The sequence below is a fragment of the Metopolophium dirhodum genome, chromosome 1, assembly GCF_019925205.1.
Source record: "Metopolophium dirhodum isolate CAU chromosome 1, ASM1992520v1, whole genome shotgun sequence".
Classification (NCBI taxonomy): domain Eukaryota; kingdom Metazoa; phylum Arthropoda; class Insecta; order Hemiptera; family Aphididae; genus Metopolophium; species Metopolophium dirhodum.
In genome coordinates, this window is record NC_083560.1 from 25,505,343 (window position 1) to 25,577,431 (window position 72,089).

The window sequence follows — 72,089 nt, forward strand, 5'->3', positions numbered from 1 at the left end:
GTTAAATATAAATATATATATTTGTAATTTTATATATGTATGTATAAATACTATTTTATTTAGACTATGTCTGATTATGATGCCAAAGTTTTAATTCAATCAAATTTTTTCTATCTGCTCAGATCTCTAATAAGTTTTTCAAAAATTATGTTTGCTTAATATATTTGGGGACCGCGGATTTTTATCGAACAATATAATTAGATTTTATTATTTCAACATCACTTAAAAATGTATCATTGTGTTTTCGTGAAAGGAAAATTAATTTTTTATTGTAATTTTTTGTATTGCCTCATCGTACATAAATATGTATTCATATTCAATTATATTCATAAGTTTTTAAGTATATATAATAGATCAAATAAAAAACCATTATTAAAATAAAAATATTTTTTTATTGTTTTCAAATTGCAAGCTAATACTAGTTATAAATTATATAAATAATAATTGTGATTCTGTAAACAGATTAAATTGTAGATAGAAAAATGTTATTTTTAAAGACATAATATTTTTTTTAATGAAGCGGCATTAGTGTTTTTAAATGTCTTCTACTTTAAATATAAATTAATATAACTGGTTTTATTTTCATCTTATTATTAAAATAGTAAATATTTCGAAATGAATGTAATACAAAAAATATTTATGTATCATTGAAATGAAAAAATATTATTTGTTATTGTTAGCGATATCTATCTCTATCTCTTCTGCCATGTTTGTGGGTTCGACTGCGTCTACGACTACGTGAACGATGTCTACTGTTGCAGCTACGTGACCTGTTGATGAGTAAACAAAAAACATACATAACACATAATTTTAAAATTTAAAAAAAAAAATTACCTAGACCGTCGGTAACGTTCATTTTGATCTCCACTTCTAGACCGGTGACTTCTTTTATTATCTCGTTTATAACGCTCTTGTTCGTCAAATTTACGCCGAGCTTCATGTCTTACTTCATAATTTTTCTATATTAAAGAATAAAATAATTTTTTTTCGTTTGAAATTTTTAACCGTTAATAACTAGTCTTACTTTAAGTTCTGATAGTTTTTTTCTTATTTTAATAAATCCTAAATGTAATTTTCCTCCAAAATGGTCTGATAATCTTCGATCGTTATCATGAATACCTAAATAAGCTGAACATACATCACACACCCTTAATTTTTGCTGTTGATAACTGCATTTAGGCATAGAATTTCTATAAATATCTTGTGCTTCTGATTTTTTTTTACGCAGATCTTCAATCTGTAATCAAAGAAATATACTAACATAAATATGTAAAAATATTTTATTAAAAAAAATATTTAATATTCAACATACATCTCCCATCAACTTGAGACTATCATTCACTAAACCTTGGGCACCCAATTCTTCAGCTTTGGCCAATGTTTTACCTATCTTCTCAGCTAACTCATGAACAGCATTGGCTTTTTCAGCTACTTCCGCAGTAAGTTCTTCCTGAGTTTCTAATAGTCGTTTTCGAGCTGCTACAGTCCTCCGGTCACATTCACTAATAAATGCTTGTAAATGTTCAGTAGCCTAGAGCAAAATAATAGATGATTAGTCATTCCTAATTAATATACATTTATTTAAAAATAATAAATTATTTCATCAAGTTACATCTAGATCATAATAGTAATCAAACTTCTGTTGAGCTTTTTCAAAATCTGATCTTAATGCATTATCATGTATTTTTGGACACTCGCCAATGTCCATGCGCTGAAATAATATAAAACATCAAACTAACTAAACCGGAAATTAAGAATTTACATGGATTAATATCAGGTTGACCTGAAAACACGAAAATAAACACCATATTATAGGTAAAATAGCATTATATCAATTAATGACTTAAGTATCAAGTACTTAACAATCTCAAACCTTACACTTGCCCACTCTTAGAAGATACATGGCCTGGATGAATTATGTTAAATAAATATAAATAATATAACATAACATTAAGCAACAAAATATAATTACTGTATTGTAACAGATAAGTAGCTCTGTCGTTGTCTCAAAATTGTTTGACTTACAGACAGACGACCATTTACAATTTTCTCACCGACATTGAAGCATTGATGGCTCTTCCCCATCTTTATATCATTGTCTTGAAACGATTCAAAACACAATTAGTTTTTGGCTATTCCTAGAGAGGGTGACAATAATCAGGATTAAGAGTAAAACATTCGCATTCAAATAGACGTAATTAACTGAGTTGATGTACGCACTGTCTTCGATGAAACTACATTTTCAGAATAATTTTGGTAGATAATACCACTTTGTAACTTAAAGATAATTATTAACTACTCACAAAAGATTTGTTTATATCATGGTAGGCTTTGTAGATAAGCTCTTTTTAAGAGTAGTGAACAATATAGAAGTCATAGAAAATTTACCCTCCAACTAATTGTAAAAAAAATTACATTAAGGTTATAAATGGATTCCATAAGCTTATTTTTTATATTTTTTACAAATGCAAAATTACTGTTGAAATAAATCTATGTTATATATTATAGAATGTCTAATTGAAATTTAAATATTTTACTGGTAAATATATTATATTTATGAAGTGAAAATAGTTAGGTATTTTTATTTAATATTTATTTGGTATTAGTAAGCAGATTTGTTGAACTATAAAATATGCAGTTAAAAGTATTTAAGTATGTAGGTACTTCTGTAATATTTTTTTTTATAAAATACAATTTTTATTTAAAATTCTTGTGTAATACTCGAACATAACAGACGGTATTTGAGTAAATTTAATAGTCATAATAAAATCGCAATAATGGATATAATTACATTTACAAAATTAATAAAAAAATTCTTTTTCGATTTACTGTCAAAAAAAAGTCCATACATACACAAAATAATATAACTATTTTTAGAAATATAATAAAAACATTTTATTTATGTCGTAACACATAATTATCAGCATTTTGAGCTTAAGTTAATAGATATCAAAGGAAAGAATTTCAAAACTATAATTAACTTATAGCTAAGATTTTACTATTTATCATTAGGATTCGAGCGCATATTCATAACATTATAAATACTTAAATAAATGATAATATGCATGCAAAAATTATAAAATAAAAATGTATTTCTTCATAAATCGTGATCATAAACATATTTTAATAATTATAATATATTATATCAATGGTCAGAGATCGGAATTGATATTTTTTTATCTTAGTATGTATTTATAGCTAATTACCATATAAAATATCGTAACTGCCGGCCATATGAAGGAAATCCGCATTCATCTATATCAATTTATTTCAATATTAATCAAAAACCATAAAACCAAAATACAAATAATAATTTATTTTAAAGTTCTGTGAAAATGTATAAAAAAAACCCCTCTATTTGCACTAAATTATGTAAAATGTAGTTAAAATCGTAAAATAAAACCTTAAACATCAAAAGTTTGTACTAAAAAGTTTCATATTTTAAATTTGTATGCCAAGTTTTGTGCATACTTAGCATACCCATGTATAATACAATCAGCCAAAGTACAATTAATATGCACTTGCATACAAATCCGCGCTCTATTTATCATTTCATATAAAATATTAGAAACATAGTTTTAGGATATGTATCTGCTTCCTATATATTACATTTTATTAATTTTAATTTAACAACTAAAAATAATAAAAAATTCTCATACAGAATATAAAAAAATCTTGTTTTAACATTTTAAAATATGTTTTGACTAGTATAACCTATATATACGTAATAATGTAATATTAACTTAACAATTAATACCATTGATACATACTAATAATATCCTTAGCCATTATAAATAGTTTGAGTTTGAGTTTATTCGATTATTTATTGGATTATTAACGAGAAAATATAAATTAACAATATCTTATATCCCATAAAATAACGAAATAAATTATACATTTTTGTTCTTAGTTATGTCTAAAAGTTAATATTATTCAACTAACTCAATAATAATTGTTTATAAACTTATAAATCCTAAATTTACATAATATTAATATATTATTAAGGAAAATTAGAAATGATAGTTTTTAGTCAGCAATATTCTATATCAGCGGTTCTTAACCTTTTGTAGATCGCGGACCCCCTTACCAAATTTTTTTTCAAATACCTTTTTTTTTACAAAACATCTCATGTTATCATAACCAAAATTATAATCATTCTTTTATATAACAAATTACATAAGTAGACATAACAAAACATACACATTTATAATTATTTTATTACATATCATTTTTTATAAAAATGTAATATGTATACAACTATAGTTGACTACGATCGATCAGCTGCACTTAGTGGCCGTAAATATATGACTGCCGAGACTACAGTGCAGTATGCATGTACATTTCGTATGAACAATAAATACTAATTACATAATAAATATTAATAGTATAATTATTTGGTGTAGAATCTATATATTATATATAAAAATAAAATAATAACAATCCAACAATATTGTAATAATGCACTCATGTCACTTATTGACGTATGTATGTGTTAAGGCTGCCGTGGACCCCCAACATGAGTATCGCGGACACCCAGGGGGCCGAGGACCACAGGTTAAGAACCGCTGTTCCATATAATAATTACCTACCTATATAATGTAACTGTATGAAAATTTAAACTATCTTAAAATGTTTTTTTCTCCCCAATGAAGAAAAAGTAAACATAATTAAAACCCAAAAATTGTTTACTCACGTTTTTCTGGATGTATTGCGTTAATTAATTATGACAAATTTAATTATTTTTACATAATAAATACTATAAGCTTTTACATAAAAGGACATGTTAGTTATAAGCTAATGAATATAATACAAATTAACTAACATAAATAGAAATACTCACAATAATATGATGATTTTTTCAAGACTTTGATAATGCTACCTACTTGTTAGTTATGTATTATTTATGTTTAAATAAAATTGGCTGCTACCAAAATGTTTAATCTGATAAAGGATAGTGAATAATAATATTAAAAATTACCTATCAAATTAAATCTGAGAAACAAATAATGAAAATTGTTACCTAAACCAATTTATTTAACAACATGTCGATTTTACATTACCATTATATTTATTTTAATAATGTCTTAATTTAAGACATAAAATCATTATTTATTACATCATTAGGAACCTAATACGTTTATTTTTTTAAAATTAAACCTGACAAGTATAAATTAAAACACAATATATTATCAATATGCTCAGTTTAAAAAAGATTGTTTGGATTGCATGATTAGTAATTTAATACTATAAATGTATATTATCATTTAACATTATTACTATATGCAAAAATATATAAATATGATATTTGTAACAAACTAAAGATAAAGATAGAAACATTATGAATATTTCTAAGAATGTAAACCAAGTTAATAAGGTTAAACTATAGAAGATGATTTAGATAAGATTCACTTAGTTCAAAGCCATGCTAAGATATTTCAGCATAGATAAGTTCCAATGATAATTAAAAGAAAATATTATGTTTTATCCTAGAATCAAAGTATTTAAAGAAACAAATATGTTACATAGAATATAACAAACATTATTTAAGTAACATAATATGATGGTAAGAATTTATTTTTTTTAGTTTATTAAATGTTTAATAAAAAAAACTAAAAGAAAAGATAGAACAAAAATGTTCAGTCTTCAGACTGATCAATACTACTGGTTCTAATATTAGTAAAAATATTTATATTTGTTCCTAAAAAAATATGCATATCCAATGTCAAAGCTTATAATAACATTTTATAAAAAATAAGCAGTATTTAATTATATTATTTATTATTAGTAGTAAAACTAGTAGTTACTACTAATAAAAAGTAATAACTAGAATGATTAATTTAATAAAAATATATTGAAATTGGATATAGTTTTGTGGATATGAGCAAATTTACCATCCCTAATTAACAATTATACAACACAAAATAATAATGATGATAATAATAATATAATAACTGGATGGACATGCAATAATTAGTTTTTATTTTACAAACGTGTATTTATTACGTATTAAACGTGTCATTTATTTATGTTTTTAATTTTTATATAGTAATTATATTATTTGGCATACGTTTTAATTAGAGTACTGTATGTACATAAGATGATTTTAGGATATTTTATCCATGTATATAATGTTATACATGAAACATTTAAATTTAAATACAATAACTTATTTTAAAAAAATGCTATGAAAACAAATTATTATTTTTGGTGCAATTTTTTTAAACATGTGTACAATTTAGGTACCTAAGATCATATTCTTTAATTTAAACTGATTTAGACTAATGTTTGAATACCCTTATAAATATCATATTAATGTTATAATTTATTTTTGACCAAAATAGACTTTTGTTAAGCTTCCTCTGTATTACAAAATGCATTTCATATATCCTCTGATATACCCTGATGGGTAATATTTATATTTTTATTTAAAATTGGAGAAAACAATATTAACAGCTCAAAAATATCAATTGTTTAATTCGAATTGGTAGAATAATGGTAGGTCTATACTTACGGTTAATGTCAATATGTCATGAGGACAGCAAAACAATAAGAAACTTTTACAGACTTTTGGATCATTGAACTGCACTTGGTGTCTACTTGTTTCCCCTGTAATCGTTAATATTAAGAATAGAAATATTCAAACAATATAATAACAATAGATTTGAATGGTTTGACGTTTAGAAGTTACCATTTCTGCCAGTGCCCATGAGCTGGTCCAACATGGCTCTCATTTGGTTGTGCGCGGACATGTTAACGGGACGCCGTACCAGAACTCTAGATTTGTATTTTAAATGAACAAAAAATAATTAACAGATATGTACCGTATACAGACTTAGTAGGTGAATCAAATTAAATTGGTGGTGTTAATTAAGTGACGATTTTGAATTTGTAGTTTGTACTGACGAGTATAACTAAGAGGAATAAGTAGGTAACAACGATAATATTGGGAATTTAACGTGTAGTTAGCCAATTTGTGATTGTAAATATTACTAAATAATACTCTATGCTAAATAACCATCAGAGTAAATTACACGAATATTAAAATGTTGGACTTGCAGTGTGACCAACAAATCGATAACGTACTACAATATTGTATAATGATTACCAAAACTAAAAAAGAGCGGGAGTTCAAAATATTTTAACAGATACGACATAATGATAAATGATGCGATCAAGAATGATGCGGATTGCGGATTACCGATGGAGAACCATCTTTCTCTTCTTCATAACTTTACACATAGTTATTATCTTGTAAATTTTCTTATTTGTTATTGGTTAATTATTTAGGACAATAAGTCTACATACGTTATATAGGGGTATTCACCAAGTATGCTTCTTCCCTGTTTGTTCTTCAGAGAAAACAGTTATTCAAAATCTGATTTTTTTGAATTTTTAAATAGGTATACTTTAAGACCATATTTTCAAATTGTTGAGATTTTTTTGTATTACTTAACGAGTGTCTTATGAAAATATAAAACTTCTGTTTTTCAAATGAGAATACCCTTTTTCAACTATAAATAGTAGTACCTACTTATATTTATGAAAATCGGAAACCTATGAAAGGTCCTTACAAATGTGTTCAAATGACCATTACATTAACTACCTCTTCATCCTTATCTAAAAAATGTTTGCCCGTGATGCTGAAGCATATTACGTATTTTATTATAAATATAGAAATATAGAAACTATTCAATAATAGTACTTCATGGCGTGGGTAGTATTGGTTAGTCGGCTTGTTGAATTGATTTAATTATTCATTTATTGAACTTTAAAAAAAAAGTATTTATGTAAGTATTATAAATACTTTTAAAAGAAAGTATTTGAATGCGTATTTTAAATACAAATTACACCAAGTATTTAAATACGTATTCTGAATACATTTAAAAAGTAATCTTAACAAGACTGACTATACCTATATTTTGTTGTCAAACAACCGAAAACGTGCATTCTATTACATAATACTTCTTAATGCCATAATATGTATGCAGTTTACACAGCACTAAAATAACATCGGTATACGAGCGAAGTTGATAAAATCTATGTATAACATAGACTATAAATTTAATTTTCGTTATCGTCGTGCATGTTCCCCAGACATGGAAAGAATCATGACAAATTATATCATATTATATTTAATTTGTCATGGAAAGATTAATATAAAATGGATAATGTAGATTATTATTATAGTGTACAATATATTAGCGTTTATTCCAAGTCTGGGGAACATTTTACCACAGTTGTATGTGCAGTGTTATCAAGCTGATATGCCTGTTTATTTAGTCATGACCACGGTCTCAGAAGATAAGGTCGGACAACTTCCCACCCTCCCGCCCATTACAATATTTCCGCTTAATGAGGCAAAAACATTTCCAAATTGCCGCAAAAGCGTTACCGGTTAGACTTATTTTGAGGTTAAGAACAATATTTATATGGCATTCGGGGTTATTTTTATGGACTAAAAAATTATATTATTTTCTTCGACCATATAAACTAGTTGGTTTATAATAAACTAGCTAGTTTATAAGGTCGAAGTTTATTTTAAACTTGCATTATACTATAATGCCATAACCTCAAAAAAAAGTCTGCAGGGCAGCGCTCAATTGTACAGCGGCCAAATTTTGAGATGGATTTGCTTCACTAAGCAGAATGCTGAAAATGTATAGTTGTCCGACCTTATCTTCTATTACCGTGGTCATGTCCCAGACAAGAGTCGCGCATTTTTGTTGTTGTTTCTCGTAATTTCTGGTAATTAGTTGTCACTTGTCACTTGTTTTGCTTGTGGTTTCTGCTTAACAGATTAAAGAAGTTTTGTGTAAGTACATTTTTATGTTACCATTGGCTGCTTCCCGGGCTGTGATAAAGGTAAGGTTGTCAAGTTTCTTTTCCGGTAGAAAAAAATAGATCCAAAAATCGGTTTTTCTATAATTCCATCACCACATCTGCATGTGGTTAATCGTTATTTATTATTTATTTTCAACAGAGTTGAAGGTCGTCCCGCCATAGTGGTCGCTTAGTGCTTAGTTACCGTTGCATAGAGCTATGGAGCAGTCAGTCAGTGAGCTAACCAACTTGCTACAGAGATGGGAAGATAAAATGACGACCCCTAACTACAACCCTATACCGACGTTGATCAAGTAAATAAAGTTGTCTTAATATTGAAGAAGGATTTTTTTAATAAAATTAATACCTTGAGATATAGGCTCTTAGTTAAGACTTTTTTTAATTTTGAAAGTTATATAACACCTTCTATCTTAAGCAAATTAACAAGGCTGGGCAAGTCAACAATTTTTTTAACTCATTAAGTTAAGTTAATATTGGAAAAAGCAAGTTAAGTTAAAAGTAAGCGATTATATTTTTATAACTTTATGAAGTTAAAAATTAAATTATTTTCGAATCTGTAGTAAAAATATGTTACTTACAGAATGAATGATAAATGTGGAAACTGTTTCAAGCTCAGATTTCTGTGCCCATGTGTCCATGGTAGTATGTTTAGCACTTAGCAGTATTTACTGACAATTAATGGTGGGACGTTGACGATGCATCCAACTCTTCTCCTACCTATTAAGGAAGGGGAAACTTAAAATAGTATAAATACACAAATGAGACATAATAAGAGTTTATAACATACATAAATACACTTAACGTATTATGTTTGAAGAAATAAAATAATAATTACCTTTACATACCCATCAACAGATTTTGTTTTTATGAATAATTAAAGTTCAATTTTCTTTAATATGTTAATAGTACCTAAATAAATGCTATTCTAAATTATAATTTATTAACTTCTATCACTTTTATTATTTTTTTTTTTTTATTAACAGCAAAAAAAATATACACATTTTATAGATTTTATACTTATCACATATTATAATTTAAGTAAGGTATATCGTATATCTAATTCTGTGATTGGCGATAGGTACTTGTTTCAATTACATATAATATACCTAATCATATTATATACATATTCATGGTTATCGTTATGGTTATCATGGATAACAAAAAAAATTAAATAAATAGAGAAACTTACATAGTTGTTTTATACATTAATTAGTTAATTAGGTATTGAAAACTGTTAACCTTTCTATATTTTATAATTTATAAATAATTAAAATTTATTAACTTACAAGTCTACAACAATGTTCTATCTTAGAAAAATACGTATTTGTTTGTATACAGTTCTGAAAATTGCTAATGTTTAAATTAGGTTACAACTTTTGAGAAATAAACTAAAAATTGAGAAAATATAAAATATTCAAGAATCTAAAAACTGAAAAATAAATTATGATTTTTTAACTTAAATTGACAAAACGGGTGCCAATGACGGTATTGCAGTAAAATACTTGATGTAAAACTTTCAGTTGTATTGGTAAATCAATTGGGGACTTTATACTAGTGTTAGAAATGTAGTCACAAATAAAAGTATATACATCAGAATTATCAATAATAATTTCACTAGAGGGAAAAATAAAGAAATTATTTTCTTCATCACTTTTATCAGTATTATGAGCTGAAGCTCAATCTGAGATTGAGATTAAGTTTGAGAAGAAATGTTGTGTTCTTGAATAAATTCAAAACTGATAAAATCAAACAAAGTATCTTTAGTTTCACTTCTATCTTCTGGGATTACCCAATTTAATTTAAAATTTGGGTCTTAAGCTGAAGAAATTTTGAGGGAATTAGACTGCATGAAATTTTATAACCTGCAATCATATTTTGATTTAATGCAACATTGATATTCTTTCATATCTGTATTTTATTATAAATGTTTAGATGTTAATGCACTGTTTTTGAATATGCATTTTAATTTGAATTTTTAAATGCCAGTTCTACCATGGCGAGGGCTTGATACTAATGCAGTAATACTCAACAGTATATAATTAAAACCAAATAATAGTATTATAATAAATTATACTTATATTAGTATCTTATTTATTCAACTATATACATATCCAAAATAATATTCAATTACCAATTCAAAATCAGACGTATAGCTAGATAAATAGTGAGACTAAGTATGAAATAGAAAGACGAGGATAAAGTACTTTGTACATTATCACTAAAAAAATATTAATTTAAATTCACTATAAATGTAGACATGGTTTATAATAATATTCAACACATTTTTTTTACCTTTTATCAAATCAATTTTTATAAATCATCTAAATATTAATAAACTTATAAAACAAAATTTCATTACAAAATATTTTTTGTTTTAAATAATAAACATAAATCATAATACATACCTTGTAATACTCAATCAAGAAAGAAACGTCTCTTTGAACTGAAAATGCAAGTAGTTGTACCACTTTAAACAATTTTTCCGTTTTGCTATGTTACCCACAATACATTTAATTACATCGAAAAAATAATTCTCCCTGAAAATTTAATTTAAATAAAATAATTCAACATGAAACATGACTAAATTTTTAAAATTATTTTTCATTTTCGATAATATTCTACCTTGACTTGTGGTATTTGGTATTATGAGATATCGTCCAAGAATTTCTTTGATTTTATTAGTGCACTGCAAGGACTGATTTTGATTTTTGAAAATTGCTTAACATTTACTAAATAAACGTCGGCTGTTAACTTAATAAGCACCGTCTATTGAATTAAAAGTTTGTGCTGTACTTCTTTGGTATTTACGTAATTTCATTTCTGATTCATCATCTAAATCTTCACCATTATCAAGAATTCCCATACGTTTATTGTTCTCAGTACTTCATCATTTCCAGATTCTTCAATGACTGTATTCGTTCCAGTACCACAGCCACTTAACCCACTTAAATCACTTTCAATGGTGTTATATACTCCAAAATTATTTGAATATGTATTTAATTCAAATCAGGTACATCTAGAATAGTTAGTACTTACTTATATGCTATTTACAAAATATGCTGCATTATCTGTTACGAGCAGTGTGGTTAACTTAGTTAATATTAACTTGACGTTTGAATTTAATTTTAATTTTTTACTCGTTAATTTCCAGCCTTGCAAATTACTGGTATACTGTAATACGAGTATAAGTTTCTTATTTATAAATTTAAATTACGTTCAAACACTTGAACTTTTTTATTATTCAATAGATTTACAAAACATGATTTTTGATTAAAATTTTCTGATATAAAATGTCTTAATATCATTATTACTGTGATTTTAACTTTTTCCAGATTATGTGAATTATTTGAAGCGGAAACAAAAAAATATCGTATAAAAGACACAGATAATTTTGATGATCACCATCCATCTCGAATAGACCCTAATTGTGTATTGGGCAAGATGTATGAGGTTTTGTTTCGCAGAGATTCTTTAATGAATAAGGTAGATATTAAAATTAATACATATTTGGATTTTATTAAATTAATATAACTTATAATATAATTCACATTTGTATTCATCAAATACTTTCAGTTACTAATGGATTATTTAAAAGAACATCATTCGCCAAGACAAACTGAAGATGACCACAATTTAAATGTTGCTGTGTGTAGGCTTATAATGAATCTCATACCAGGTTTAGAAACAACTGTTGTATTTGAAAGTGTGAGTAAATCTTTAATTTATAATATTAGTGTTTGGAAACATAAAAACAATTTTTTTTCTAGGGTGCAAATGATCGACTTATTCAAAGGTTATTCACTTGGGCAGAAAATTCTAATGACCCATTGCAAACTTATGCAACAGGATTATTGGCATCTTTTATGGAGTTGACAGACACTGCTACTAATTTTAAGTGTGTATAATTATATTTATAGTATTTGTTATAATATATAGACGGATAGATTAATATATCACTAAAATATAATTTTAAATTATGTAGAGACAATAATAATAAACTTGTACCGATTATATTGGATCGTCTTCATTCATATTATACTAAATTTTGTGAAGAAACAGAAATTAATCAAAGCACGCAGCCATATCAAAATACAAATAGTGAGCAGCCTAATGATAATACAGATGCTCCATCTTCAAAGAGGAAAAGTAATTTTTCAATAAATTATTTATAAAACTTATTTTAGTTTATAATATTTGATGAATTTTAAACTAAAAAAAAAATATTAATAGTATAGTAGGTATTAATTTATTATATATAAATACACTAAAATTATTTACATAATTTAAACTTAAAATGAATTTAAATCTCATTGTAATATTTTTTGAGTAAGCTACTCTTCATGACCTCACAATTTATCATTTTTAATACATAAAAAAACATGCTTCTTTATGACTGTAGTAGGTATAAACCAACGAGTACTATTAATTTTAATGAAATTGATAACACTGTTAAAGATTTTAACAAGAACCTTTATATTTGTCTTGTGAGGACTTCCTAGTAAATCAAGTAAATTTATTACCAGTGTTTGCATATTCCATTTAAAAGGATTCTTTTCTGTTCCTTATTATTTTAAAAATAATAGAAATTTGTTCTTTTGCCATTTCTTGAGAAATTAATTAAGTTAGGTCAAAAGTTGTGAAATAAAAAGTAGAAAATCCTAATATTCTTAATTTATCATTTTGAGCAAGTTATCTAATAAAATCACAGGCTTTATAATTTGAAACTTATTTAAATATATTTATTTTATTTTCGTCATTTTTACTATCTAATTTAAAAACATAGCTTTTGTATACCTCCAGTCTGCTCTTAACTATTATATTTATAATTATTTTTATGTAAACTTAATGTTTGACACTTGAACTGTATAGAACTGAATCATCACAATTATTACAAATTTCTGAAGATTGGGAAATCATGTTTATTTTTTGTAGATAAAAAGATTTTGCAGTATATCTAATTATTATTTTATTAAAATGAATTCGTTAAGCAGATTGTTTTAAAAGAAATTCTTTCCATGAATTCGTTCCTTTCAAACTTGGCAGTTAATTTTTATACTATTTTAATAAAATTATTAAATCTGAAAATATATTTTAGAAAGAGAAGAAAATGGTATTTGCAGTGATATTAATTCTTCCTATCCAGAGTCTATTGCAAGTAATTGGATACAAATCTATTCACCTACTTTGACTACAAAATTAGTTTACTGTCTCAAATATTTAGTACCAACTGGAGAATATCAAGAGGTATGTATTTTATACAATAATGTATACCTATATATTCATGTATATTATATTATGTATTATAAAATTTAAAAAAAATTGTTTCTAGTTCTTAAGCCATACCTACGGGAAAAATGCACTCAACTTAGTAATGAAAATAATTAATTCTTCAGAAAAACAAAATGGTTATATAACTTTTGAAGCATTAAAATACTTAACTGCTCTTTTATGCCATAAAAACTTTGTCACTGAATTTATTGACTCACATGGATTACAAGTATGTTTATTATATGTTATGTAAATTCTTTGGTGCCGAACTTAATTTTATCAGAGTTTTTTTTTCAGTATTTATGATTGGTTTAGTAGTTTCAATTGTTACGAGAATGTTACTTGAATTATATGATAGTAACTTACTTGGTGTAGTATCAAACACTGAAACACTTATATTTTTAACTTCTCTTCAAACTTTATACTTATACAGACAGTTATATGTTATTATACTTTTACATAATTGCAATTAAGTTATTTTAACCTATTTTAGAAATTATTTAGTAGGTACAGCATTATCCATGAAATAATTAAAAATTTTCTTGAAAATCTAAATACTAGTAAAATTGTCCGAAGTTCTGTGTAAACACAAATACTGTGATTTAGTAATTTTAAATATATTTCAATATCTTAATTTTATTGATATTGTGTTTAGAAAATAGTTTTTAAAAAAGTGTTACACATGAGACAATTTATAATTTTTTAACCATAGGTTTTAGTTACTTTAATGACTATCAAAACACCAATTACTCATGTTGACACTATACGAGGATTAGCAAGTCGTGCATTAGCTGGATTGGCTCGCAGTGAATCAGTTCGCCAAATTATCAGGAAATTACCTTTATTTAACAGTGGCCAATTACAAGGTATGTAAATAATTATTTTAAGTATTTTGATGTGAATGCATCTTTAAAATCTTATCAATTAGAAAATGCAATACATTTTATACATAATATTATAGGTTTAATGGAAAATCCTGTATTACAAGAAAAACGTCAAGAACATGTAACATTTCAAAAATATGCTTTAGAGTTAATTGAATTAGTTTCGGAAGAAAAAAAAAGTAATGGCGCATCACTGACATCATTGGAAAATATAAATCGAGTAAGTTTTTAATTTGTGAAAATTCTAACTCAAAACATTTGAACTTTTCCTGTTTAAAGTTTGAATAGGTTAAAAACCCATTTAAATAAAATATTTGTCTACTGTAGTTCCATTGAATTTATTGGATAAATAGAATGTACATTATACAATTATATAGAAATTTGCTAGGCTAAAGCGGATTAAAATTATCCCACACCAAAATATACCATGTTAATGATACAGTCCATCCTGGTGCATTTTTTTAACACCTGTATGAGTGAAAAAATGTCTATAATGTCTATATTATAACTTATAGAAAAGATATACATTTGACTAGAACTTGTTTTACGTTCAATTATTATGAATAATAACACAAGCTTAATTCTACTGTATATAAAATAATATTGAATAATGATTAGTACAATTTAAGAAGAATTTTTGTATAATTTATTCAACTAATTATAACTTTTTTTATCTTTGTTCTTTATTTCAGTACTGTTTATCTAATATAAGATTATCATAGAATCAACTCTGTATACACATACCTATAAGACAGTATAAAAATATGGAAACATGGGATAAAAAGCGTCCTGTTTGAAGTTTGTTAGGACAAGGGGACATGTTTCTCATACCGGGATTATCTCGTTTTAAACGAGATGTATGATCTTAGTTTACTACCACTGAGTGCTTTTTTTTTTTTTAATTGCCCTGGAACTTTATTATTTAAACAACCCAAAGGTCTTTATAAATATGTTTAACAATTATATATATTTTACATACTAGGTATAAATTATATATATTTTTACACGTTGATGGAGTCACTTCCAATGAAGTGGCTCCTGCCTTAATCTAAGACATCTGATGTCCTTGGAGTTATCTAATAATTGGATGGCCAATGGATTGACATGGTGATCTAACCTCATCTCGTGTTTGCAATCAAACATTTGGATTTGATCTGATATTGTGAATTGCGTTATTTCTTTCGAACCGGTAGCCTGCAGTGATATTTTCACAGCGTTGTATTACATCGATGTTAGATTTACTGGCACAACCACACAGTTGAATGCGATAATCCCAGATTGGTTTTATAATTGCAACATACTATTTTCAAGCATGTTCAATCTCTCATTTAATTTTGTTAATGCTGTCATAACGTCAGATAGCGACAGTACATTTTTTTTCGTGTATGAGTTTGAATCAGTGGACCCTTAGTAGGTTAGTATCTTAATTTTACCATTAGTCAAAGTTCTAATTTGTTGCTCGTGTCCCTCAGTTTCTTAAAGTATAAATTTAATCATTATTTGTTCTAAATCATTTACACCACATACCTACACTGTTATTGTAAGTGGTTTATGGATTTTTACAGAAGCTCTCGCTACTTCTTTCGTCACTTTGATTGTTGTTATAGGTGAGCTCAAAATTTCTTTGGAGCTCCCAGCATTAATTTTAGAAAATATCTAAAGTTGTAATTTCTCATTAATTAATCGCAATTCTGTTATCATATGTTTCGAGGTTACATTGTCATTTTGTAGGTATTTGTGTCCAAATACTAGCATCAACTGTAATATTTTGCGGTGGATTTGAATCGACGTCTATATTTGCATACATTGTGCAATTCGGTCAGTTTGAGTGTGATTCACTTAAAATATATTTGTTTATAAAAACTTACCATCCGTCAAACAGGCCGTGGTTTGCATTGTAAACATTAACAAAAAAAATTGTGATAACTTAGGCAGCACTATTTCGCGAACTGCGAGAGCGAAACATACGCCTTGCTTGTTTGGTGTGCAAAACGCAACTACCGAGTGAATTTAAATATATAATTACCAACTTCAATGATTTTATGTATAAATTGTTTTATTTGCAGGCAAATGTTGTTGCACAAACTGAAATTAACTACAAAGAACAACAATTTCACTTTTTATTGTATCAACATTATATGAAAAAAGGTTGGTTCTCAACTGTAGAATCAATAGCACGAGATACAAATCTTAATATATCCGAGAAAAATCTTACGCCATTTACATATATTTCCTATTGCTGTGTAAGTATTATGTTTAAGAGGTTTTTAATTTTTATACATGCAAGTTTGTTTCCATGTAAAATTTCCATTCAGCAGAAACTATTTTGTGTTAATATGTTACAGTAAATAGACTTATAATCTAATTATTCAAAGGTTAGATATTTATCTGTGACTTATATATTAATATTGTAAAGCAAGTAATTAGTATACAAGATATTAACAATTTTAAAAAGCTCATCAATTTATTTAAAATAAAAATAACAAGAAAAATTGATTTTCTTACCCTTCAACGTGGTAATTGGTTTCTTTAGAGTAATATTAATATCAACAACACATAGGAGTCTGTTGAATGCAAATTTTTCATGTTATACCTTATACGTTTGTAAGATAGAGACAATACATTATTTTAATTATGATACTTAGTTTTATTGGTTGATTACATAAATACTAATAAATATTTTTGTACTTAAGAATCGGTCGTATAGAGGAGGAATATCCCCTGTAAGTTCTAGACACATGATACAGTTCAAAAAACCTGAATTAGCCAATTCATCGAACGGTCCTTTAGGTGCTGTATTTCGTGCAAGCGGAAGAAATTCAACTCCAAAACGTTTGAATATCATTAGGTATTTTGTATTAATTTAATAATTGGTTTATTAATTGTATTTAAATATCTTAAGCAAATGTATCAACTGTATTTTATTTATCTAGACGATCAAAAAATCTACCGAAACCGGAGCCAGAACAAGAAGGAATGGCAGCAGGAGGGATGAATGATAATATTACAAGTGGTAGCAACGTCAAAATATAACGGATGAATTACTGTCGTGTACGGCCCTATTTGACATGTTGATTTTATGATATACGTTGAATAAACAGATTATATGAAAATACGATTTAATTTTTAGACGAAAGTAGGTAAATTTATTCGTAATGTTCGTAAGACGCAACAAATTAATCCTGATTAGTAATTACTGTGACACAGACACGAATAATAAATTTTCCAAACACTTATGCACTTGGCATAATTTTTGTAAACCTGAATTTAACTTCATTTTTTGACATTATATACGTACAACAATTATTTATTAAATTCCAATTTTCATTTATTAGTTAAACTGCTCAAGTGACTAAAAATTATTTTATAATTTAAATGAAACCTATCATTTTTAGATTTGTAAATATTGAATATGACCAAAAGATAATTTAAGATAGAAATCTAAATTTGCAGTTTTAAAGGTTTATGTGGAGCTACAGTGCACAGTGGGGTATTTTCATAAAAAACTTGTCCAAAATATAAAGATTAACCTAAAATTGAGTTTTTCATGACTGCTATTTTACATTTAGATTTCAATTTTAAACTCACTAATAAAGTATTACAATAGATAAAAACACATTTGATAAATGTTCTGGGCATTTTGTTAGCTCCCTAAACGTTCCTTAAAATGGGGAAAAAAGATTGTCTCGATCTATCTTGGAAGTCTACTAAAAATAATGGTGAAGTTTCCATTTGTATATTTTGTTTCAATCTACTATATCTACTATATCTAACTATAGTTTAAATTGTACATTGAATTGATATTTTACAAATCTATGTACATTATAGTATAATGCATATTATGCATACCTCCAGCTCCAGGTAACGAGTCCATTATTTTAAATATAAAACGGCTATAGAAAACATAATATCAGCTTAGCAAAACTAGGAAAACTTCTTATACACAGTAATACAAACGACAAACAGGACACATCTGTAATACCATACTTTGAGTCAGGGTTTGCCAACCTTTCTACAAGAAGTGAGCAACATTAAAAATTTCAAATATCTGATAGCATTTTGAAAAAATTGAAGATTGAAGATTTTGCTGAAACTGTGAGAATAAAAATAAATTTTTATATTATAATTTTTACACAATAGCTTAATTGACAAAATATTACATAGTTTCGTAATATTAGTTTATCTAAATAAAATACAAGTCATTCTATCAAAGTCCTATATGTAATTTCCATGGTTTATTTGAAATGATGCACTGCACACAGACTTAAAAATACCAAAAATCAAAAAATAGGTATCTAGTATTATACTAGGTATATAAACACCAACATATGGTAATAAAAATAGCAAAATCTTCTCAGACAAATGAATTGTTTTCAATTAAATGTAAATCATTACCTATATCTTGTATTTTAAGAAGTACGAGGTATTGTACTTTTTATTCATAAAAAAAACAATAAATCTAAAAAATTTAATAACTATAGTGCATTATTGAGAAATTACTTAAAATATTTAGAATAGGACGAATAGGTAAATAGGTACACAAAAATAAACACTATTTGTAAAAAAAAAATGTTGCAATGTTACAATTTTCGTGACTTACAGTGATTAATAAGCGAGTTACTGGAAAGAGTAGTCTTTTAAAATAAAAGAAATGGGTGGGTGGGGGGTGGCTAACCTTATTTAACTGTGAGTGCTCTCGAAATACCTTTGTGCGCCACTGATAGCATTTAAAAAAGGTGAACAAGTGGGTACTGCTGTGCTGTACAGTAGTTGTCAAACATGGCATTGTAATGGATGTATCATACATGAATTCAATGATCAATCATTACAAAAGAAAAACAATTTTATACGGAGTTTTGTCCCCTATAAATAATCCTTGTATAAATATTATGATCAAATTTATTAATTAAAAAAAAAAAAAATTAAAATTAAAAATATCTTATAAGGCTATAAATATCGTAAATTTCTGGTAAACTTTATTTTTTTGTTAACGGGAAATGAGTTGAAAAAATTTGTCAACTTGCCTAGCCTTGAAAAATAGTTTTTGGTATACAATATACACTTATTAATTGATTACCTATCACGAAACAATAAATTTCCGGCACTCGGCAGTGGTGGTTCTAGCGTTCGGGCAGGGTCGGCTGTTCGTACTAAATTTTTTCATGTTCACCTGTTAAAAACTTCAATATCGTGTCGTATCATCAGTAAAGTAAAAAATTACGAGTCGAAAGAATGAAAATAGTTCGTTCATTTTTATAACTTGTTAAAATAATTTCATTTTCTAAACTTATCAGTTATACGTAACATTGTCACTAATTATTAATTAAATAATGAAGTACCTACCTACTTTTTATTTTAAAGTAAATTATAATATATAAGATTTAGTAAAATTGTATAATGTATTCAACAAGAAGCTTATTCTATTTTATTTTAAAATGATAAAGAAAATCTACCTATATTTGGACTGTAAGGAAAAAAATGTTGAGGTAGACAATTTAGATTAACTTATTGCCTATAGCTTAATTATAAATAAATGTCCAATATTAAGCTCTATATTGTATAATATTTTTAAATTTGAATTTGAATTATTGAGTTTGCTAATTAATATATCAAAAATTTACTTTTAAACAGGCACAGATGAACTTCTATTCCACAATATTAATTACTAATAAACACAGTTTTTTCATAGTTATTTTAAGTTAAAATTTGGACGAAATTACCTACCAAGAATTTAGTTATTTTTTTGTAATTTCATCATATTAATAATATACTGGTTACCGTATTAATTATAAGTAATAACAATATAAATATAACATAAAATATTCTAGACTGACAAACCGTCTCTGCTGAATCGTGTAGTATAACAAATATCATTTAATTCAAATTTAATACCATCCATTATAGTGACCCAATTGTAACCTTCTAGAAATTCACTAAGCTAAACTGGTATTAAAAATAATGCACCCGAATGTTTAGACCATTTCATTTACATGGATCAGTATCCCGGTGTGGAATAATGTGATATAATTTTAAAGAAGTCTAGTTAAGCAAATTTCCCCTTTTGATTACAATTTTAATAATTATGTAAATATAATAATCTGTCACCAATAATAATAATTATTAAATATATAGGGTTAAGGGTTTAGTTTGCCACTTTTTGGGCCTTCCAGAACACTGTCAAAGATTAAAACTATTACCATTGATTATATAATCAATGATATTACCTATAAGCATATGATTAGCTGAAATAACAAGTCAAAATCACACAACACGAGTCAGTTTTAATTTTGGTAGAGTAAAATGTCAGTGCAAGTTTAATAACAATTGAACCTCCACAAAGTATTTAATGAGCGAGTCTAGAAAAAAACATACCATGTTGTATCAAACTTATAAATAATTGACAATTTATTTATTTTTTAATTTTCTAACGTATGGAGTAGGCTAAAATAAATAACAAAACATTTAATTTGTACTATACTAAAATTAATTATATTACCTATATTTATAAAATACAGATACATTTAGTCATTCATATTACTAACACCTATTAAGCTAATTATAAAATAAAAGCATACCCTGTGACAAGTATTTATGATAAATAAATTAAGGAAAAATATTAATTAAATGCACTTCATTGTACTGGTTCATGTTCAATCAACAAGAAAGATTTCTATTCTTATTGAATTTTCATTACTTTAATTGAGTATACCATACAATTTAAATATTTTTTTTACTCTTTTTGAGCTGTTTGTGGACAATTTCAGTTAGTAACGTTTGTTAGATACCAACTATAGCAGTTGAAAAATATAAAAAATAAATTTGAACAATTTCTTTTTATAACCATTGAATGTCCAAATGTCGCAAAATTATCAAATTTAAAATTTAAAAATTATTTTGTAATAAAACTGTATAAAATGTTCAACTTTTATAGCAAAGGATATATAATTTAAAACAAGGTTTCACAAGAACAAATATACTGGTATTGCCACTTATAATATTATTATGAATTTTTCTATAATACCATATATAATTTTGGAAAAATCTTTCCTCTGTATTAAGAAATCGACAAAATAATATTTATACTCTAAACCTTATAATTATTCAAAAATAATATTTTTTAAAATATTGTATAAATACTAGAGAATCATAATTGATAATAATATAAAATGTTGTTTTTGTATACAAAAATATAGACGTACATTTAAGAAGAATAACCAAATAACCAGAGTAAAATGCTATTAGTGATGACAGATAACTTCTTATAAAATTGTATACATTCAAAAGTATACTATTTTTTTTATGTATACATAAACATAATTTAGAATGCCTATTTTATTTCAGATTGGTCATATGAGTTTACCCAAAGAAAATTAAGTTTAATTAAAGTTGGACAATGCAAAACAAACAATCATTAAAGATAAAGTGTCATAGATTTTGTAATTATTAAAACAAATATACCGTTAAAAATATTTATTTATATTTAATATTAATAAAAAGAAACATAAATTATGTTTCTATTAACTCATTAAACAATCAAATAAAATAGCCATTCCATATTGATCACATCAAGTAGCCACATCAATTGTGTCAGGTCCATCTTGCATAAATCTGCTTTGGCTATTGTCATTTATTATGGTGATTGTATTATCCACTTCCTATAACATTTCATTAAATGTTTCAATTTAATTTAAAGCATAATTTTTTATTTTCTTAATAGTTTTACATATTTTACATTCTTCATCTGATAATGGACTCCATAATTTGACTTCCATATCCAAACCACTAGTTGCCAACAAAAATTCGGAAGGGTGTGGTTGTATACAATTTACAATGAAATTATCTCCTTTCAGTATGAGCAAATTCTCCTCTGTATTTTTATCCCATACAAAAAATAAACCATCATCTGAACCAGCAACTATGAATTGATTTCGACTATAAATAATGGATGAATTAAATATTCGAAAATTTGTTGTCAGTTAAAAAATTCATATGCCCATAATATCTACAATGGTCATCATTTACCTGATTACGAAAATATTTTTCAACAGTTTTCTTCTGGGCTTGTTCAATATGTAACACATCTAGAATATTTGATGTAGAACCCAACATTTCAAGCAATTTTTTTCCCAAATAGCGAACACAAATAATTAATGAAAATCAATAAATGGTTTTTATGGAATACAAGTTATAGTAGTTACCATCAAATTTATCTTTATTATTAGATAGTGCATTTAATAAATCACTATAAAGACATTTGTATGCAGCACTAGTTTTGTATGATGGGTAGTTCATTGTGAACTGATCTAAATACATTTTAGAATCTTTTAACTTGTCCGTATTTTGTCAAGATTTGAACTTTGAATACTTATATATTATTATAAAAATTGTGACTAAGGATTTTAAATATTTTTCAAATGTCATTGTAACAATATAGTAGGAGCCTTGTAATAAATTTTCAAATTTTTTACCAAACAATTAAAGTTGTATTGCCATTCATAGAAAAAAAGACTAATTAAATTGGAAATGAAAAATGTCAGTAAACAGCAAGAAACTAGTCAAAATATTTTGGAAATTTTATGTTGTAAAGAAAATGCAAATAAAAACGATCAGTGTAAATTTCATGTTACACCCCAAAAAAGAAAATCGATTATGTCATAAACTGATTTTGCGTAAAAATTCAACTACTTATCGAGTACACAAACACATATTAAAAAAATGTGGGCCAGTGGGTGTCACTCTGCTGTACAGTAGGTTACAAGTGGATCACTGTAATGGATGGTGTTAAATTTGAATTCAATGATATAATATCATTGTATAAGAAAAACGATTCTGAGCGAAAACGGGCAGTCAGCCTATGATAATACTAAGTATATTTGATGATATTACTGTGAATAATGTAGTTTATATATTTACCTATTTACGTGGAACCTTGTTTTAAATTTTCAATTCTTAGCTATAAAAGTTGAACATTTTATAAATCACAAGAACAAATATACTGTTATTTCATTGTAGTAAAATCTTTCCTCCATATGATATTAAGAAATAATCAAAATAATATTTATTAAAATATTGTATAAATACTAGAAAATCATAATTGATAATAATATAAAATTTTGTTTTTGTATACAAAAATATAGACGTACATATTTTATGAAGAATAACCAGAGTAAAAGGCTATTAGTGATGCCATATAACTTCTTATATAATTGAATACTTAAAAAGTATACTATTTTATTTGATGTATACCTAAACATAATTTATTATACCTATTTTACTTCAGATTGGAGATATGAGTTCACTCGAAGAAAATTAAATTGAATTAAAGTTGGACTATACAAAACAAACAATCATTAAAGATAAAGTGTCATAGATTTTGTAATTATTAAAAAATATATACCGTTAAAAATATTTATTTATATTTAATATTAATTAAAAGAAACATAAATTATGTTTCTATTAACTCATTAGACAATCAAATAAAATGGCCATTCCATATTGATCACATCAAGTAGTCATGTCAATAGTGTCAGGTCCATCTTGCATAAATCTGCTTTGGCTATTGTCATTTATTATGGTGATTGTATTATCCGCATCCTAAAACATTGCATTAATTGTATTAACTTAATTTTAAGCGTAATTTTTTTATTTTCTTAATAGTTTTACATATTTTTCATCTGCTAATGGACTCCATAATTTGACTTCCATATCCAAACCACTAGTTGCCAACAAAAATTCGGAAGGGTGTGGTTGTATGCAATTTACGATGAAATTATCTCCTTTCAGTATGAGTAAATTTTTTTCTGTATTTTTATCCCATACAAAAAATAAACCTTCATCTGAACCAGCTACAATGAATTGATTTCGACTATAAATAATGTATGAATTAAATATTCGAAAATTCATTATAATATACTATTAATAACTTTACCTTCCAAAAAAATTTGCTTCTTTGTTGTCAGTAAAAATATTGATATGCCCATAATATCTTCGATGATAATCTTTTGCCTGATTACGAAAGTATTTCTCAAAAGTTGTCTTTTGAGCTTGTTCAATATGTATCACATCTAGAACATTGGACTTAGAATCCAACGATTCAAGCAATTTTTTTCCTAAATAGAGAACACAAATAATTAATGAAAATCAATAAATGGTTTTTATGGAATACAAGTTATAGTAGTTACCATCAAATTTATCTTTATTATTAGATAGTGCATTTAATAAATCACTATAAAGACATTTGTATGCAACACTAGTTTTGTATGATGGGTAGTTCATTGTGAACTGATCTAAATACATTTTAGAATCTTTTAACTTGTCCAGTTGAAACAGGCTTACTGCCAACTGAAAATGTGCTTCCATATGATAAGGCTCCAATTTTAATGCAGTCACGCAATCTTTGAGAGCTGCGTACAAGTCTCCATGCCACTTTCTTTTAATATAGGCTGCAGCTCTATTCGAAAACAGTTCACCACATTCATGAATATTTAGAGCTTCATTATAAAGTAGAATAGCAGCAGTATAGTCTTCTTTTTCAAATAAATAATTTGCCTGTAATTTATAACAACACATTAATTTATTTACTGTTAAATACATGAATATATGACGTGCAATTTACAATGTATATTTCTAACCTTTAATTTTAACTGTAATACATTATTAGGTAGTATCAAATAAGGAACAGGAACATGATCATCTATTAAATCTGTAGAAAAACCCTCAATGTTTTCTCCTTAAAATACACATATGATTACATAAAATATAAACATTATAATTGTATCAAGAAACTTACGAGGAACTTTCATAACTTTAGGGATGTTGAAAAATGCATTATCTGCTCGATTCACTAAGTTATATAAGTATACACATTCACAACCATAATTAGCCAACAACTCTTTTCCATCAGGATTAAAAGTCAAATAAGTAATTATATATTTTTTTGTTTCATTGTCATTTGAATGCATGTGACCTGGTACAAAATATTGGAGTGTATTGTTAACAACGTTGCTATCATATTTTGAATGATAGTTCATATTAAACGATGACAGTGATTGAATCATTCTGCGGTCATACAATCTCACATATTGGTCATTAGCACCAACTGCAAGCTGCTCAGTTCTAAGTTGGTTAATATCTAAGCATTTAGCTTCAATCTTCTCTCCTAAATTACCATATATCGTCACCAAAGTAGTTTTAGATTTTTCGGTAGCACATTCATGGCTCATTCTCATATCATGTTGGCTATATGAACATCAACAGATAATTAAATGTCAACATTATTACAACAATGGTATGATTACATTGAAAATTAATTTAATAAACCGTTATCATACATTCACTATACAAATCATACCTAATGCATCCATCTTCTGAAGCACACCAATAAAGACCAGGCGAATCATTTGCTACAGCTAGACGGTTGATTATTCCTTGAGAACAAATGCAACTGCTTAATTTTTGACCCGTTGTTACATTATATGTATGTGAACTCCAATCACCAGATCCAGTTGCAACTATATTATCATTACAACCAGGTATAAACTATATATATATATATAAAAAAAAACTTATGTAAATAATAACTATAACCAATTAACATAAAAATTACTAATCTGATAAATTAATTATAAATAATATTATTATTTAATACAATATATTTTATTTTTTTTTTCTTATACACATTTTTAATATTAATAAAAAAGGTGGGTAAGTGGATGTTGCTCTGTTGTAAAGTAGGTTAGAAGTAGGTTACTGTATAATGGATGGCATTAAATTTGAATTAATAATAATTATTTGGCCAAAGCAAATTACAATTAAGTGAATAAATGATTTTATATGTAATATAGTTTTATGGCCCATCTCACAACTGAGTATAACCTCTTATAAGTGATGATGGAGTACTATTAAAAGATAAGTATAACAAAAGATAAGATGTACTGTTAATAATTTGCACAGGAATACCGTTTAGTAATAATATCATTGCTGACGAATAACGATGCTGAGCAGTGACGGTTTGTCAGTGTGGATACTGGATATATTATATTATATTTATATTGTTTCTCATTTCTATTAACTGAGTACATTTACTCTTTTCACTGACAGAATATAGTTGCACACATACCAAAACCAGTCGTAGATTGCCGTATATATACAAAACCCCACTTATCGGCTCCAATTGTATGTGTTAAGTAACTACATTTGCTCAGCAAATAGAGTAAGTATAGGTTTCTTAAAAATACACTGCAGTTTATTTAATTACCTTAACAGAATATATGCTGTCATGATGTAATGTTGTAAGAGTAGTTTTAACTTTTTGTAAAAATGGATCCCATAATATTACTTGATGGTCATCATCAGATGATGCTAAGATGCTGAAAAATTAAATAAATTATATAAGCCTTAATTAATAAGTTTTTTTTTTATAATTAAATCTACATTTTATTCAATTCAAATATTTTGTAATTTAATATACACTTACCTTCCACTTTCATTCCATTGTAGGCAATTAACACTTTCTCCATGTCTTTTAAATTGAGCGAGTAATCCAAGTTTTGAAATACATTTGTAATCCATGTTACTTTTTAATGCATACTTTGTGCGGATGTGATCCTGTACATCAATAATAGTTTTAAATATTATGTGACTGAATAAAATAATATTATATGTTATATTACGTTCAATTCTCGATTCCTTATCAACTGCAAAATATTTTGACTTTTTGTTGCTGAAGACATTACAATAATTGAGGTGTCAACTAGTAACTATCAATCAATACTATAACTTATAATAGTTTAAGAGTTGAGTTAAAACATAGAATTTGAACCACTCAAAACTAAATAAAAATTGAAAGAGAAAATTAAAATATATGGGCTATTCAAAAATATCTTAAAAATCTCCGAACAATGGATTAATACAATATAAAAATGGTATTAATCATTAGTCATGCACATTTAATCAGTGTACTACAAAAATAGTATTAATCATTGGTCATAAGCCTTATCATTGAAAATAACTACGATTCGATAATCACTTGCCTTAGTAAAACCTTGTTTTGAACATTTTGCTCCGAATGTCAAATGCTACAAATACAAGTTCTCCTATAACATATAAATACGAATATCGACCAAACGGCGACGTATCACCTAGTTCCCCGGTTAACAAGATCTTCGCGGTGTTCTAGATACCCCGGGATTACGATTAAAGATTATACCACGGAGTAAGATATAATGGACTGGAAACGACATGGTCGGCGGGGGTCGGGGGACGGCCACGAAAAGATGTCACTTAGCTGATAAGAATACTGTTCTTGAAGTTTTCAGCGCAACCGGTGGTTTTATTTGGCTACACAATTTGTATCTTAGTACGTGTTAAATGCAGAGGGCGCTGTAAACTCCAGAAACACGGGCAACCCCCCGCACTTTGCCTCTTGAACATACTTTCGTGGCCATGATAAGCTTGCTCGTTTCCAGTCCATTATATCTTAGTCCGTGGATTATATCTACAGGTTACTCAAGGTGTATTGATAAGATGTCGTCACTCTAGAAAAATAAAAAGTGAAAAATGTATATGAAGTTTATAAATTAAAATGCAACATTATAAACATGATCTCTTAGCGGGACAGCTAGTTATATATATTTAGATACTCCACAGTATAATCTAGTCAGTGCTTCTCAATTTTTTTTGTCATGAGGCTCCTTAAATTTAATGTAAAACTGTCAAAAATATAAATCAAAATATAAATATAAATCAAAATTATAAATTGTTTTTTCTAAATTGGATATATACTAAAATTACAGATACAATTTCACACAGATAAATTATTAAAATGTATAGTAAATTAATGTTTTAATATACTTTTGAAAAATATTAATAATAGTATTACAATTTAAGTTTTTAAACTTTTTCCATAAACGCTTAAAGTCTATAGAAAATAAACACTGATCTAGGATGACCATATAAATCTATCAACCATTTAGCATATAGATATGTTTCTATCCCCAGGATCTCTGTTAATAATATATAATAATATATAGGTAATAGCATTGATTTTATAATCTACTATAAATACTATGAATATATTATAAAATCAATGGTAATAGGTACAGCTGAGTAATAAATGCTTATAAAAAGGTATTCAAAATATATGCATTTGGTAACACATAGGTAATATAAATACTAGCTTTAACCTCAATATCAACATATTATAAATTTTATTTAAAATCCATATATTAATTAATAATTAATAATCATTATTTGTTAATTGTAACACTTTGAAAACATTATGTTTGATAATTTAGTGAATTAACTCTCACATTTTTCATATATTTTTTTTTAATAGGAAATTTAAAAATTACAATATTTTAATAGGTAATAATTGTATTTGATTAAAAGAAAGTATTTAAATACATGCATATAAATAATTTAGAACATAGAAGACATTATGCAATGAAAAATTTTGAATTTTATTCCTTAAATCATAATATATTTTCAATTTTCTATAGCTTTGGTGTACAAAACTGTTCATTTATCGGCCTCTTTAGGACATACAGCGCACCCGGTGGTTACGTCTATCTGTAGTAAAATTTTCAATCAAGTTTTCAAACAAGTGACGACACCTTATCAATACAACTTGCGGTTACTCAACGATACTTATTTTTTGGTGCACGAAAAGTTATCAATTTTGTCATAGAAAGAATTACAGTTAGCGCTTTTGCATTAAAGTGATTTATCTTGGTACTACGAAATATATCAGTACCTATACACAGTCATAACTAAGAAACAACATTTTCACGGACGCATGTATAAGCTCGGAAAGTATTCTCCCGGACTGTAGATTTCCGGAATGTAAATTTGCGAACCGTATTGTCACGGACCGTACAAATCTGGAAAGTATACTCCCGGACCGTATAAATCCAGAATAAAATTATTTTTCAAACCGTATTATGCCGGACCGTATAATCGCGGAATTTCAAAATATGCGGACTATATTGTCACGGACCGTATAAATCTGGAAAGTATACTCCCAGACCGTATTTCCCAGGAAAAAAAATACACACATACAAATCCTAAATCGCGATAAGCGCAGTCTATTAGTCTATAAGTCTAATATTATTCTTAGCCGTATTCATACCCCCGTGTTAATGGGTTTGATATAGGCAATTTTATTAATTATTTGGAATGGAATTTCACAGAAACACCACCGATTCCATAACATTTTTTTTAGAAACGTTAAATCTGGACGGCCAAAATTGAAAATGACAAATTAAAGATATTTATTATTTGGAATTATATTATGTAGAAAAAATACAATTAGGAACTGTCTTTGTTTGGAAAATTAATAAATAAAAAACGTATTCTTAGGAACCAATACAGTTGAGAAATTGGATAAACGAAAACATGTTATTTGGAATCTGCATAGTTTTGAAAATTAATAATTAATGTGAAACACGTATTATTATGAGTAAATTGTATATATGTATATTGTAACTATATTATGTAACTCGGTAACTTTTGTAAATTGTAACAAGTTACTCATTTTCAATTTAACTTGTAACTAGTCACAAATTTTCCTATATGAAAGTTACAAGTTACGTTGTGTTTTGATAATTCATAAGTGGCTATAATTCTTTCATTTTGGTTTTCACAATTAATCTGGCCAGTGGATATTATCGTTATGATCTGGAAAATTAGAAAAATATGCTAAAATTATCAATAATCATAATAATGATTTATACCTATTAGGTACTATGTTTCAATATGCATTTTTTAAATTTTTTTTACAATACCTAGTGAAGTATACACTCTCATAATAGAATAATTATATAGTAACAGTTAAAATAGTGTTCCGAAATTCCAGTTTCCAATAAATATAACATGTTTCATTCTATAATTGGTTCAAAAAATATTTTTTCCATACAATAAAATTGTATTCAAAAAAATATTGTATAAAACTAGATTTTCCATTAATCATGTGATAATATTTTTATCTATCGACGGTGTCGTTTTCATGACGAGAATGTTCAATTATAAATAATTACTAGCATCGATAAGCCTCCATCAATATTTATTTTTGTCAACGAGAGCACACGCGTTTAAGGACAAGTGGACTGTTTATTTGACGTTTAGGTACGCGTATATCACGGAGGCCTATCGAAATAAATATTGATTTCATTTGGATGAAGCGGCCCCTGGTTCAAAAAGTATTATTCTCATTACATGTATTCTCTCCGTGTAGTCAAGCTAGGAAAATGTTTTGAACGTAAATTACTTTTACAAATATTTTAATAGTATAGCAAGATCTACAGCCTTAACAAATTTCCATAGCCTGTGTGCACTTATGTACTTGTACAGTTATACCCCTTACCTTCCTTCAAACAAAATATTTTATTGTTTTCTTACTTTATTTCTATATTTATAAAATTGGCGTGCGCCTGGTCTATATAGGGAGAAAGGACCCCCTAAAGTATTTATCGATATATTTAACCATACTCAATTTTTCTTGACAGGGCCCAGATGCTTGCCTATTATAGTGTGAGTACGACACTAAAATATACACTGTCAGGTGAGCGGTGAGGTGACACAGAAATAAACAACAGTAGGTTTTACGTTTATACTTAAATATCAATGGACGTGGCACCTCCAATAGAACTTATTTTTGCAGGCCACTGACAATATGAGATAAATTGAATTTAAACTATAGACATATACATTTGTAGGTAGGTACCTAAAAGAAATATGAATAGTTAGCTTTATTAAATAATTGAGGTGGCAACTAAAAAATTAAATTTAAATTTCAAATTTTATAGAATTGTGGACAATTTGAAAAATTGGCACCGGAATCTTTAAGATTAATGTGCTACAAAAGTATTATTTAGTAAAAAGGTTTGCATTTTACATTAAACGCAAGCCGCAGTTTGGCCATCCCTGTTATATATTATAATATATATTTGTTTACACAGATAACTAGGTCACTAGGTACTATTTCACTAGTCATCTATAACCACTTAACGTACAGCTGAGTAGTTGAATATTTTCAAACATTTGGTGTATTGTATAACACACCTTTTACCTTAAATACAGTGACAGTGTACCTATCTATGTTAAAGGTGTTAGACAGGTATTCAATAAATATTATGTTCCGGATTGTCAGATATATTAAACTGATCTGAATTATTTTTCATATATTGATAAAAATAAAAAGCATTCCTTTTTATTTCTGACATTAGAGAATCTATAATAGTATACAGGGTGATTTACAAACACAAATTAGTATGCTAACTCCGTTTTTCTTCAAGAATACATGCAGTTATTCAAAATCTGATTTTTTGCAATTTTAAAATATTCATAGGTATCTACTTACTTAATACCAACATTTATGATTTATAAAAATGGTCCAAGTATAATAAACACTAGATCCAATATTACATCTATTTTATACAATTTTATATTTCTGTAAAATCATTTTAAAGGACTATTATCCCTAGTATAATCATTTCAATAATTTAGAAACTAGGTACTAGTTGAATTTTAAATTAGGTACATCAAAGTTATTATAATTTATAATTCATATAAAACACACTGAACACTTGTTTTAAGCTGTATAACAACAAAACAATTTAAACATTTTGCATCATGTTTGTTATTAATCTTAATAAAACTAAACAACCATTAAACATTTCGGAGTCTAAACATAATATTATTTTACATGTAGATTTGAATGAAACTGTACCTAGTTCAATGTATTATATTTGCTGAATTTATGGTGTTTAGGCAATTACAATAAAAAAAAAAATAGGTAATAGGTAACCACTCTCCTATACAGTATATGTCGAAAGAACCTTGTCATTGAGTAAATCACCGTAATGTATGTATTCTGTGCAACGATTGTCAATCGGTTTATATATCAAAGAGTTATGATAGGTATGTTTTTTTATATAGCTATTAAAGTTATTTATTTTATTATTAATATAACTGTATATTGATTTAATTTTTGTGAAAACATTGCATTTAATATAATAATATCTAATAGTATATATTTACATATTATATCATTTATTATTCTTATTAACTTTTCAGTCAATACTGAATAAACTAAAATAATAATAATATCGTTTATAACTTTAAATTAACAAAATATGAACTGTACAAGACAGTTACATAATTATTTAAAATAAAATAGATTAAAGTACAATGTACATTGTATAGATATCATATTTATAATGCAGTTGTATTATATTGTATTCTTGTATAATACCACTATATTTTATAGTACTACACTACTGTATAGTATCACTTCTATATTTGATTAAATTGTCATGGAGTGTGGTTTGCTTTATCAGCATGACTTGAGTCTACATCAGCTTTGAGTTAAAGCAAACGTATGCTCTCTTTTCTTACTGACCAACTGTCTCTGTTCAAGTTGTGATCTAGGAATCTTAATTCCACAATGACTGTACAGATATCAGTGGTTAAACATTTGAGAAAAAATGCTGGTAATTTTGGTCATCTGTTTAGGCATCCATTTTTTTGTATTTATATATTTACCTTTTTAAAGTTATAAGTGCGATAATTATTGGAGAATAAATATCTCCCTTTTTGAAAATTGGGTTAGTGAATGTAGAGTTCTAAATAGGGGGTAAATAACCATTATTTTACTTTTATTAAAAATAAAATTAATGCTCGGAGAAATAAAAAATCTACATTCATGAATTATATTATTTCACATTAATTAATAGAACAAAGTACCGAATGACCAAAGTTAAATGGACACTTTTTATAACTAGATTAGAGATTACGGACTAAACAAATCACCGATATTTAGCTCTTCATTAGCTGTTTCACAAGCCAGAGTGTAAGATTTGGGAAAACCAGAAGATTTTTAAATTTGTTACAAAATATCAAAATTTACTGGGATTTGATTTAAGTTAATGTTAAATGTCTGTAAATAGGTACATAAAAATATTTTATAATAATTTTTACAAGAATTTTTATTTTTTAAAACCATAATATTATAGAGAGTTTTTTCTACAGTAAATTATATCTTTATATATATAATTCTACTGTACGTGTATTTTGCTTGAACTCTTCCTAAACGGTTTGACTCGTTTGAATGAATTTTTTGTATGCGTTTGGGTGACGCCCCGGATTGTTTAGATTCTCAAATCATCTTCCTAGGTCAAACCAGGGGATGTCCTCATATGGGTATTTAGAGATTTACGGTGGAAATTTTTGTTTATAAATGTGGTTGCCATGGGTTTTAAAACTATTATAATAATAATTATTGGTTGCCGTAAAATCAGTGTATTTATTCAATGCATCAAATTTTTTTGTACTGTGTTTTGATATTATATGTATTGCAATTACCTAAATATTGAGCGTCTTATACTCACATATAAGTTACGTACATAAAACAATGCCACATCTTCGTGGACGAGGAGGAAATATTGGTCGACATTTGTAAATTTAAAACATAATAAATTACAGATTGGTGAAGAGGTTCTTAATAAATATAAAATATTTTGTGATAATATTGTAACACAAAAAAATACAAACACTAATAAAGTGTTTTAATTATAAAGTATATATTTTCTATACTTAAAGTTACTTATATTTTTGGTTTAAGTATAATTCAAATTTAATTTTTAACTATGTACTTATATATGTACCTATTAATATAAAAAATGTAAATTCCTGGAACTGGAAATTTTATACTTTTATCATTTGTAAACAATTTTATATTTTCAAACCTAATAAAGTATTAGAATAACACTCAATTTCAGTATTGTGTAATGTATTATTATTAAAATCATTAAAAGCTGCATGTATGTTTTCATATAACTATGCATTACGCACAATCATTGGTAGTCGTTTTAGATTATTTGATTAATTGCATAAAATTATATTTTTGGGTTACTCCCACATACTATCATGAACAAAGATTTGAACAAAATGTTTAGAATTTATAGTGTTTACTAATGAGTAATCAGACTATTCAGAATTCAGAAAACAACAATCATAGGTAAAAATATCATCAGTTCTTTGGTGCATGGAAGAAAACCCAAACCAAAAAAAAACTTAGACCAAATTCTAATTTCAGAATTCTTTATTTATTTCGAAGACCCAAGCTTTGAATTTTCTCAAACCACAATTAACCTAAGTTAAATTTGCAACATTTTATTTTTGAATTTAGAAAAACCACAAAAAATTCATGAAATGCAGCTTTTTCAAAATCAACTAAGAGTGTTGATGGAGAAATTCTAAATTATATTTTTCACACAATGTTTTGTATTCTACTCTCAGGCTTAATGGGCAAGTTACTGATTTTCTTTTTACTATTTAGTTAAGTTAAGACGTGTTAATAAAAAATTATTTTTTGGTTGACTTATGTTAAAAGTTAGTACATATGTTTTTTAACTTTTTAGTAGTGAGTGAAAAACAAATATTACCATAATTATAAATTCATGAAATTGCGTCAGAGAGGAGTTCTGGGGGTGTTCCTATGGTAACATACCAAAATTATAAAAATTTACCAAATTTACGTAAATTTTTCTCTGTAAACTGCAGGGTAGTGCGTACGACGACTGACGAGTGTGTTGTTAGTAGAACCGAAATCACAATATATAAAAAAATCATGCAGGTGGATAACGCACTGATGTACATTAGGTGTCTAGAGAGTCATACTGTAATGAGCGTGTTAAATTTGAATTCAATGAAACAAAATCATTGTTTCATTTGATTCTGAGTGGGTCGGTCAGCTTATTAAGTAGGTATAATTTATAATACTACTGTGATTAAAGTAATTTAATTTATCATAAGCATTAGTACTACAGTATAGATCAAATTAGTTTTTTGCCGAAAAAATTGCATTTGAAAATGTAATTGTGTGTAAAAAATATCAAAAAAATCAAGTACCCAAAAACAACATTTTTAAATTACAACAAAACAACTAAAATCGTTATCAATATAATTGTTTAAATATATAATTTTGTCTAAATTTGAAATAAAATTGTCTATAAAAAACTGTATTAATATATTTTTTAGACTTTTTTTTTGGCTACAGTATGAATTAGGTATTTATATTGAACCTTGTTTTAAATTTTTAATCCTTGTAATATAAATTATAACCTACAAAATAATTTAGGTACAAATTTTAAATATGATAAATGTTGTCGAAATTTGAACTTAAAATAACTATAAATAGAAATTGGGATTACCTACATTTTTTAAATATTTTTAACTGCTATTTTAGTAATGCATGACGATCCTTGTATTCAATTTTCAAGCTTATTGACCTGACGAATAACATTCTACTGAGATTGGACATTGAAAATGTATGTAGGCATCTCAAGACGGGCCAAAACATTTCAAACATTTTATCATGTAGTATATAAAATGATAAAATAAATTTTTGGAGTAAATTTCAAGTATTTAGGTTATTTGTTTTGAATTACAACAAAATAAGAAAATTGATCCATGAGAAATCGAGTGAATAATAATAATAAATATTAAATAATCAACATATGTAGCTTAGTGAAAAGTATAAATTAACAATAGTTATGTAGAAAATAGGAGATCGAACAGAACATCAATTTGAGCAATTGTCAAACAGATACACAACCAAGATAATGAAGGAGGTCAGCCGAGCGCCCACATTATTCCGAGCGTAATCTTTTAAAACGCTGTATGAATTTTAATTTTAACTTTAAATATAAAAACCACATCATACATGCAAATCACATATTATATACTTATGATGACAGGATATGGATGATATATAACATTCATATATATATGCACGACACATAAACTATAAACAATTATATCAAAATATATAGAAACGGCAATACCTAGGCGTGCAGATTACAGATAACGACTTTCCACATATCCGTGTGGTAGGATAGTAGGAAGACTTACAAAACCAGACCTGAAACGGCTTAGATTCAGACGTGATTGACCATCGTACATGTGAGCACCTTCGCGAGATCCAATTTGTCATCTTGGATTTGTATTTTGTATTTTTGCTGAAACAAATTTTAAATAAACACTTAAACTTTCAACAAGTCTATATTTTATCAAACATCCTAGGTTATCCCTCACATTAACGGTCTTGCTACCTGCATCCGATAAGCTAGGTAATTAAGGCAATTTCTAGATTATTACAGTCAGAAAAAATGAACTGCTAAAGACCATAAAAATTTAAATTGACTTTCCAGTAGATATTCTTTTTTTGTTTAAGGTAGAAATACGTATAAGAAATCTCGTATTAATTTTTCAAATTGAAATTAAGCCATTTTTATGAATTTTTTAACTCAAAATAATTTGCATATTTTTGTGATTTTGACTAATTTTATCAAAATTCAAATTTCAGATGCTCATAAAAATCATTGTGAATTTACGCTCAACTTTTTTTTTAATTACCACTAAGAAGAATTGACGAGGAACCTTGTATTAGGTTAATAAGTTAATATAAAAAATTTGAAAATGTTGTAGTGTATAGAAAACGCTAATATAAACATGCAGTTGACATTTCATTTACCTACAGTAAATTTTTCTCATAGTTACACCAAAACCAAAACTTAATTAGGTCAAAAACCGATTTCACGTAAAAATTCCTGTTTTTCAGCAATAAATAAATGTGGAAATTCAGTTGTCACGACAATTGACGCGGTCCCGGGCAAATGCCATTTGAATTAAAATGATATTTTCCCGCCACCGTATCCTTGTTCACCACAGGCCAATCGAACGCTGAAACAGTGCCGCTGCTTATGACGGGAGGGATGCGCGGGGACGACTCGGTGACGGCAACAGGTTCGCTAGTACCTACAGAGCGAGCGCTCCGATCAGTTTCGTAGGATACGCACACGTGACCGCAGCCCTCCGTCCGTATTCACCCTCCTTACCCTAACGGTATTCAACTATTGTCGTTTTTCGACGAGTTCGTTGTTCGGATAAGTGCGATATTTTGAATATTTGTCGTCCGTGCTACTGTTTTGATACTTATCACTAATGACGCGTATTTTTTTTTTAAATAAGCCAACGCAGCTCTACTGTCGTTGACGACCACGTATAATTCGCACCCTTACTCGAGTGTGTGAATCAGCTTCCGAAGGTAACATCGACACGGACACGCGAGACACGTACGTAGTAAAGATGGATACCACGCTCGGCCACAACTGAGGTAGGTCGATTGATATATCGTATTGATTTATCGCCGGACATTCCACTGTTCTGCAAACTGACGTGTGTTTATAGGTTTCTAGATTATGTCGAATAAGAGTGCATCGGCAGCGGCCGCAAACCCTAATAATGATTTTGAAGTCTCTCAGCCTCCCGAAAATACCGTTTCGGCAATGGAGTTCAGTCCGGCCACGATGTGGCAAACCTATCTCATATCGAGTGGTTGGGACAATACCGTAAGACGAACATACAAACGTAAAACGATGTAGCAAGTTGAGATTATTTTCTGTTCATCTTAGGTACGTTGTTGGGAAGTCGGACAGAGCGGCCAAACCGTGTCAAGAGCCATGCAATCGATGTCCATGCCAATTCTGGACGTCTGCTGGAGCGGTGACGGTACAAAAGTTTTCATGGCGTCTTGTAACAAACATATGAATTGCTGGGATTTGAATAGTAATCAAACAATGCAAGTGGCAACTCACGATGCACCTGTGAGCACTTGTCATTGGATCGAAACACCTTCTTACACTTGCATCATAACGAGCTCATGGGATAAAACATTAAAAGTGCGTCAAGATCATTTTTTATAAATATATAGATGTTGTGTTTCATAATTATATTATTTTTTATTATAATTTTATATGGAAAATATTTAGAACAAAAAATTGTTTTTATTACCAACATTAATTTAAAATAGAGATGTATTCCATTAGTTATTAAATTGTTCGATAAATAATTTACCCAAATATAATGTTTATTCAGTATAAAATAAAATAAATATAATATTATCTAAATATTATTGTATTATTTTTATTTCTTTTTATTTTATAGTTTTGGGATCTTAGAAGTTCAGCTCCCATGATGACCGTTAATCTACCTGAAAGAGCTTATTGTGCTGATGTGGTAAGTTTATGACATCAAATTTTACTAAAATATGTGACTAAATAATTAATTTGTTTGTTTATTTACAACTGTATTTTTTAACCATAATTTTACTAGTATTGTTAATTGTTTTATTATTTAGGTGTATCCTATGGCGGTTTTCGGTACGGCATCAAGGGATTTCGTTGTTTATAATCTAGAAGGAACTCCGTCATTGTTGGGCACTATTGTATCTCCAAGTGCAAATCAACATCGTTGCATTGCAATAGTCAGGGATAAAGTTACAAAATCTCCTACTGGTTAGTAATATTATAAAACCAAATATGGACAATAATATGCAAGTGTAGAAATATACGGTTTTTTATTTTAGGTTTTAGTTTTGGGGATGCCTCAGGACATATAGGTATTTTTTTAAACATAAATAACCAGCAAGGTCGAAGAGAATTTTTTTCATTTAAATGTCATCGTCGTAATATCCTGGAAGCACGTACCACGCAAAACATTTATGCCGTATGTATTTGTGAACACAAACTATTTTATATTTCTATGTAACCTACCTACTTATTATTTTAACAGGTGAATGATATTAAGGTTCATCCAGTCCATGGTACACTAGCATCTGCAGGATCTGATGGCACATATGCATTTTGGGATAAGGAAATACGTACAAGATTAATGGTATCCAATATACTGGACCAACCAATCACAAAATGTTGTTTTAATAGCAATGGTCAAATATTTGCTTACAGCTCTGGATATGACTGGTCAAAGGTTACTCTATTAATTACTAAGGTTTAAGGTTACCATTTGCCAAATTATTAGGTATTTAATAATTAATACTTATTGACAACTATGATAATACATACCGGATGATTCATTTAACGTAACTTCATTACTCATTATTCAAAAAAGTACTAAATAATTGAAATAAATAAAAACTTACTTCTTACTCAATTTATTTTTAATGATAAACACTGTATTTGTTATTTGTTTAATTTTCAGGGGCATGAGTATTATAATGCAACTGTAAAGCCGAGGATATTCTTAAGACTATGCTTTGAGGAAATGAAACCCAAAATGGTACCTAGCTTAGATTAATTATACGTTTTTTAATGTATTGATTAATTGATTACATTTTTATTTTATGTTTAATGTACATTATTGTGTTATTTTTTTAATGTATTCAGAGTACACACTCTCTAACAATAATATAGAATATAGACAATAGTGTAAAGCATAATTAGTTGAATACTAAATATTTGTTTGCAATTTACCTTCATAATATCAAAATTTTAAACATAAACAATAAACATACCTATTACAACAGAATCAATACGATATATTTTGTTTTATTAATTTATTTATTTTTATGGTATAACTTAGAAAAAAAAACACTATGGTATGGCTTTTGTATTTATTATTATGTTTTTGGTTGGTATTTGGTAGAATAGTTTATATTATAAAATCAACCACTGATAGTGTAGTAAACCTACTACATAACATTAAAGATACGTGTTGAAGTACACAGATATACAGAAGTTAAAGGTTAATAATAATAAGATCGGATATGTATAATATAATAATACGTATAATGATACGATGTACAATAGCGTAACGAGGCGTAATATAAATCAATGACTAACTATGTATACCCGGCTACACTACACAAGACATATATGCTGTAGTATTATAAAAATGGATAGTCAGCGTCTGCTGAACTACAGTGTGAATACACTGTATCATTTAAAACTTATTGAACATTTTCACGTTCGCTTACCTGGTTAACTTTTTTTTTAATTTATATCAGTTCATTATTATTTATTTGTAACTATAAAATATTAAAATTAAAAAATCACTTTTTATTTTTTGTTATTAAATTAATAATTAAAATTTAAACTAATATATATGGAAAAATAACTAACACAAAGATTGTGAACTGTAATAAATAAAACTAAAACACTAGAGTTGACTTTATTTTGTTTTTTGTTGTTGATGTTATAGGCACCTAACCAAAATATTTAAATTCCAACAAAAGCACTGACGGAATAATTATATTACACCCATGGAAAATGAAATATTTACTGAAATTAATTAAAAATGTAGAAACAATTATAAATTGTCTATTAAATTAAAATTTGTTTTATCCTTAAAATATTAGTAGGTAATGTTAAACTTTTGAAGGCTTTGGGGCACCAGTTAAACTTCTCTAATTATTAAAAATACAAAATACAAATTCAAGATGACAAATTGGATCTCGCGAAGGTGCTCACATGTACGATGGTCAATCACGTCTGAATCTAAGCCGTTTCAGGTCTGGTTTTGTAAGTCTTCCTACTATCCTACCACACGGATATGTGGAAAGTCGTTATCTGTAATCTGCACGCCTAGGTATTGCCGTTTCTATATATTTTGATATAATTGTTTATAGTTTATGTGTCGTGCATATATATATGAATGTTATATATCATCCATATCCTGTCATCATAAGTATATAATATGTGATTTGCATGTATGATGTGGTTTTTATATTTAAAGTTAAAATTAAAATTCATACAGCGTTTTAAAAGATTACGCTCGGAATAATGTGGGCGCTCGGCTGACCTCCTTCATTATCTTGGTTGTGTATCTGTTTGACAATTGCTCAAATTGATGTTCTGTTCGATCTCCTATTTTCTACATAACTATTGTTAATTTATACTTTTCACTAAGCTACATATGTTGATTATTTAATATTTATTATTATTATTCACTCGATTTCTCATGGATCAATTTTCTTATTTTGTTGTAATTCAAAACAAATAACCTAAATACTTGAAATTTACTCCAAAAATTTATTTTATCATTTTATATACTACATGATAAAATGTTTGAAATGTTTTGGCCCGTCTTGAGATGCCTACATACATTTTCAATGTCCAATCTCAGTAGAATGTTATTCGTCAGGTCAATAAGCTTGAAAATTGAATACAAGGATCGTCATGCATTACTAAAATAGCAGTTAAAAATATTTAAAAAATGTAGGTAATCCCAATTTCTATTTATAGTTATTTTAAGTTCAAATTTCGACAACATTTATCATATTTAAAATTTGTACCTAAATTATTTTGTAGGTTATAATTTATATTACAAGGATTAAAAATTTAAAACAAGGTTCAATATAAATACCTAATTCATACTGTAGCCAAAAAAAAAGTCTAAAAAATATATTAATACAGTTTTTTATAGACAATTTTATTTCAAATTTAGACAAAATTATATATTTAAACAATTATATTGATAACGATTTTAGTTGTTTTGTTGTAATTTAAAAATGTTGTTTTTGGGTACTTGATTTTTTTGATATTTTTTACACACAATTACATTTTCAAATGCAATTTTTTCGGCAAAAAACTAATTTGATCTATACTGTAGTACTAATGCTTATGATAAATTAAATTACTTTAATCACAGTAGTATTATAAATTATACCTACTTAATAAGCTGACCGACCCACTTAGAATCAAATGAAACAATGATTTTGTTTCATTGAATTCAAATTTAACACGCTCATTACAGTATGACTCTCTAGACACCTAATGTACATCAGTGCGTTATCCACCTGCATGATTTTTTTATATATTGTGATTTCGGTTCTACTAACAACACACTCGTCAGTCGTCGTACGCACTACCCTGCAGTTTACAGAGAAAAATTTACGTAAATTTGGTAAATTTTTATAATTTTGGTATGTTACCATAGGAACACCCCCAGAACTCCTCTCTGACGCAATTTCATGAATTTATAATTATGGTAATATTTGTTTTTCACTTCTGTATATCTGTGTACTTCAACACGTATCTTTAATGTTATGTAGTAGGTTTACTACACTATCAGTGGTTTTGGACATTTTACATTTTATAATATAAACTATTCTATTATATTAATATGTCATGATCGATGAATATTGGCACCGTGAAGACGTTTAATTTGAGGTGTCACATGTTATTGTTTTCGGTAAAAAAATATTTACCTGTAAAAAAATAATTGGTAAATTTATGAGGTAAAATTTTACCGAGCTTACATCTCTAGGAAAATTAGCTGGACCTGCCAATGAAAAATTCATAAATACACTTCTTGAACGCCCGCCAGTTAAGAAACATTGAGGGCCCGTTTTACAATCGTTAAACTAAGGTTAAACCACTGAATTTGGCTGGTAATATCAGTGGGTTAGGTGTAACCGAGGTTTAAACTATGATTGTAAAACGGGCCCTGAACTAGTTCATCTGACGAGTCGTAGGATGGAAGTACGCATGTGTGCACTGCAGTGCCAGATTAAAAAATTTATAGAAGACGATAGAAATTAATTATTCAATTTACCGACCAATTTATATTTTAGTATTAATTTATTGATGTTTATGAGGATAAATACGGTATACGGCGTATAATATACTCATTTACCATTTAGCGAATTAGCGTATACATTGGAAAAATTCTACAAATACGCTATCGAATACGTAAAGATATTTAAAAATCGAGCAATTTGTAATATTATTAATTGTCATTTGACATTTATCAATCATCTTTAGGTTAGGACCGTGAAAAAAATTTGTAATTAACACATTGACGGACAGTGTGGATTATAAGTAATTATAAAAAGCATTCCTTAACTAATCAATTTTATTAATCGATTTTATAAAAAAAAAATAATCAATATTTTTTTAAAATTATATTTGCTTTATTTTGTCAGTGACCAATGTGACTTTATGATGTATATGGACAGTAAACTTGGTCTCTCATATACCATTGGTAAAAAAACCACTGCTGTAGCAGTAGTGTCCATTTTTGGTCGGTTTTTGAGAACTGCTATAGCAGTACTATTACATATGAACTCAAAAGTGTCCCCTGACATCACCAAACAAACATACTGGATTGCCCGTCAATGTGTTAAGATAGTACCACGAATAAGTAATAAGTAGAGAATGATGTAAGCTTGACAATTTAATAATGTTGAAATTTGATTTTTAATGTATTTTTCATAACATAATTAATTTTTGAAGTTGTACGGTTGATATGTTAGTTATAAGTATATTGTTTAGCTATGAATTAAACGACTGACGGACTGTGAATATGAACTAAAAATAAAATATTATGTAGGCCACCTACATTATTATAAAACATATTTACTAATTATATATAGTTCTGACTTATGGTCTTGTATTAAAACTAGGAAAGTACAATGTCATTTTTAATAACTAGGTATAATTACTCATAAGAAGTTGTTAGATTAAAGTTGAGGCAATAACTCAAACTAAAACTAACAAAAAATCGAAAAATCAAAAAATTTAAGAAACCTTTATACACTCAACTAATTTTATACTAAATTTAAAATGCAAATTTTTTAATGATAGATAAAAATGCACATTTATTTATTACCTACTGAGATTAATTAATTTGTATTTTGATTTATTATATAATGACTAATACAAAAATATAAAAATAATGTATGGTAATTATTATACAATTACACAGTTTTAAATATAATTATGTAGGTTAAATATACTATAATTATATAATATCTATGGATTTATTTGATATGCAATTTATATTATAAATTATAAAATGTTCATAATAAAAAACAATTCGATGACTATTTACATCACTAGTATTATGTGAATAACGTAACTATTAGTATCGTTCATGGCTGTTGTTATTGCAGTTGTTTTTTGATAAAATATTCGTGTTGGTGCCATCATAGAGACTACTAGTAATTTAATTGCGAAGATAATTATCATGTAAAACTGTATAAAATGTTAAACCTGACATAACATGAAATAGTTTTTAGTACTTAGCCACTTAGGTACACTTAGGTACATAATAATGTAGAAAAATGGGTAGGTAGCAAAAAATGTATCTTTGTAAAGTTTGTGAATTCGTGAATGTAGTCCGTAAAAGTTTTGCAAAATAATATTGTGCTTGGCTTTTTAAAGGTTTGAATCTGATTAATTTTGCCCCTATCGAGTATGGTGTTCAATGTGAACCTGGACTATTTTTTTATGAAGCCTTATAAGTTATAGTTGTTATAACAATTTATAATTCTGTAATATTTTATTAACTCATTTAGTTTTCGAGCGAACTCCGTGACGAATCCAAAAATGTTTTCAGAAATCTTGTACAACTACTGGGATAGTTGGAACAATTAGAATCAGACGGGTCTATTATTTTGGTATAGAAACAGACATGCTGCGGGGTCGAGTACCTTGAAAACGTTCAGCACGGGTGTATCTATTTAAATATTTTTAAAACAGTTTTTTTCGGCTTCGGAGAGTATTAATTATATTTTAAACTGTTAAGTTTTTTCACATCTCATCAGTTTTACCAAATGCCAATTAAAATGTTGACAGACAGGTCGCGGGGTCGAATCCCCTTAAAATGTTTAGCGTGGGTGTATAATAAATACAATGAATTATTCTTTGTGCGTCTACTCGTTCAGACAATTAAGTCGGCATCGAAGGGTATGTTTATTATTTTTATTTTTATTATGTTATTTGTCACATTGTGCTGAGAAGGGAGCGTCGTGAAAAAAAATACGAGTTCTCTCTTTTTTTCACTCTCTCACCCTCTCTCTCTCTCTATATATATATACAAAAACGGTGTCGAACAACTATTCGGATTCGAATGCACATTACATTATAGTGTCGCTTTGTGTGTGTATATATATATGTATAGTGTTTGGTATGTGTATCAGATTTTCGGGGAAAATATACGATCTCTGTTCAGATACAATCTCCCTAATTATTATTATTATTATTCGGTCGGGTGTACGAGTATAATATTATATATTATACGAGTATAAAACGGCAGGGTTCGGCTGTCAGACTTACCAGCCCTCTGGTCAAGGCCGAGGGTTAAAAATATTCGTTTTGACGTCTTGTGCGTGTGCAAGTGCGTGCGCAAGTGGGTGTTTTTGTCAGCCCGCGTGCGTGTGGTGGGTTTGCTGCGGTATAATATTATGTGAGAGTTTCTTTAGTGTGTGTAAACGTCTATAAATGCGTATACCTATCAGGGGTCGTCAAACAGTCGATATTTAGAGGAATATCAGTCGGTCGTGTTTAAAAGTTAATCATGCCAATATCTGTCGATTATGTGCGCAATCTAAGGCTATTAGACACACATTTAGGCTTTATAATAATATACAAAGTAATTTAGCTGCAAAGAAAAACATACAATTTTTCAATGGAGTAATAATGAGAAAGAAGCGAATATTATTATTGTTTGATTTAATTTATTTAATCGTCAACAAATTGTATATGAATATTATAATTATATAAAAATACTAATATAAATATTGATACCTAATCTTTGTATGCTTGTGGTGGGATTAGGGACTTTAATATATTCCAAATTTGTATTTAACTGTCGAATCATGATGATAATACATCTAATACAAAAATTCGAACATATTTTACATAATATGCGATCTATACAGTATACATTTACACTAAAAGAAAAACAATAAATTAATTTAAATAGTTAAATAAGGTGAAAAATAGTAGGACTAGTATACTAGTATACTACTTCTATAAATGGAATAGATGTGCATATCATTTATTAATCTCCCACTTTCGATTAATTAATATTAATTAAATATTTATTAATAGGTTTAATTTTGTTTGGCAATTCATTAAAGAGTTAGTATATATAAAACATTTTAATGGCTGCACCTATTTGGTTTAAATAATGTTAGTTTACCATTGTTCGTGTTTCGAGTACCTAATTATCGAATTATTTTTTTACGTGATTCAAATTGATTTTTTTCATCATGCATATTTTAGTAGTTGATAGTTTATTACATCTAATATATAAAATTCTCGTGTCACAGTTTTCGTTGCCATACTCCTCCGAAATGGCTTGACAGATTTTAACGCAAAGGGGCTGATTTGAGCCGCAGTACAAGTAAAGCTAATATTTTGTTATTTTTATATTCCCTCATCGTTCACAGCGCTCCATGCTTATTTCACGCATATACCACATTCTTACATACATACAATATAGGTACACATTCTAACATAGATACATACTTCCAATAAGTAAGCTATTTTTAGTCTACACTAGAAATTACTAGGAAATTGTTTATATGGCAAAACAACGTTTGCCGGGTCAGCTAGTAATTTATAAATATTTAATATCCTAAGCATTTTAAATAAATCGTAATTACCTTAATTTTGTTTTAATATTATTTGTAGGAACTGTTTTAAATTAATGTATTATAGTGCTGCATGTAACAGTATAAGTAGTATACCCAAACAAAATATAGTGGTAGATCCAGTGGTGTATTGGTGAACAAATTTTTGGGTATACGCACTTTAAGCTATATTTTATTGCAAAAAAAAAAATTTACATACTGCGTGAAGATTCTATAAAGTAAAAAAAATAATAATTTTGTTCATAATAAAGAAATATTTGAGCAAATTAATTTATTAATTAAATACTTACATTATCTATATTATATTCAGACAAAGGGGCAATAGTCTCTACTTTAGACTTTTTTGAAAAGTACGGCAATAAATTTGTTGGCAAATTTCCTTTTATCTTCACTCATTTTATAAATAGAAATTTTTAATTGGTAAATAGTAATTTTTAATTGCTAAATTGGTACTAAGTACAAGTACAATTAATATGGTATAAATTAATAAATTATCATTAATTAATCGTTTATTTACAAATTAATGCATACATGACAAAAATTAGAATGATAGAAAGCAAACGTATCATTCATACAATATACATAATATATTAATACGAGTATATATCATCACATTAAATTATTAAAACCACAGAACAAACTTATTTATTTATTTAAATCATATATAGAATTCTTCTATTATCTATGGTTTAAAAGTTTACCGCTATCAATTTTCCTCTTAACAATGGTATTATGATTATGTAACCAGTATAACAAAACCAGTAGGCAGTTGTAACCATACCGCATAGTCGCATAGAGTTTTATATTTATAAATAATCGTTTATCTGTTATTTATAATCGTTTATCTATAATCGTGGTAATAATGCCATATTGTATACAAAAAATATTCTTGATAAATTTGTGATAGCAACAAAAAAATTAAATTAATAAAATTAAAAATATACTATCAATATTGCAAAATATTATTTTATCAGTATACGCTCGTAGTATACCTGCGTATTGTGTATATTTTAAAAGGTATACACTCTGATCGTCAAATACGTTTTGGGTATACGCTGTATACCCCCGTATACCCTCCAATACACCACCTAGATCACTAGGTACTTAAACATGTTAAAGCGATTGTAAACTTAGCTCAAGGAAAAAAAATTTTACTAAACTCGGCCCATGTTTTTCTCAGGTAAAAATTATTTAGGTGTAAACTTGGCCCGGGGTTTTAACAGGTAAAAATAATTTATGTGTTGACTTGGCTCTGGATTTTTCTGGTAAAAATTATTGACTTGTAAACTCGGCCCGAATAAAAATATACGTATAATATTTTTGAGAACCATTTAGCATTACCCAGAGGACACCATGAGAAGGCAATTCTCATCGTCCTCCAAAAGTTATTTTCATTTTCATATTATTAGTCATAGTATGAAATTTGTTATGTAAATGTAAAATTGTGTAAAAATGTAAATTATATGTTTTAGTATTAAAAAATATAAGTAAAATGTATTTGCAGATTAAATTATATCGTATTTATTATATTTTACTGATCAAAATTATCAGGCCAAGTTTACAACCGACCTTTTTTATTATCTTAATTTTCGGGCCGATTTTACAATCTAACTATTTTACCACCTAAAGTATCCGGGCCAAGTTTACAATCGACCTATTTTATTACCAACATTTTCCGGACCCATTTTACATTTGTCCACATGTTAATGTGACTCGACAGGTGGACAATTTTGGCGACCCTTGTCGTTCAGTTTAAGTCCTAATGGATTTTAAGCGACGCGAACATTATTGTTATTATTATAATTACTATACTATCTGTCCATGAGAGAGAGTTAAATAAACGGGGAGAGGACGATAATAATACAACTGCAGTACGTAAACCTGTGCCTATAACTGCAGTAAACCTATACGGCTATACCTATAACTGCCGTACAATGTATCCCCAAAAAAACACCTAGTCGACTGCATGTAAAAAAAAACATTAAAATAATAAATTGCTTTATAATGTGTGATATAAGATTCGGAATCCAAGTAAAATGGTACTACGCGTAAAATATATTCAATAGTAATATTAATTCAAATTTAATAGAAATTAATTATTTATATTTCTTTATTTATTACGTGAATTATTTTAAACTAAATCAATTCAAATTTAGTTTACTTGGTTGGAAAATTCAGCCGCCTAAAATTGTATTGATATGTAGTATCTAATTATTAATTATAAACAGACTCTGTTAAAATAAATAAGTAGGTACCTACAAGTTTTGCTTCTGGAAAATTGAGTATAAAAATCTATAGTTTAGCTCTAGCACTATGTATAGTATGTAAGTATTAAAATAATGTAGGCCTTGTTAAAAAAAATATATTTGTATCTGGTCAAGTAAACTAAATTTGGACTTATTCTAGTTAAAATAATACGGTCGTGTTGAAATATATGCTTTTTATTTTTACCTTTGAAATAATATTATAACAAAAATGCTCCTAACGAAGAGAAAACATTTTAAAACTCCCTTAATACCTACATTGCCGGTATATACATTTTTATGTAGTAAATTGCACCCAGAAGCAACTATTAATTATAAGTTATATTACTTGTATGATGGCCATTACCTAATATTTAGACCACACCACGAGCAAGCGCCGATCACTGTCCTCCAAAAGTTATATATGTGTGCATATTGGGTGTAATAGGTGCTTACAGGATGAACACCAAAAACATGCACACCACTTCTATTCTTAAATAATTTTTTTATTCAAATTCTGGTTTTTAAGAATTTTTAAATATCTAGTAGACTTGTGTCATAAAACAATAAAAACCTTAATATATTTTTAAAATTCTTAAAATATTTTGTATTAAATACTTGAGGATTGTCATGTGGAGATGAAAATAAAAACCACCGTTTTATGCTGTATATTATTAATAAGTGGATAATTTTTTGAAAATTTGTATGCACCTAATGATGGCTAGTTCAAAATTCGAACAAGTATAGTTTCTCGGTTCACAAAAAATCTCAAAAATTTAAAAATATTATGTTCGTTAAGTATATAATACTTAAACATTCCAAAAATCGGATTTTAAATAATTACATAGTTGTTGAAAAAAGGGGTGAGCGTGCTATAATTTACGTACCTATATTTCTTTCTGTCCGACCAGAGAAGATCACAATAATATGTACGACGTACGTACATAATGTTCCTTCAAATAACAATAAAAAAAACACACACACACACACACACATTTTAGATATGTATCTGTTAAATTATATTAGCCTTCTAGCAATCAAGTCATACGATCAACAACCAAAGGCTTCTTTATGCAGTCTTCACATACGACATACCTATATATCAATATTACCATCGCAGCGGTAATATCGGTTTAACCTTGTTACATTGTACTTGTTGACTAGGTAGGTATGCTTAAAATTTTATTAATTGTTATTTTATTACATAATTGTTATCTTAACTTAATTGGTTGGAATGCGTATTTCTATGTTGTTACTCAGCTTATTGAATGCTGTATAATTTGTTTTGGTATTTCACCTGTTACATAATGTGATTCTTTACTTAACCTAGTTAATAATTTTAACTTGAATATTTTTTATGTATGATGCAACACAATACATAATATTATAATATTCTGATTTCTACGAGTTATGGTTTTTTCAAGTTTATAATATAATGTACGGTAATGTAAGTAGTACAAAAACGTCCATCATATTCACGTTTTTAATGTTGTAGAGTGTTGAGTAAAAGATTCAAATACTTTTAATTTTGAAGTATTTGAATGGTATTTTAAATACTTTTTTTTTAACTATTGAATACTATTTTATTGAATACTTTTTTTTATTATTTTAGTTCTTAAGTTGTTTCTATTTTTAATTATTCTTGTTAAACAAGAATACCATGCCGTCGTGGTTTGGCTTTAAAATTATAACCAGTGTTCGGAACTTATAGCACTAAAAAGTACTAAAATATGCACTTATATATGACCCAATAAACTTAAAAATATGCACTAAAAAGGATTTATTTCATATAAATATAAATATACAAAAAATCGGAATTTAAATATAGTTATTAATTAATAAATTCAAAAAAATAAAAATAAAGTCTTTAAAAATTGGGTTTAGATTTTCTGAAAAAAAATTCACATTTATATAATATAATTAGGCCTTTGACCGTGTTGACCACTCAGCCCTTATCAAAGTTCTTTACAGGACAGGATTTGGTGATCTACTCTTGTCCTGGTTCAGGTCTTATTTATCCGACAGATTACAATGGATCAAGACCAATGGGCATAAATTATCGGTTACTTTCGTACTATCCAGTGTTCCACAAGGCGGCCACTTATCACCAGTACTATTTTCCTTATTCTTAAATGGCCAAAAACAAATCATACCTAACTGCAAATTCCTTGTTTTTGCGGACGACCTCAAGCTGTTCCTGAAAATTAAATCTATAGATGATTGTCACTTACTTCAATCTAATTTAGATAATGTGGTTTCCTACTTATGTTCCCTAGGACTGAGTCTTAATGTGAAGAAGTGTTTAACTATGTCGTTCACTAGATGTCGATCTGTTATCCCCTTCCAATACACGATTTATTATTCTTCCCTTGCATCAGTCATGAGCGTTAAAGACCTAGGTATACTTTATACTCCTACTCTCAATTTTCACTTCCACATCGAATCTTCATGTTGTAGGGCACTAAAAGTACTAGGATTTGTGAAGCGAATAGCTTCAGAATTCAAGCTTGAATCATCAATAAAAGTATTTTATTGATCCTTAGTTAAATCTATAGTAGAATATGGCTCCGTGTTATGGGACACGCATTATGTTAGTATTCAACTAACCTGTATAATATAAAACAGAAAATTATTTTATTTTTCAGTTTAGAATTAGACAAATGTTATCGTGAGCAATGAGCATACCGCCATTATATCTATTTGTGATGTGGTTCCACGTATAAAAATGGAACATGAAATATAAATTTCCTTCATAATCCGAGATAATTACCGTGTGTCGTGTGAGATATATCATATACGTCACGTTGTTACATTATGTCGGTTGAGTATCGATTATCGTTTAATATGAATAATAATGTAATTAAATCCTCAGGCAAACGAGACTGATGCGTTTATAATAATTGAACAGAGGCTGGGAGTGGTAAACGATTAAAGTGCCACCGTGCCCCCCCCCCCCCCCAGCTAGTACGAGTTCGGCGACATCGAGGTGACGGCCAAGTCGGCGTGCAGCGATCAAACCATAATGATGTTGGAAACGACCATGGTGATGTCCAAGGCTATGGGTCACCAGAATGGGTTCCAAGTGTTGACGGCCAAGGGATCGCCGTACTCGCCCTTAACTGTAAGTATACTTAAGAGGACGTTGTATCCGCATAATATTTCGTCTGCGTCTTACTCTGACGCATACCTAATATACCAAAATGTACGTCCATCAGTTCGAATTTTGTGTTGTTGACTCAAATATTAGAGTGAAAAATATAACCTGTTATCAAACATAAATGTATAAGAACGTTATCTGTGTCCTCTTGTTGGTACTCGGTTTCTTACGATAATTTTATTTTAAAGTGAATTATGTGTACCATTGTACCTATGTATACAATATTAATATTTAAAAATTTTAATAAACGACTATAAATAAATGAGTTAATTGTGTTAAAGTGTTTATGAACATGAACATAAACGCGTGTTCCTTAAAAAATATAAACACAAACAATAAATTGAACAAATTTATTTGTCTACCTATTTTCGAAATCGTTTCTACAAAAAGAAATGTAATTACATAGAAGTTACTACGTCATGTCTAGATAGTAATATTTTCTCTATACAATTTTTAAACAATTTACAAAGTATGTTACATAGAAAAATATTCAGCAAATAAGTTATCAGATAATCATCAATATTGTTTTATAGTCACAAAATTAAAACGTACATTCAACATTCTAAATAAAATTGTGAACATTTTTTTCCAATGCATTCCCGGTGGGAATCGAACCCACGTCCTTTGAATCCAACGCGCTATCCACTGCGAAAATATGTTTTTTGTACACAACTAATTTTGTATCAATAATATTATTGTATCTTTTATGCATATATAAGGTTATAAATAATACATTGATTACTTATATAGTTATAAAGGTTTGAAGTCTTTACGAAATATATATTTTGCTTTTTATCAATCCATTTTTAATACGGTTTTCTGATATGGGGTGGCGTCAAAGACAATAATATAAAAATGTACGACTTAATCAAAATTGTATTGGAAGAATTATCTTCAATAAGAAAACATTAGAGGGCTCAACTAATCAAAATTATAAATTGTTGGGTGTATTATAATTATGACTGCTATATAAAAAAATCGCCTTAATATTTGTTATTAATAAACTCATTTCATCTCAAAGTAATCAAATAAATTTTACTAAACTTAGAGAACATAGAGCTTATGATCTGCCCGTTAAGTATGCTAAAAAATCATTTGGCCAATCCTTTGTAGACTATCTGGGTCCAAATTATTTCAACCAAATGCCGCTTACCTCAAAGAAAAATATTCATTCTGGTTTGTTTAATAAGAGAAAAATAGTGTTTCAATGGTTATTTTCTAATTTTTAATTTCTAATTTTTTAATTTTGGTTTTAATTATTAATATAAATTGTTATTGAATACCTATACGTATACATGGTATTAAGTTAGTACGAAGATCATCTAAAATTAGCTATAGTATTTTTTTATTTGAATCTTATTATTTATATTATATTTTGTATTTATTGATGTTTACTTATGACTAAACTGTAATCATTCTTTACTATTTACTTTTTAATTTTAAGTTATCTTTCTTATTTCAACTTCAGATTGTTAAAAGTTAACTCTCTACTTCATCACAAGCTTCGGCTTAAAGAAGTAGATAATTGTATTTATATATTTTATATTTTATTATGTTTACATATTATACAAATTTTAATAAAAAAAAAAAAAAAACTTTAAATTATAGAACAATAATCACAATCAACAATCGCTCATAAGAGAGTCGATATCTTATCGTATTTCGTCTCTAATAATAATTATATTGATTGGTTCAACGGAGGACACAACACATAGCAAATAACTTGTTACAGATTTCATCTTATACACTATGGTCTATAAATACCTATTAAATTATATAATATAACCAAATAATAATTAAATTAAATTAAAAATTAAACATCGCTAAAAACCAACGATTGAACACAGATAATTCACTCTAATATTAAAGCAAACAATACACAATTGAACCTGATAGACATATATTTTAGTATAATATTATGTGTTAATAAGACGCAGGCAACACACACGGGTACGGAGTCTTCCTAAATTATTTTAAAATATACGTGGTGACGACGCTCCAATACCCATGTTCAGGGCTGTATTTAGAATTTTCAAGGTCTAGGACAAAAAAAATTGAGAGACCCTGTGCGAAAATAATTGCGAAGTCCAATATAATATGTTTACAAGTGTGTTTAAAATAATCTTACTTAATTTTTAATATAGCATCAATCGATTCAAAATTAACAAATATTTAGAAGAATATTGTGCCATTTTTGGTAGTAATATAAAAAATAATTTAGTTCTTCCTCATTAAATTACACTAAAAAAGTCATGGCACCTAATATGGACAATACCATTATATCACCAAGAAGCAAACTAAAGCTATATGTATAATATGTATAATGTATATTGCATATGGAACCAAAAAAATTCTAAGGTTTTCTGAAAGTATTATACGCACCCTTTGGTTTTGTACTTTTGTCCTGCCATTTTGGCCCATTGTCATAATATTTTGACTACGACAATTATTTATTTATAAAATATTAAATATATTGCTACTTTATTTTTGAAACCAATTTTCCAATTTATTTTTTTCGCAAAATCTAAGTCTCAGTACAAAACGCAAGACTATTTTCGATAAGAGCCTATATAATTACGTATTTTAACCCAACAGCGGTTTATTTATTATAACAATTTTAATTTCGTAAACTGACATTCCTTGTATATTTCATACGTGTGTTATAAATTATATTTAGAACTAAATGACACTCTTCTCTGTACTCGTATAATATAACAATAATCATATAATATATAAGCCACCAGTTTTAAAAAAGTTGTGCAATATCGGACGATGATTAACGTGACCATTAAAATGCATTAATATGCAGCTGAAATCCAAATACTGTCTTAACAAACGTCATGCGAAATATTTAAGAGATGATCGGGTGATAAATTAATTACATAGTTATGTGAAAAACTGTATGAAACGAAATAGAAGAAGAAAACAAACAAAAATAAGAATATTTCACGAGGTACCTACCATACGCCGTATATATTATATAAAGACAACTCTCCGTACCCTTGCATACGGGCCTGACCCAACTAGGTTTATACGGAAAATAAAAAACTATTCTGTGCGAGCGTTATATATAAAACAATATATCATATATTATACATATTATATTATATATAATATATGTAATTTTAATTCCTTATACTTTATTACTACTGGTATTTACTAAATTAAATCAACTATAGTATGTTAAAAGTAATACCTATGGTACCTACTTTTTAATATTATAAATAATTATTATCTTACTTACTTTTACAAATTTATATTTTTGTTTTGTACCCTTTAAGGTTAATTTAATTTTGATGTCAATCTTAGCATCACACTGGATATTTTTTGATCTTCCTTTTTATTGTCCATTTTGGTTATTTTATTGAAACTACTATGATGGCATACATAGATTTCTCTTGTAAATAGTAGAAACAACTATTATTAGAAAGCTATTTTGAAAATAGTTCATTTTTATAGTAAAATATTACAATATGCACTAGGTATTGCACTATTATGGCAAACAATACCTATTTTCCTATTGTTGAATATTACCTATATAAATATTAAAATAAAATAAGGTGGGAAAGTTAGTACCACCATGGTCACCCCCTAGCCAAATGTGAAATAATAGTTATTTTTTTGATTGTAAATATTAAACTATTTTTACTGGTGATATTATACTACATGATATATTATAAGATAGGTACATAATATTTTATGATTTCTCCATGTTGTATATCTATTTTCTGTTATATTTCTGTTATGCAATTTTGCTGGTTCTTAGTTTTTTTTAATGATATGCTCCCCCCCCCATAGGTTCTAATTGATGGGCACCCTTAGGTACCACTCTGTAGTACAGTAGATGTGGAGTGGGTCACTATAATAAATGTGTTAGGTTAGGTTAGGTTAGGTTAGAAGCAATTTGAATTCAATTATTTATTATTATACCTACCTATACAAAAAACAATTAATAACCTGAGACTTATATCAAGTATTTTTCATGAAATATTTTTTTGATATTGCCATTAAAGTACCTACTATTACGTTGGTTGATGTAATTTTTGCAGAAAATATTACATTTATTAAATTATTATTAATATTCAGTTATTATAGTGTATATTCATACCATTTTATATTATTGTTATTAATTATATAAGGCAATACCACTTAAGTTCTACAGTAAAGTAGTATTGCCTTAAAAGTATAAATGGGTTTGTGACAATTCGAGACATATTGCTCATGACTCGATAGTCAAATGGTTACCCGCCGGTTTGAGCAAGGCCGTCAACCACGAGCCGAGACCCGAAGGGCCGGACGGTCGTGGATTTTTTTTACCGTAATAATTTAATGAGAGGCCAAAGGGATGGAACCACAAGTATCACAGTAATAATAATTATAAAACAAAACTCAATACACAATATTTAGGTGAATAAAATTTAATATATTGAGTTGGTGCCGAGAAAGCTCAACGGGCGTAAAACTCAGTCTTATAAAAGAACAAAGATAATAATAATTTAGCTAAATGACGATATTTTTTAACAATAATATTAATAAGAATAAATAATAATTCTCAATGCATTGTACCGGCCAGATACATAAAAAGTAATAATAATAACGATAATACGTTCATGCTAACAGAAAGGGTTCAGACACCCGTCGATAACCTAACCCTTTCTCACTGAACGTTTTCCCCGCGAGCATCGCCGAGGAAAACTTCAACTGTCGCTACTCCGTGTTTTAAAAAGAAAACGCTGTTACACAATAATAATTGACGCGCAGCGCATAACCTATACCCGATAGTATATTATAAATTTAAGAACATACCGTACATAATATATTTAACATACGCATGACCTAAACATACACTAAACGTTACAGGTTTATGGTATGTATAGGTTAATGATTCAAATATTTTGAAAATGTCATTGCGTATAGTAAAATGTATAGAAGTTATGTGTAAAAGTTATAACTCAACAAGAATATTTTTTTTGAATTACAACAACAAAAAAAAAAAAAACAACACATGATTGTAAAATGAATGCATTAATTCCTCTGCTCAGAATTTAAAATTATAAAAATAATTATAATAGATTATAAGAATGTATTACACTTTTCTAATAATATTTGAACCAGCTAAAATATAATATAGTATAAAAACTCAGATTATATGAATAGTAATATTTCATAATTGTATATAATCTGTGGTAATAACAATTACTGACAATTACCTTGATATTACTGTACTTAAAAAAAAGTTCTATAAACATAACACACGTTATGTACCTACCTAATAATATATTTGATTTAAAGAACTAGACATTTCACAATATTTAGGCATTTTTATCACCAATAAATAAGGTACATCGATATTTAAATATTAAACCATTTGACATTAAACTAAGTTTTAAAAATATTCTACAAAATTTGTATTAAATACTAGTATACTAGAGTATTGAATACTATTCAACACAGCTGATATAAATATTTATTTTTGTTTTGAACATTAAAATGAAGATACATTCATTCAGTTGTAGTCTTATAGATACATAAATGCTTAGACGTTCATAATTATTGAGTAGGTCGTTGGTAACATTACATTATTAACTTACTATTTAGTAAATAGCTTACCTACGACAAATTTTGAACATTCATTAAATGTTAATTTATTATGCATACACCAACTTGTATTGGTTTCATTGCAAAACTCACTAATCCATCCAAAAATGTCTTGCTCAGAGAACAAATTTGAGCTATAAACATTATTTTCACATCCAATCAGTTTAAACATTTTATTGATGGAGTAATACACTATATTCCACTATAAAATAAATTTAAAATTATAATCCATAGGTGGTATATTAATTGCACTGTCTATTGTAATAATTATTCTTAAGAGTACGTGTGCTTGTGTTGTATCCGTCTTATAAGTGAGTTATAGCAAATTTTACGCTCAGCAGAACACATGTAACTCCGTTAATTTAAAAATTAGAACGAATTGACTTTTTATAAAATCTAAAGGTAAGATTATTATCTAGGAAACCTCGTGGGTTTTTTATTATATTTTAATTTTGAAGTGGGTTATGAGTACTTTAAGATATACAAATAATTTAAAATTTTCAAATAATCATTACTCGCTTTAAAATTAAAATATAATAAAAACCCACGAAGTTGCCTAGATAATAATCTCACCTTTTGATTTTATAACAGGTCAATTCACTCGGATTTTTAAACTAACAGAGCTACACGTTTTCTGCCGAGTGTAGAATTTGCTATGTTACGCACTTGTAAGACGGAGACAACACATGCGGGTATCACGTTCTCTTAATCAATCATTACAGAAATCGTGTTATTTATAGAATATTAGTATTAAACTTCGTGTGAACCAAAATTAGAAACCAATTTGATTATGAATACGCATTCGAAGATTAATTCTAAATATGCGCCTAAACTAAGGCTTTACATAGAATGGGTATGCTATGCCACCATTTAGCGACTCATTTATCAATGATAACATTATAAAATAAAGAGGGGTAAATTCATATTCACAAAACATTATTCGTCGCTAAAAGGCGGCGTAGCATACCTAGTATTTATAATGCCCTAGCCTAAACATAATTCAAATTCGATGGAACAATTTGTATGCGTAGTATTTAAATTCGACCAATGATAGTGCGTAGTTGAACACAGGTGCCGAAATGAAGCTTATATGCGGCCGGTCAATGTTGGCTAGCCTGTAGTGCAGCGCCGGTATTGTATTATCAGCCGTCGTCTGAGCCGTAGTTGACGCGCTTTCTTGTTTCTCTTGCAACGAACAACGTCCGGCGGTGGCGTTGTTTTTCTGTGGCGACCTTTTTATTGTCCAAGAAGTTTTTTCACGTTGTTTTGTGTGCCAACTCGCGAGCTCTTCGTGTAAGTACAGTTTCCCCGCTCTTGTTTGTGCGACTAAAAGTTTTTGCCATCGTTCTGTGCTGTACACCGTTGCACGTGCGCGTTTGTGGCGACGACGGTCGGTGATCAAGTCCGTGGCGGCGCCATTTGCGATCGACGTCGAATTCACGTCTGCGTTATCGCTACACGTGTCAACTTCACCCGTTTCGACGAGTATAAGTGTTTGCGTCCGCTAGTGTCTACTTAGGTACGTGTTAGATTGTAATTTACCATATTTGTTTTGTATGTAAATATTATTATCATTAAACGTACTGTACGCCAATGTATTAGTCAGTACTCCTCATTAGTAATAGGTATCAAAAGAGCAAAAACACAAAAAATAAATTTTTTTAATTTGTAAGAATATAATGTTTACCTAACCTATACAAGGAAAATCTGTGAATCATAAATAAGTTTTCTTAATAAGTAACCATGACAAAGAAAACCTTACAAAATATTTGTCAGGAACCTCAACGTGCATGCAGCCCAAACATATGTTTATGTTATAAAAGATAATACTCATCACACGACCGACGACAGGTTAAAAATACCAAAAATCATATCTCACTAAATTATGTCCAAGGGACTATTTTATAATGTAATAATGATTCATTGCATTTTTAGTAATTATTCATGCGATCTAGCACTAGTATATCATTTAACAATAATTTATACAAATGTATACAATATTAACATGAATAGGTACATAATTTGTACAAGTAAATAAATATTTAAAATATTTACATAATAACGAATAAAATATTTCTGTATCTAGGAATAATAAAGATATTTTTTTACAGATATTAACATTATCTATACTCTTCTATTGCCATTGTTTATTTATTTATTGTTCTGTTACTATTGTAAAGTCGGTAATGACCATTGTTTGCCAACGACCCCCGTTATCAAGAGCCCTAAACGGTATCGTGAAAACGACAAGCCAGGTGTCCCGAACACGAGACTCGCATCTTGATACTTGAATTCTGAAGATTGATTTTGGAAGTGTTTACAGTTTCTTAATTTTTATGCTATCAGACTTTCAGAGACCAATTTATTATAGATGATAGGTATTTTTGTGTGTTTTTGCTTAAACTGCGCGTACAATGATTAAGTTATATTAATTTAAAATGTTGTTACGTTAATTGTTTTTTTTTGCACAGTACACGATCGATTGTCTCAAGATGGTCAACCTAATCGAAATACCGCTTAGAGACTCAAACGAGGTATGTAATGTTGTTACCTAAAAGACTTTATGTATTGCTCAGTTATACAAATCCAAATATAATTTAAAATTTTATGAATTTTGGGTCTATAGTTGTGTGCTAACATTTGCTTTTTTGTGGATAGTATAATAAATATTATTGGTTGTCATGTTTAAAATTTAAAAATAAACACTTAATGTCTTAATTCAATATGGTAATAAAAAACAATTTATTAAAATATAAAACATTAGTATTATAATATAATTTTTATTTGTAATAAATGTGCGAGTTATACAATTTAGTTAATAATTGTTTCTTAGAGATATTATAATATTATTTTGGTATTTTAATTTTAGTAGGTATATGAATTTCTAGAACTACACTTTGTGTTGCAAAATTTGTGAGATTCTTTGTATTTACATTTGTTTGTTTTGTAATGCTCTGTACAAGTGCATTGATTGTAAGTTGGGAAAAGTAAAATACCCGTCTTGCAAAAAGCCTATTTAAAATATAATAGTTTTGATAATATTCATTAATAAATAAATTACTACCTGATAGTATGACACCAAAAACACTTTGTACTTATTTATCAGTTTTCAGAAATTTTCAAAATTTTTGTTGCTTGTTATATAATTTAGTAGGTAAAATATAAAACAATTAATATTTCATCAATATTACGTGTAGGATGCAGTTAGCATCATAAGAATACATTATCCAAACTGTTCAAAATTATTGAAATATTGATTGGTCAATGATTAGTTTCTGCTACTTAGATCATTTTGATTTGGGACAAAAAACTTGCATAAAACTTCCATGTTATTGTTGTTATATTTTATTTCACATTATTAAGGTCTTTAAACACTGTAGTGATGGGTGAGTGGAGCGGTAAAATGTATCTGGACACAATTAACCACCACCGTTGTAGTGTGTGGGAACCTTTATTAACATTCTTGAAGATAAATGTACCTATGTTTTCCAAAAATTATAAAATTTATAGATGTAACACATAATAAAATATGATGTATTACCTATCATGTTTTATTATTATATAAAAATAAAGAATTGTTAAATAATAAAATAACTGTATAAATTGTAGAAAAAAAATTGTTTATTTTCTGTTAACACGATCCATATTATTGCCTGTAAAGTTTTGAATAAATATGTAATTCAAAATTCAATTTTTTTTCAGGTTATTGAAATACAAGTTGATAAATTGCCCGAGTATGATGAAATACTTAGCATTTTAAAGTCTGAACGTTCAAATCTACATATATGGGTCAATTTAGCTGTATGCCTTGTTTAATAACTTAACTGATTTGAACATGAATATAGAATAATTTTTTTTTATAACAAATTTTAGTTGGAGTATTACAAAAGAGGCAATTCAGCTGCTTTGGTTATGTTGCTGGAGTCATCACGTAGAAATGCTAATTTAGAATATAAGGATAGCGATAAGGATCAAATGAGAGCTCTAGATATGTTAGCAGCATACTATGTACAAACAGCTAATCAAGAGAGAAATAAAGATAAACGCCGTGAACTTTTTACCAAGGCCACACAACTTTTTACAACAGCAGATAAAATTATTATGTATGATACGGTAAGAATGTGGTTATAATTTGTATCTTGTATCTTAATGTTTTCAAAATGTAATTGAATATTTTCCAAATTTATAGGATCATTTGTTGGGTCGTGCTTTTTTTTGCTTATTAGAAGGTGATAAAATTGAACAAGCAGATGCTCAGTTCAAATTTGTATTGAATCAATCATCTAATAATATACTAGCTCAATTAGGCAAAGCTTGTATCGCATTCAACAGAAAGGACTACATAGGAGCTCTAGCCTATTATAAAAAAGTACTGCGCTCTAACCCTGAATGTCCTGCTAACGTTCGACTGGGGATGGCACATTGTTTTTTGAAACTAGGAAACATAGAAAAAGCTCAATTAGCATTTGAACGTGCCATACAGTTAGACTCCAAGTGTGTTAGTGCATTAGTGGGTCTTGCCATCATGAAGTTGAATGGTGAAAAGCCTGGTGACATTAAATTAGGTGTAAATCTGCTGTGCAAAGCATATACTATTGATTCATTCAACCCAATGGTGTTAAATCATTTATCCAATCACTTTTTCTTTAAAAAAGATTATACCAAGTGTGAATTACTCGCTAGAACTGCCTTACAAAACACGGAGAATGAAGCTATGAGAGCTGAAAGTTGTTATCAAATAGCTAGAATTTTTCATGTGCAGGTAATATTGTTTATTTTTTGGTAATGGTGTATTATATAATTTTAATATGATACAAATTTTAGAAAAATTATGACCAAGCATTTCAATATTATTATCAAGCAGTTGAGTTTGCACCGGTTACATTTGTACTCCCACATTATGGCCTTGGTCAGATGTATATTCATGGAGGCGATATGGATACTGTAATACTTATTCATAACATTTTTTCTTTACATCAATATTTATTTGAATGCATTTTGTTTTTTAAATTAATTTAGGCGGCTCAGTGCTTTGAAAAAGTGCTTAAAGTTTGTCCAGAAAATTATGAGACAATGAAAATTCTTGGTACATTGTATGCTAATTCAAAAAATCAACAGAAACGAGATATTGCAAAAAGTCATTTAAAAAAAGTATGCAATTTAAAAATAATAAATTAAATGTTGAACTTTAATTTCTATTTAATGACCTTAGGTAACAGAATTTGTCCCAGATGATGTAGACGCTTGGGTAGAATTAGCTCAAATATTACAGCAATCAGATTTACAAGCATCATTATCTGCATATGGTAAAGCTATGATTTTAATGCGCAATAGTGTTAATAATTACGTTCCACCTGAAATAATAAATAATGTGGCTGCATTAAATTATAGGTATACATTTATGTCATAGCTAAACAAATTATAAACATAAAAATGTAAATAATTATTTATAATTAAAGACTTGGAAATATGGACGAAGCTCGTTCTAATCTTGAAGAATCTTTGAGTTTGTCAAAGAAAATGGCTGAAGCTGATCCACAGCATTATAACTCTGTTGTTGTTACAACTACGTACAATTTGGCAAGGATTTTTGAAGAGCAATGCCAGTTTCAGAAGGCAGAAACATTTTACAAAAACATTCTCAAGGAGCATCCTAATTATATTGATTGTATACAAACTATTTGATTTACTTTTACGCTATGATAGCTATTATAGTCTATTATTTTACAGGTTATTTACGTTTGGGTTGTATGGCTAGAGATCGTAACCAAATTTATGAAGCTTCTGATTGGTTTAAAGAAGCATTACGTATAGAGAATAAACATCCTGATGCCTGGATACTACTTGGAAACTTGCATTTAACCAAAATGGAATGGGGTCCTGGACAAAAAAAATTTGAACGTGTGCTGATGGTAAGTCAAAATAAAGCTTGTACATTGTAATCCAAATATTATAATTTTGATTGTCTTAAGAACCCATCAACATTAAATGATTCATACTCATTAATTGCTCTGGGAAATATTTGGTTGTCAACTCTACATCGACCAACTAGAAATAAGGACCAGGAAAAACGACATCAAGATTTGGCATTAAACTTTTTTACAAAAGTATTGAAAAATGATCCTAGGAATATTTGGGCAGCTAATGGAATTGGTTAGTGATTATATGTGTTATTAGGTTAGATCTTATTGAGTTTTATTTAGTTCATGATGTCATGAGACATAGAAATATTGGTACTTAAGGGTTATTGCGACTCGAACGCACGCTGCAATGCAAGTCTTTATAACACATTTATAATATGGCATTTATTTGGCTAGGGACTAAATTAAATATTAATATTACAATTACAAATATAAATTTGTAATAAAAAAATCTAACAAACTTGCAGCAGCAAGCTGACCCTATGGTCGGGAGGTTAAAGGTTATACCCTCTTCCTCCCACCATTATCCGGTAAATCCCCTTAATGTGTCTTTGGTATTACCACCACAATTCCTCTAAATATATTATTAGTTATAACAATCCCCCATCCAAATTTAAAACTATAGGCACGCCACTGCAAGCATGGAATATTTTATTGAAAAAGTCAAAAGATATCATTTTAAATTTGTCCTTATCTATAAATGTATTGCCAAATTAAGCTAAAATCAATTTTTGAATATATAAATTTCTTTAAGAAGATTCTTCTTTATAGATTTTATACTAAATGCTCAATGGTAAGAATGTACTGTGTTATAATTCTTCTAAAAATAAATTTGTCATTTTAAATTTGTTTATTAAGGTTGTGTTATGGCACATAAGCATTGTATAATTGAGGCAAGCGATATATTTGCTCAAGTGAGAGAGGCTACTGCTGATTTTTGTGACGTCTGGTTAAATATTGCACATATATACATGGAACAAAATCAGTATATTAGTGCTATTCAAATGGTATGCTAGAATTGTTCAGATTAAAAGTCAAATATTAAGGGTGACTTCATATTTATGTAATATTATGTTATAGTATGAAAATTGTATAAAGAAGTTTTTTAAACATGATAATGTTGAAGTACTTCAATATCTTGGGCAAGCATACTTCAGAGCAGGAAAGTTAAAAGAAGCAAAAGCAGTGTTTTTGAAAGTGGGTAAACATAGTTGGTTATTATATTATTATTATAAACTAATGCAGTCACATACATTTTTATTTGGTGTTAGGCTCGAAGGGTTGCTCCTCAGGATACAGTTATAATTTACAATATTGCTTTTGTTCTACAAAAACTAGCAGCTCAACTACTGAAAGATGAAAAATCAAACTTGAAAGATGTACTGAAAGCTGTAAATGAACTTGGATTATCACATAAGTATAATTACTGGTTTAATAAATATTATTATATATTATAAGTATTATATTAATATGTATTGTTTTTCAGATATTTCCAATATTTATCTGTTCATGGTGACCATATGCGTTATGATGTTGGTTTGGCTGTTATTGAAGCTAAACAGTCTAAAGACTTACTGTCTCAAGCCCAATACCATGTAGCACGAGCACGTAAGATGGATAATGATATGCGTGAAATGCGTCATAAACAGGAAGAGGAACGAGAATCATTGCGTGTCCAACAGATTAAAGAGCAAACTAAGGAATTACAAAAACAAGAAGAACAAAGAAAAGAAATATTGTTAAAACGCCAAGAATATAGAGAAAAAACAAAGAATGCGATAGTGTTTGACCCCGTTTTAGAAAAACCTAAGAGTAAAGGGAAACGCTCTAAAAACTATGGTTCGGATTCTGGTGGAAACATTGCATCTGAACCAGGTCCAGGTGGCAATAAAAATTGTAGGGCTTCAAAGTCTAACAAATCAAGGTAACACATTTTATTCTATTAATTATTTATGAATGATTAATGATTATATTATATTAAAATCTTCTGTCTATCTCTGATTCAACCATTAGGGTATGAACATATACTACATCAGAATTAAATAAAACTCAAATCCTACTATATATTTACTTCATTTAAAAAATAATTTTATATTATTGTTACTGGTGCCAAGTACAGAGCTAAATAAATTAAACATATAGTAGTTTTTGGGTTCATATTAAAAAATATGTTCATAATAGTTGTGTTATTTATTATTTAAATGCAGTGGTGGTACTAGTGGTGATAAAGGAAAGAAAACAAGAGTAGGATCTGGTGCAAGTGATAAAATTGCATCAAGGAAAGGACGTTCAGTAAGTTTTTTGTTTAACTTAGTACATAAACAAAACAGTTTAATAGCTAAAATATTTTGTGTTAAGGTTACAAGTAATAAGAAGGGACCCATGTTATCATCTAAACATCAACTTAGAATTGTATCCAAAGCAACTATATCTACTAGTGAGGATGATAGTAGCGACGGTGAAGTAAAAAAACAAATTTGTGGACAGTTAGTATAATACTTTCTTATTATTATATATTATTAAAGCTGTAACATATTTGTTCTACATAATATTTTAATAAAATTTTTCAGTATTTCAAAGAATGCTAGATCACGTTCAAGGTAAGTAATATTAGTTTATTACATGATATTATATTGATATCATTTTTACATGTCACATACTATGTTATTATGATTTTCTACATCACCACAATAATTAACTTTATTAATTTGTAGCTCCTCCAAGTCTCGTTCCTGTTCTGGTAGCCGTAGAACCAGAAGTCCATCAAGCTATCGGTCTGGTTCACATAGGTCTAAATCAAAGCCTAAAAGTGTTTCACGTAGTCGTTCAAGATCTAGATCACATTCGGATAGTAAATCTCGATCTCAAAGCCGTTCACATTCTAGCAGTCAATCTCGTTCGGGAAGTCATTCGCCTTCACAAAGTCATTTAAGATCTAATAGCCGATCCAGGTCTCGCTCAGCATCAGGTACCAAATGGTGCTCACAATCTCGTAGTAAATCTAAGTCAATATCAAGATCACCAGCCCGATCAAAGTCTGGTAATCGTTCAGCTTCTAATTCACCAGCTCATTCAATAGTTACATCTACATCCGATTCGCACTCCAAATCCAGAAGCAGATTCTAGATCTAGGTAAATATAGATTTTTATGGTACTCAAATTCAGTGACTATAGTATGAATCATGTTTTAGCACAACATATATATATATTTCCATTTTTTTTTAATTATTATTTTTTTTGTAGAAAATCAATACAACTCACTATACCAGTGTACATTAATTTTTTGTTAAATTTCTCAATGTATTATAAAATTATATAAATACATGTGAAACCTTTATCAATGCAAATTAAATTGTTTTTTCCATTCTTCTCAATAGTTGAAATTGTTTGTAGGTCTCTGGGTTGACCCCTATTAGGTGGTTTCACTATGGTACATATTTATAATTCTTATCCTTGAAAGGCTGTATTTCTTTATACTGAATGTTAAAATACTTCAAGTTTGATCATATTTTTAGAAAGCTAATTATTCCATATTTAAAATCTGGATTGTGTAACTTTATAGTAGTATGTTGTATAGCATAAAAACATATTTAATTTACTGATTTTGTAACTATATTTTTTTTATTTTCAGAAGCAGATCGGCTCAGCTTCAGCTGTTGCAAAATTGAACTGTAGAATTGAAAATTATTTATTATTATGAATAATTTTTCAAACAATAGGTGCTTTATTATTTTCATTTTTTTTGATATATCATGTATTCATAACGAACAACAATTAAAATGTGATTTGATCAAAAGTTTATACTTTTAAAGTAAATCATAAATAGATTTTTAAATCTGCTCAAATATATTTTAAATTGTAGACATATTTTTAAAAAATACAAATAACAGAGTAAGAATCAAATTAGGAATCAAGTTTATATAGTTTTAAAATTAAGTTCTACAGCAGATTTTTTATTTTGTCTATTCATTATTAATAAAAAAAAAACAAAAATTAACTTTTTATGTTATTTACAACTACCAAGTAATGGGTGTCCCATTTTTGGCTATATTTTATGTTTTTTTTTGCACTTTTATTTTTTCCCATGTGATTTAATTACTCAAGTTATCTTTAATATAATATGAAAGGTAATTTGTAATTGAGTTTATTTTAATTTTTCTTTTTTGTCACTTATAACAATTTTCTGTTACGTTCAATATAGAATTAACTCCTTGTTGATTGTCTATTTGACAATAATTAAGTGGGTAATAAGTAATAACAGACTGGATATGACTGAATATTGTTAATTTAATAATGTAATTTTAATTGATAAATTGAATGTTTTATATTGGTATTATTTACACTTTAGTCTGTGGTAATACCTACTTCTCTATATTCTCAATGCTCTGTGGCTCATATTTCTACATAAGTTTTTTTACAATTCCCATACTTAAGCCAAAAAATGTGTCCACAGTCTATCAATCTGTTGTAATTTCCTCCATAGGTTATGAAATACTGGAATCTACCTTTAAAAATCGCCTCAATTGGGTCCTCCTTCCACACTAAATTTTTTTATTTTCCGCAAGGTTTAGGTACCTACTAGTGTCTCCTACCTTTTTTTGGCAATCTGTTGACGTTTTTGCAATAAAGATTTTCTGATTTTTGCCTTTGTATTTATCAAAGGGGCTTTTGATGAAGTTAATATGACTAGAGAAAGTCTAGTTTGTAAAAATTTAAATCGTAGAAATGTAAAATCATTAAAGTATTCTAAATTGAAATAAAGGAAATTAATATTAAAAATCTAATTACGCAAATCATAAAACATTTAAATCAATATTGTGTAACGTTATACAAATCATACAGCTATTATATAAAAAAGTATGTAAAAAGTGTTAATTCGAAAACCAAGCTGGAGTGTCTAGCAAATCCGTCATCTCAAGTCAAAATTGATTAACTTTCAAATTAGCCACCTGTGCGGAAGATTTCAGACCCGACGTTGAGCAGCTAAACGCTAAAAGTAAAAAGAAAAAATAATATTAATAAACTAATAAACGTTTTGGGTTAACTACGTATCTACGTATCAGCGTTGTATTCGATGACCGTCAACAGGATACCCGCATTCTGCAAATAAATTTGAACGATCAAAAAATAAATTATTATTGATTAATTATTAATAATATTACCTAGTGTAAATAAAATACCTACAATACTAATTTTAGCATTGCAATAACATCTACATGATGTACTATATTTTATTAATGCGGCTCTAGCCTCCTAGGTATTTATTTAATAATTTCCTATCTCTTATTAGTTATTAAATATTGTTACCGGATTTTTAAATACTAAATATTTGTATAAATTATTTAAATATCATTATTATTATTTATTTCTATTAAAAAAGGAACAATACATTTGATTTGTATTTTTAATTTAATTTATTTTAATTGTGTTTATTAGGTAAAACAATAATGAATTATTAAAAAACATGATATATGTAGGTATAAAGAAAATATTTGTGAAAAAATGTTTTCTGACATCAAATTTTTTGGTGTTTTGAAAATTGCCCTTTACTTAGTTTAAAAAACATTTTTTTTTGAAATAACATTTAATTGACTTATAAAGTTACATAATTCACAGCTGCTATGAAATTAAGATGTGTGACATAATATTATGAATTATCTAATACACTTTATTCACCTTACATTTGTAATAAATAGTAGGTAGGTACATATTATAAGTATAAATAATATGAAAATTACTGTCATTTATGATAGGTTCAATATCGTTTAGCGTCAATCGTCCAAAATCCGAAGCACCCCGAAATGGAATTTCTTGCCTACCATTATTATAGTATTAACTATTGGACGAAATTTTTTTTATTTTCTTCAATCTATTTTTTAAGCTTACATAAATTATACAATATTTTGTTGTTAGCCCCGTTGTACAGATAAAAAATGTTCAGCAGATTCTACAGACTTTTTATGGTACAAATTAATTGAATGTGATTGAAAAGTTTCCAACGCATTTTTCTATTTTGAAAAACTGTTTAAGACCAGGGACCCTAATTTAACGTGATTTCCTTTTCCTGCACATTCCCTGGCAAAAACTATACATTTTTTTCATAAAACGCCATTTAACAGAACTGAGTAGGTTAACCATGAACTGATCCATCCAATGACGTTGGAATCGAATATTTCGTTTTCCAATCACAGGAAAATTATAATCGTTTGGAGGACACCAAGGGATGTTAAATAATTGTTCTTTGATACTCAACTTACTAATACTAGCATTAACAAATTTTCCAATATCAAGCATACTAATAGATTTAACCGTTACTATCTATTGCACTGACTTTCAACTTCCTCGTGGTTGTTAGAACTTAAAATTTCTAAACTGTCAATTTTTGGTTTTTTTAGTTTTGGCTCAGTAGAAAGCCAAGATTATAAATTGGATTGTGAAAATTTATTCATTTTTAAAAATAATTAACTCTCGCATGCATAGGAATTTAAATAAAAAATACACAAATTCGACAAAGGAGCTATATACCAAAAAAAATAAACGTCGTGTGTACGAAAATGGTATAAACAAAATCCGTTATACGGCTCTACTAGTCATCGATTTCCAAAATAATTAAGATTGGATACCGTAGGTATTATGTGAGCTATACATTAGGTTTTACGAAAGTACATTAAGATTAGTTATCACTTATCTAACACAATATAAATATAAAATATACGATTTTATTTATTGTGTCTTGTAATCACAGTGACACATCTACGAATGTACTATGTACAAGTTTCAAATATAATAAGCATTTAAAACTATTCAATCTTATTTTAAAAAAAAATTCGGAAGGGGGTCTGAACCTAACCTCCCTGGCTACGGCCTTGTCTATTAGATACACTACATAGGTTGTTAGTATAATTAAATATTTAACCACTAATATAGGCTATACTCTCAGTGGGCCGCGAAAAAAAACCACTGGAAAAATAACCCCTTATGAGATTCTAAATATTAGTATTATATTATTGCGTATAGTAAAATGTATAACAAATCTACGCACAATTGTTATGTCCCCACAAATAATGTTAAATTTTTATTCAATGACAAATTATTGTATATCTACGATAAAAACGATTCAGAGCACAGTATCACGGTCTGTCTGTCATATCGATCAGATATATATCTAATAACTACAGACAAATTATAATGGATAAGAAAGGTACCAATAACTTTATCTTTAATATTCTGATAATATGGAAGTGGTAATTTATAACATTTGTCAAGTTTTGTGTGTGCTCATTTCTCTGTATTCGGTACTCGTACTACAGTGGTGTATTAAAGCAGCTTTCGTATATAATATATTTTGTTGTGTATTTTTTTTAATTTCTGTTTGAATAGTTATAGACAGTTTGGATATTTTTGAGAGCCCGAAGGGCAAAGAAAAGTTAGAATTTAAAGGCTATATGTATGTTGTACTCAAAGAGTGTTTAAATTGTATATGCTACAACAAAAATAGCCACAAATGTCCACCAATTTTTGACAAAATCGATTTTGTTTTTTTGTATTAATACAAAAGCGAATAACTATAAATACTTCAAATTTTCATAATACAAACCTATACCTATAGTACAATGTTCCATAATTGTTGTACTATTTATAATATCTATATTTTATCTATTTCAATAAGATACCTCTATAATTAAGAAACCTGTACATAACACATATAATAGTTAACTATATTTCTGAATATATTTACGGCAACACTTTTACTTAATTAATTATTGACACACTAAATCGTGAGGTTGAGATTCGATAACCACAGTGAAGATAATGAAATGGTCATAATTTTTAGTACGAAGTACAACTTGAAGTTATTAACATGTGCAAATAATACTTGGTATGCAGATGGAAATTTTGGATTAGCCCCGAAACATTTTTGCATCTTTACATTATAAGAAT

General features: G+C 27.8%; 5 protein-coding genes and 1 long non-coding RNA gene across 6 annotated transcripts; 4 read left to right on the top strand and 2 right to left on the bottom strand.

Moving 5' to 3' along the window:
- Positions 1 to 636: 636 nt before the first annotated feature.
- LOC132937285 (putative RNA-binding protein Luc7-like 2) lies at positions 637 to 6,749 on the bottom strand. The gene is made up of 7 exons (XM_061004123.1): positions 6,689 to 6,749; positions 6,512 to 6,606; positions 1,613 to 1,711; positions 1,313 to 1,531; positions 1,025 to 1,237; positions 835 to 959; positions 637 to 770 (listed from the first exon to the last, which is right to left on the bottom strand). Exons 1-7 carry the CDS (start codon positions 6,747 to 6,749, stop codon positions 677 to 679), a joined length of 906 nt encoding a protein of 301 aa, XP_060860106.1. The 3' UTR covers positions 637 to 676.
- A 2,290-nt stretch (positions 6,750 to 9,039) lies between these two features.
- Positions 9,040 to 18,026, top strand: LOC132934946 (protein mahjong-like). Its single transcript, XM_061001382.1, has 13 exons — positions 9,040 to 9,134; positions 9,422 to 9,483; positions 12,194 to 12,324; positions 12,415 to 12,546; positions 12,609 to 12,736; positions 12,824 to 12,987; positions 13,937 to 14,085; positions 14,171 to 14,338; positions 14,822 to 14,975; positions 15,071 to 15,213; positions 17,060 to 17,236; positions 17,687 to 17,841; positions 17,927 to 18,026. Exons 1-13 carry the CDS (start codon positions 9,040 to 9,042, stop codon positions 18,024 to 18,026), a joined length of 1,758 nt encoding a protein of 585 aa, XP_060857365.1.
- On the top strand, positions 12,859 to 14,241 carry LOC132933879 (uncharacterized). Its single transcript, XR_009662952.1, has 3 exons — positions 12,859 to 12,987; positions 13,937 to 14,085; positions 14,171 to 14,241. It is a non-coding gene; the product is annotated as an uncharacterized LOC132933879 (long non-coding RNA).
- A 4,492-nt stretch (positions 18,027 to 22,518) lies between the features above and the next one.
- On the bottom strand, positions 22,519 to 27,750 carry LOC132934953 (WD and tetratricopeptide repeats protein 1-like). The gene is made up of 10 exons (XM_061001395.1): positions 27,665 to 27,750; positions 27,469 to 27,599; positions 27,250 to 27,361; positions 26,344 to 26,531; positions 25,783 to 26,231; positions 25,625 to 25,722; positions 25,175 to 25,541; positions 24,922 to 25,102; positions 22,726 to 22,925; positions 22,519 to 22,610 (listed from the first exon to the last, which is right to left on the bottom strand). Exons 1-10 carry the CDS (start codon positions 27,722 to 27,724, stop codon positions 22,519 to 22,521), a joined length of 1,878 nt encoding a protein of 625 aa, XP_060857378.1. The 5' UTR covers positions 27,725 to 27,750.
- A 10,232-nt stretch (positions 27,751 to 37,982) lies between these two features.
- Positions 37,983 to 40,363, top strand: LOC132935357 (protein Rae1-like). The gene is made up of 8 exons (XM_061001883.1): positions 37,983 to 38,166; positions 38,241 to 38,401; positions 38,465 to 38,731; positions 38,997 to 39,068; positions 39,190 to 39,346; positions 39,418 to 39,557; positions 39,624 to 39,818; positions 40,050 to 40,363. Exons 2-8 carry the CDS (start codon positions 38,252 to 38,254, stop codon positions 40,143 to 40,145), a joined length of 1,077 nt encoding a protein of 358 aa, XP_060857866.1. The 5' UTR covers positions 37,983 to 38,166; positions 38,241 to 38,251; the 3' UTR covers positions 40,146 to 40,363.
- Positions 40,364 to 52,494: 12,131 nt separating this feature from the next.
- Positions 52,495 to 68,046, top strand: LOC132934960 (RNA polymerase-associated protein CTR9 homolog). The gene is made up of 20 exons (XM_061001405.1): positions 52,495 to 52,593; positions 60,699 to 60,761; positions 61,930 to 62,028; positions 62,101 to 62,340; positions 62,417 to 62,989; positions 63,052 to 63,171; positions 63,247 to 63,378; positions 63,440 to 63,618; positions 63,687 to 63,895; positions 63,958 to 64,139; positions 64,200 to 64,380; positions 65,007 to 65,155; positions 65,229 to 65,345; positions 65,420 to 65,565; positions 65,635 to 66,072; positions 66,356 to 66,440; positions 66,507 to 66,634; positions 66,719 to 66,748; positions 66,863 to 67,280; positions 67,780 to 68,046. The coding sequence occupies exons 1-19, from the start codon at positions 52,495 to 52,497 to the stop codon at positions 67,272 to 67,274; spliced, it is 3,582 nt and encodes a 1,193-aa protein (XP_060857388.1). The 3' UTR covers positions 67,275 to 67,280; positions 67,780 to 68,046.
- The last annotated feature ends 4,043 nt before the right edge of the window (positions 68,047 to 72,089 follow it).

Bases quoted from the DNA above. Each gene is read 5' to 3' on its own strand.
- LOC132934946 (XM_061001382.1), top strand. From the start codon at position 9,040: ATGGAGCAGTCAGTCAGTGAGCTAACCAACTTGCTACAGAGATGGGAA. The intron at 12,325-12,414 runs GTAGATATTAAA...AAATACTTTCAG, and splicing joins GAGATTCTTTAATGAATAAG to TTACTAATGGATTATTTAAA. The intron at 12,547-12,608 runs GTGAGTAAATCT...TTTTTTTTCTAG, and splicing joins CAACTGTTGTATTTGAAAGT to GGTGCAAATGATCGACTTAT.
- LOC132937285 (XM_061004123.1), bottom strand. From the start codon at position 6,749: ATGTCCGCGCACAACCAAATGAGAGCCATGTTGGACCAGCTCATGGGC. The intron at 6,607-6,688 runs GTAACTTCTAAA...TAACGATTACAG, and splicing joins CATGGGCACTGGCAGAAATG to GGGAAACAAGTAGACACCAA. The intron at 960-1,024 runs GTAAGACTAGTT...TCTTTAATATAG, and splicing joins AAAAACTATCAGAACTTAAA to AAAAATTATGAAGTAAGACA.
- LOC132935357 (XM_061001883.1), top strand. From the start codon at position 38,252: ATGTCGAATAAGAGTGCATCGGCAGCGGCCGCAAACCCTAATAATGAT. The intron at 38,732-38,996 runs GTGCGTCAAGAT...TTTATTTTATAG, and splicing joins CATGGGATAAAACATTAAAA to TTTTGGGATCTTAGAAGTTC. The intron at 39,558-39,623 runs GTATGTATTTGT...TTATTTTAACAG, and splicing joins CCACGCAAAACATTTATGCC to GTGAATGATATTAAGGTTCA.
- LOC132934953 (XM_061001395.1), bottom strand. From the start codon at position 27,724: ATGTCTTCAGCAACAAAAAGTCAAAATATTTTGCAGTTGATAAGGAAT. The intron at 25,103-25,174 runs GTAACTACTATA...TTCTCTATTTAG, and splicing joins TAATAAAGATAAATTTGATG to GAAAAAAATTGCTTGAATCG. The intron at 22,926-24,921 runs GTAAAGTTATTA...CATTATTTATAG, and splicing joins GAAGCAAATTTTTTTGGAAG to TCGAAATCAATTCATAGTTG.
- LOC132934960 (XM_061001405.1), top strand. From the start codon at position 52,495: ATGATGTTGGAAACGACCATGGTGATGTCCAAGGCTATGGGTCACCAG. The intron at 66,441-66,506 runs GTAAGTTTTTTG...TTTTGTGTTAAG, and splicing joins CATCAAGGAAAGGACGTTCA to GTTACAAGTAATAAGAAGGG. The intron at 66,749-66,862 runs GTAAGTAATATT...ATTAATTTGTAG, and splicing joins AATGCTAGATCACGTTCAAG to CTCCTCCAAGTCTCGTTCCT.